General features: G+C 43.3%; 1 long non-coding RNA gene across 1 annotated transcript; it reads left to right on the plus strand.

Moving 5' to 3' along the window:
• The first annotated feature begins 37,884 nt into the window (after window positions 1-37,884).
• Window positions 37,885-55,887, plus strand: LOC144683787 (uncharacterized). The gene is made up of 2 exons (XR_013577336.1): window positions 37,885-38,078; window positions 55,186-55,887. It is a non-coding gene; the product is annotated as an uncharacterized LOC144683787 (long non-coding RNA).
• The last annotated feature ends 5,061 nt before the right edge of the window (window positions 55,888-60,948 follow it).

The following is a 60,948-nucleotide window of genomic DNA, read 5'->3' on the forward strand; positions in this document are numbered from 1 at the left end:
GAGCAATTGTTTGGCTGTGGGTGATTAGCACTTGTGACACTTCCGGTGCATGCACAGCGCTTGTGCTAGTGCCCTTCCCAGCATGAGGTGCCATGTAGGTCTCACTGGAAGTGGTCGGAAGCACTGCGGGTGCCATTTGCTGATCTCAGAGCTTCCATACTGCTGGCACCAGTGGTGCTACAGAGCCTAATTTCATAGTCTTTATCTTGATTCACTGTTCAGAGAACTGTTTCTAACAAAGGAACTCAACTTACATTACTGTGGTAATGCACACTCTTACTCTGAATGTTGATGTAGCTGATATTTATACAGATTCTAGATTGTCAATGACAAAGGTCATCAGTACATTTCTTAATACACAAACTTCAGAAAAGCACTGCGCAACCTGAAATAGGCACAGCCCATATGAGATATTGGTACTTCATTAATTCTAAGTAATTTTAATGGCAGAATCCTCAAATAATACAAGTACATGCTCTATCTGTCTTATTCTTTTAACCAATCCCACAACTGTAATGCCATGAAATAGCCCAGATAGCTTAAATATCCATCAACACCTAGATCTGTCGCCTGTATTGCAAGTTGTTATTGGAGATCATTCACTCATTTCATTGGAGGAGTGTTTAGGCCAAAGCTCTGTAGGGTTTGAAAATTCTTGCACAGTCAGAACTAAAGATAATCTGAGCTGCAAAGGAGTTTCTGTAGCTCTGGAACCATATGCTGTGCCATATGTTAGGAGAATCTCCTGCGGTGCCATGGCTTTGTGTCAATAAATTGCTTGATTTTTACTGCTTTATTTTCTGTTCCATTCAAACCTTCAAAAAGTAACCATGAGTATTCCGATTTTGCAATTTTGCGTATGCATGCCCGTAATGTGAAAGCAGACCATTTTAAATTTTGTGATATAAATCTTGCTCTCTTAATTAACTAGACAAAGCTTACCCAGAGAGTTTGGCCTGCACCATACTTGGCTGGTGCTTCCAACATCTGGTAGCAAACTTTTAAAGGGCTGCAGTTCATCAGAAAGTGTGCGTGTTGCAGTGAAGGAAGGCTAGTTGGTCTCAGGACCAAGGCAAAAGCAATAGTACTCCTCAACAACAACTTGCATTTATATTCTACCTTTAATGTTAGCAAAACCATCCCAAGGCATTTTAAAGGAGCATGTCAAACAAAATTGGTTACGAGCCACATAACAAGATATTAAGAATGGCTTGATCAAAGAGATAGGCTTTAAGGAGTGAATTAAAGGAGGAGAGGTAGAGATGTCAAGAGGTTTAGGGAGGAAATTCTACAGCTTAGGGTCTGTAGGTAGCTGAAGACAGCTTCCTCAATTTTGCTTGGAAGGATCTAGAAATAAGAAAGTTGTATGCTTTGTACATTTCTATTGGAGTAATCATCTAGATGTGTGCAGGTCATCAAGCAGCAGGTAGCGCAACCCTCCTAGATTCTCTTGTGAAGCAGAGTTGCCGAACACAAGGATTCTCTGAATTTTCCAGGAGCAGGTCCTGACGTAGCAACAGGTGTGGCTATTGGTCCATGCATTTGTAGGGCCCTCACAAATCCGTTTTCCTCATTTTAATAGTGTAGTGTGTGGAACTTCCAAAAAAGACATCTTCATTGCTAAGTATGGTGCATTGTCTAAAATCAAGAATGATGAAGAAAGGTACTGGGAAAAGAAGCAAAAATGAAAAACTGGGGGAATACCCAGTAAAATCAATTAATGCATACTGAAAACTGCAACAAAGGAAACATGAATATGGGATTTTGTTTTGAAAACTTATCTTCATTCTTTAAGAGATCAGCTTCAACAAGTAAGCCCCCAGGATTCCTGTGGCGTTTGCTCCTTTAGGAGTAGTGCTTACACTGTTGGTGGAGTCTCACAAAAATTTCCAAAATTTGGGCTCTGACAATTTAATATGGGATTTTTTAAATTTAACATAATGATAGTGTAGCCTCATTTTTCACTCCTAAATTGCAAGTCAGAAATTTGGACACTGCAAATGGTCATGGAAGGTCACACAGCCAATTTTGCTGATATCACAGGGCATCCCAAAATTTCTTGAGAAGTGAAGCTTGAGCAGATCCTTGATAGCTCAGGAAGGTACATTTTTCAAACACCTGCCACCTGCACCATGGGTGACCCTTAATGTAACCAGTATAAGTCATTGGAAAATTTATCTTTGTAAGTTCATCAGTGAGTAATTGAATCATGCAGAATATGATAAATCCAGAAATAAAAACAGTGTGAGAAATACTCGGCTGGCCAGGCAGCATCTGTGAAGTGTGATACAGAGATTTGAAATCATTTAAAACCCATCCACTTACAGAGTTAAAATTGGGCAAATGTTTCAGGCCAATTACTTTTTATCCATGAATGCTGTCTGACTTGCTGACTATAACCATCATTTTCTGTTCTTGTTTCAAATATCCAGTATCTGCAGTATCTTGGTCATGATAATTATTGTGTCCTGGTCTGTTCTGAGTTCTTGGACTGAATTTTCACTTTAGGGATGAGAAACTGGCATTGGCATTGTTTCAGGATCCCAAACCTGCCCCTGGGAGAAAGGGGGGAATAGTAACTGACCTGGGAGGCACCCCCTTTATTGGCATAGAGACAGGTTCTCTGTTCAATTTAGAGCTGTGGATGAGCTCTCAAGGCCTTCCAGTTTAGGAGGAGCAGCAAACTACAGCTAAGGGTAAGTAATTGAAAAGGCACTTTGAAGGAACCCTCTCACCAATGTTTTTAAAAATTCAAATGAAAAACAAAAAAGCAGCCAGGCCACTACTGTTGGGAGGGTGCCCAATAGGAAGAAAACAGTTTGGACCAGTACTCTTATTTCCCAGTTTTTACTGGTGTTCCATTTTAAGGGAGACAAGATCAGTTCAGACTAGTATCCTCATTTCCCAGTTTTTACCGTTTTTTTGTTCCAGAGAGGGTGGGAAAGTCACTCTACAGAGCAGTATTTTTCTGCACCCACACCTCGGCAGGCCGGGAGGGCCTCTAGCCTGCCTAGGGCACTGGCCCTGCACCTCTGGCCTGCACTGTGTGCCTGCCTCCAAGCAGTTAAACTTCCAGCACCCTACCCTGGTACATCGAGAACCTGGAGGCTGACTAGAAAATCCCAGTCAGTTTCCTTTTAGTGCCCTTAACAAGACTCTTAATCAATTTTATTGGCCAGCACCAGTATTTTCAAGCCCCATCCACCTTTGTTCCCAACCTCAGTGGGGTCCAAAAATTCTGCCAATGAGGGCAGCAATCTGAACATGTCATGTTTTTGACCGTTTTTCCACAGAGAATTTAGACACAAGGGTTTCCTCTAATGCTGTTTAAAGTACAACCACTCCATTCAAAAAGACAAAATAAAATGGTTAATTTGCTTCTAGATTTCCTTATAGATTAAGCAATAAGCAATTCATTAGTTTTCCTCTGTAATTGAAGAACAATCACACCTGTGTTGGAAAGCAATTTGATATTTCAGTGTCTTAAGAAAGAGATAAACAGGGACAAAGAAAAAGGTTTTTGAACCAGGAAGCTCCAAGGTAGTCAGGTTTGACAAATGGGTCTTCACAAAAGCAAAGGGGTGAGAAATGCTAATGACTAGTTATAAGACATCTTTGATAAGCCAAATAACACAACCTCTTGACAAAATAAGGGATATTGTTCATTTTGTATCATTATGTGAAGATAAATTGTACTGCTTGAACTAAGTAAATCTGATTACATCACACATATTCTGTATGTTTACTTGCTGTGAAGCAGTTTAATGATTCATCCCAAGTTTCAACTCCCAGTTATTTGCTTAGTCCACTCTTGGGAAGATTGAAGAAAAGCATATGTGAAAAGACACAAATGTCTGGTCAGGTCACAAGGAGATACTATTGTTACATCCCTGGGTTAATCTATCAGATAAATAGACATAGGACAATGGGGTAACTCCCATAAAGTTAAGACACTTAGACTGCTTACAAACGGCTGATGCCAATGAACCTAAGAAAGTATCTGTGGCAGACTTGAATTTGTAACAAGGGATTACAATTGGCCTCATCAGGTTGAGGACTGGAAAAATGATTGTATTTCACATTAGTTGATATTTGATTATTCTGCTGAAAGTTTCCATCTATTGGTGACAAGATCATTCTCAGCTGTGATGCTTCTAGTGCCTGAATAATCATATTGAAAGAAACTCTGTCAGGTTCATACATTAATTATGGGCACTTGATGATCAACATCAGTGGAATTTTTCTTGAGTGAGAAGTCAGTGGTTTCAGGGGAAAAGGGAACAGGAGAAAATCAAAAGGAAAAATATATGAGGAAAAAATGATTTAAAAAATTGTCCCCATGGCTCTTTTTTTTTCTCCCTCTTCAAAAACATGTTGCTCTCATTCACTGATAATCCAAAATTGTTGAGCACTCCTCATGTGAAAGAATATCTGAGTGCTTCACAGCTTAGGTGGTCACCGAGCCAGAACTTAAACATTGGTAAGAGAGGATGGAAGGGACCAAAGCCTTGGATTGAAGTCAAGGAGAGAAGTAACAAGAAAAAAATCCATCCTCAGATATCCTTTCTGTCTCCAATTTTCTATTTTATTTTATCCCTATCCATCCAACCCAGGTAGCCATGCCTCATGCTAGCACATGGCTCCTACGTTACAACGGCAACTACACTTCAAAAAGTACTTAGTTGGCTGCAAAATGCTTTGGGATGCCCTGAGCTCATGAAAGGTGTTTTATAAATGCAAGTCTTTTTTCCTTACTGGTGTTGGTGGTTGTGCTATGCCTCATGCAATTTATCACCCTTCATGTGACCATCTGGTCAGTTGACTGTTCAATCAGTATGAGGAGAAAGGAGAAGGGGTTTCACATTAACTTGGCAGATGCATGTATCAAACTGGTGTGGTACTGCAGCCACAGTGACCAGATTCTGTGATTCTTGTTCTGTTCTTTTTTAGTTAATCTCTGCAGGCACTAGTCAAGGCACTTCAATTGGCCTCAATGTTCCTTGGTTAGCTGTGAGGAGAAAAATTGTCCAATTATCCTGCCGGGCAGTGTGGTTGTGTGTGGGTGTTTGGTGAGAACAAAACCTCTCCTGCGATATATACAGCTGAATAGCAAAACAACACGCATATGATTAGGATTAATACATGAAGACCAGCAATTTGAATGAGCACCTATAAAACCGTAACCCAGAAATAGTCTGCACCTTCAAGGGAGTTACGGAGAATATCAATAAAACCCATTCTGTACAGTACACAAAATGCTATAGGAAGAAAATTAAAACTCTCAGCTAATCATAGACAGGCTGGAACATCCTGCTATTATGCTCATGAGCAGCTGTGTGATGGTGAGGAATCTGAAAAATGAGCAAGGGGAGTAAACAGAGCCTTATTCGTTCAGTAGTATATGATGCAACACAGACCTTTCAACTTGTACAGCATGCTAGTATGTAAGAGATGCTGGACAAGGTTACCCTAACTCCCTATGATGTTTCTGAGCAACCATTAGAATCATAGACATGCAAATCTCACCCGTTGCTTTCCTGCCTGTTACTTATCCTGTCTGACTGTGACAGTAATTACATTCCGACACATCACTGCACATTTCTGTGAGATCCAAACCTCACCAAAGCAAGTACGAGCCAATAAACAGGATGAATGTATTCCTTCCCTACGAACTAATGCTCAAAAATTTCCAACCTCTCCATCTGTAATGCATTCTATTAAATCCAAAGCAACTTTACACCAAAGATTAATAAGTGATGCAAATATATATGTAATAGATCTCTGGTGGCATTGCTCAAAGATAACTTTGTTTTATCTTTGATATTTGATATAAGAACATTGTGCCATTAATGCACCCTGCTAAACAGGCAATGTGGTTAATCTACATATCCCACATCAAATTTTAGTTCTTTGTCCCTGCTAGCTGAACATAATTTGAAGCAATAGTTTTGGTTACTTTATCTAAACAATTTAAAATGTTATATATCTTTATGAGATTTTCCCATTAACCTTGTTCTTCACAAATTATAAAGTTTGAATTTCTCTAATCTTTCCTCATAGCCCAACCCCTTTGTACCTGAGAGCAGTTTTGCTGTTCATTTCTTTACTCTCTCCAATTCCAATGATGTGATGACCAGAATTAAGCACTGTATTCCTTTAAGAAAAGACTCACGAAACATTTTCATTTAAAAAAAAATTTCAAATTTGCAATTTTCACCCCTATTCTTCCCTTCCCTCACTTGCAGGAAAAGATGACTGAGCACACTCGATGGGTGTAGTTGCATGGACAATAGCCATCTTTATGTTTCTTATTCGATTGATGAACATTTCTCATCTATGAGCTTAGATGGTGAGTGTTGAGAAGCTATTCAACTGCGAGAGCATCATAGCTGTATCTGACCTTGTTACCACTCAATGTACACTTTCCAGGAGGTGTCATTGAATAGTAATCATGGACAAAACCTCTCTTCCTAGCCTAAGATTTGTAAGGGTTAATCACTTCAAACCAACTAATATCAGTTAATTCAGCACAGACAATAGAACATTAATCTCTGTCCAGCCTGCATGACAGAATAGTGTAGCAGTGTGCTGTAATGGGAGCCTCTGAGGATAATCGGTTACTGGGAAGTCAAGGGAAAGGGTTAAATCAACATGATGAACAGTAACTGTCTATTCCTGTGTCTGGCAGGTGGATATTAACAGGAAGCAAACTCAACAAGCGGCTCCTGCTGAAAACCTTTCTTCTGTGAATGATGTGGCATGGGAATTTGCTGCAGAACAGATGGGAGACAACAGAGTGAGCTGTTAGGTAAAACACTTTCTAAATGGGAAGCCTCGTTGTAGACAGAGGATCCATGTTTAATACAATTAACAACTGTCAAGAGAGACTAGAGGTTAGAATTTTTATTTTGTTTTCACCTTTAGAGTAGTGTAAATGTGGAGTGGATTCCCGGGAACACTACTTGAAATGATTATTCAACTCCTTTTATAAGCTGCTTCAGATAGAGCTGGTGGTTATTGGTGGTTATAGACTGAGAGATGTGCAGAAATTTCCCTACAGAGACCACGAGTGAAGAAAAGTCATTTACAGAGCAGATCTTAGAGCATCTCTAGAACATATGGCTTTAATAGCAGACAGGCCTGATATGTTGTCCAGGAGCAGCACCAAAATAAGGTATGCTCCAGTTAAACCATTTCCTACAAACTCACTTACATAAACTGTTATTAGTGTTAATTTGGTAACCAATCTCATGTGTATACTGACTGCTGCTCCTCTATCTCTACATATTCCTCTTTTCCTCAGCTCTGTCCAGTCTCGTTTCATAGTCCCATACAATCACTTCCAATCTGGGATCCGTCATTCATCATTTACCTACTAACTTTTAGAAACTGCATCTGTAAGCATGAGGTCAGCTTCCATATAATCAGTCATTGTGGCACAGAAGAAGGCCATTTGTCCCATCAAGTCCATGCCAGCTCTCTGTAGAACAATCCTGTCAGTTTCCATTCCCCCACTGTATTCCTGTAGCCCTGGAAAACTATTTCTCTCAAATGCCTATTCAATTTTATTTTGAATCATTAACCATCTCCACTTCCACCACCTGGTTGGCAGTGAGTTCCAGGTCATTATGTAACATAGTTCTTCCTCACATCACCTTGTATCTCTTGCCCAAACCCTTAAATCTGTGTCCTTTAGTTCTTGTATCATCAGTGATAGCTTTTCTTTGTCCACCTTATCTAAACCTGTCATAATTTTGTACACCTCTCTAAGATCTCCCCTCAATTTCTTTGCTCCAAAGAGAACACCCCAGCTTCTCCAACCTGACCTTGTAGCTAAAATCCCTCATCTGTGGAACGATTCTGGTAAATCTACTCTACACCCTCTCAAGGACCCTCCTTCCCAAGTGTAGTGACCAGAACTGAACACAATACTTTAGTTGTGACCTAACCAGAGCTTTATAAAGGTTCAGCATAACTTTCCTGCTTCTGTACTCAATGCTTCTATTTATGAAACCCAAGATCCCATATACTTTGCTAACCACTCTCTCAATGTGTCTTGCCACATTCAAAGATCTATGCAGGTGAACCCCCAGGTCCCTCTGTCCCTACACTCCTTTAGAACTGTGTCATTAAGTATATATTGCCTCTTCCTATCCCTTCTGCCAAAATGCATCACCTCATACTTCTCTGTATTAAGCTGTATCTGCCTTGTGTAGATCGATGAACCCACCTCTACCTCTCCAAGTCTTTTGCTATTAATTCCTGGATAAGTCAAAGTTTGCTTCAGGAAAACTAAAGCCTTTTTTTTGGCTTCCACCATTATCTACATGCTTCTGGCACTCAATCCATGAGCCTCTTTAACCAAATTCACTGGTGTACAATCTCAGATCAACCCTGAGCTGAACTTTTCATCTATCAGCTACTCGATTGTCAAGCCATTTTTCACCTCCAGGGCATTTTGTACTCTGACCTCTCTCCCACTGCTGCTCAAACCCTATTTTCAAGGAATGAGTTAAAGTAGGGGCGCATTCAAAATGCACACCTTTAGAATCAGTTCGAAGCCAAGAAAAAACACTTTGGTCCAATGTTTAACATGGCTGTAGATTGGGTGCCAAAGTCCATATTGACTCCAAAGTGAAGTGGAATGAAAGTGCTTCTATGTGGATTCAGGATGAATTTGCATTGCAATTGTATGGTTACAGTATAAATGTTCTCTGGAACAACATGAGATAAATCTCGATTTCATCAAAGTGAGGGTGCAGAGAATTTCTCAAGAAAATATTTAAATTTCACTCTGATAATACTTCCAGGACTGCAAGGAAGCAGAGTTCCTTTCACCCAAAATGTTATCTCTGCACAGTTTAAGTATATAAATACAGTATTGCCCATATTGCAGATATTCCTGAAGACAGAGGTGTTCAATTAGCTTTATCTGCCCCCACCCCTCCCACAAAGACTCTGTTGTGTGTAGTTAAAGGTGCTCTCAAATGACATGAGAACTGAAGACTTGCTTTCTCACATCACCATTCAGTGAAGTTTCCATCTAATGTGTTGTATGAAGCCAGGCAACACAAAGCTCATCCAACCCTTCTTTGTGACAAAACCTTCAATACTTTGTAATCTTGTCTTCAAACACTTTCAGAAATTTCTCAGCATACTGAAAGAAAATACTAGTTCTTTCAAGAGATTAGAAGAGAAAAGAATAATGGGATCCCAGTGGGGATTGCAGTAACCTGACTCAACAAATAAAGCAGACTGTGTCTCATGATGGAGCTACACTTCAGGCACACGGACAGTGTTCAATTAGTCTGGAATTTTGCAAACGTTCTGTTCTAACTCTGCAATGGATTGAGTTTATAAGCACATCCAGCAGGCTAACTCCTTCATTCTTTCTTTAATTCTTTCTTTCTTAACTGTTGAACTTTAAGAATACAAATAGTCGTTTTGTAAGTACAGAACTTGAGTATTGCTGGAAAAAGGCATTTTGTCAAAGCTTTTCATCTTGCACTCATCAGGATAATTGCAAGAATATCAATGTCAGGGGAAACAACAACTTTATACTTTTTCAGCAATACTTGACTTTAGGAATATTCCCTGATTATTCAGCTAAATATAAGTGTATTATTTTCATAGAGGTACTGGTATCTCATTTATTGCTAATTGTAGATTAGTGCTTATTAGCCAGAACATTACATAGTGGAGCTAAAATAAGTATATTAGCTATATTGGTAGTGCACCTATAACTACACAGAACTGAGTTCTACGCATTGTATAAACTGCTCCTTTCAATTCAAAAGGTGTGTAGGTTGAACAGAGCAGGTGGACATTGCACAACATGCAAATCCTAAAAGATGGGATAGATGAAGAAGGGGGAAGGAGGCTTGTGTGGAGCATAAACACTGACATGGATCTGTTGGACCAAATGGCCTTCTGCATTGTAAATATTGGGCAGAATTTAGCCCTGGGCTGGTGGGTGGGCCCCACTGGCTCGGCGGCAGGCGGGTAGCTGAACCCTGCCGCCAATTAAGGCCCGCCCAGCGGCCTGCCCGACAGGAAGCGCTATGCAGGGCGGAGGGAATCTCCAACGCATGCGCGTGAAAGAGCACACTGCTCCCTGAGGCAAAGTCCTGTCTCAGGGAGTTTAGTGAAAGGTAAGTAAAGTCAAAAAATAGAGACATTTTAAAATTATTAACATATCCTCCTCATGTGACAATGTCACACGAGATGGGTCATGTTGATAACAAACTCATAAAATTTAGTAAATTTTTACAAAACGGTAATGAAACTTCATCCCGCCAGTGGATGAAGTTTCATTAATAATTTACAGGCCGCTGGGGCTCCTGGCCTGCCCGCCAGCCTTAAGGTTGGCCAGGCAGGGCATTTAACTATCTTAATGGGTCTGTCAATGGCCTTAATTGGCCATTGACAGGTCAGTGGGCGGACAGCTGATTTCGCTGTCCGCCCGCCTTCCTTAAGATTTAAATGGACTGGGATGATGTCGGGGATTCCTTCTGATGTCATCCCGCTTCATTTTCGCCTTGGTGAGCGGGCCCCGCCCCCAAATCGCCGAGGGGAAAATCCTGGCCATTATTTAATTACGTATTATATCAATCCCTTGAAAAATAGTATATAAATTTATATCAACTAATGCACTTTTAGTTATTTTACAGTTTAGTTTTATTTACCAGTGAGTAGATTTCCTGACACGGTTTAAATAATTTTGTTTAAAAAGGGATGGAAATGCCAGCATAGTTCATAAGTACTGCCATATTTGATATTTCCAGTTTGGACCTGTTTTGTTTTTCATCATAAACTGCTTTTTGACCTTCCGACCCCATATCCATCCCATCGCCAACACCACCTATTTCTACTACTATACCATTGCCAGTCTCTACCCCTGTCTCACCTCATCTGTTGCTGAAACCCTCATCCATGCCTTTGTTACCTCTAGACTTGACTATTCCAAAGCTTTCCTGGCCGGCCTCCCATCATCCACCCTCCATAAACTTGGCCTTATCCAAATTCTAGCTGCCACTGTCCTAACGCTCAGCAACTTTGTTTTCCCCATTGCACCTGTGCTCGCTGACCTACATTTGACCCCCTGCCTGCCACTGCTCACTTTTAAAATTCTCATCCTTGTTTTCAAACTCCTCCATGGTCTTGAACCTTATTGTCTCTATAGCCTCTTCCAGCCCTTCAACCCCCAGAGATTTCTGTGCTCTTCCAATCCTGGTCTCTTGCCATCCCTGATTTCAATTGCTTTACCACTAACCATAGCTGATTAGGCCCTAAGCTCTGGAATCCCCTCGCTAAACCTCTCCATCTCTCTGCTTCTCTCTTCTCTTTTAAAATACTTCTTAAAACCTACCTCTTTGACCAAGCTTTTGGTCATCTGTCATAATATCTCCTTGGTGTCAAATTTTATTTGATAATGCCCTTATGAAATGTTTTGGGGCGTTTTGTTACATCAAAGGCACTATATAAATGCAACGTGTGTTAATAATAGATAGCATTCTGGTGTTTAAAACACATGTACCCAGATTGGGCTGGAAAATAATACTCACTTTCTGTTCCGGTGAACATGGGTGCTACGAATTTCAGATCTGTCCTCGAGATTTTCTAAGGTTCATGTCATTGATCGTTTCTGTAAGTGGACCTTAGATCTGTCATAATTAAGAATTCATGTGCACTGCCCAATATCTGTGTGACCAGGGACAATAACAATGGGATCTTCATTTTACATGAACATGAAAGAGGCAGACAGGCACCATCGTTAGGCTGAATGGTCTACTCCTATTCCTGTGTTCCCAAAGGGTGGGTAAATTCTTTGTAGCAAACAAGAAAATCATTTTCTAAAAGAAGGAAAAAAATTTCAAGGTGCTATTTGAAGAACAGCATGGGAGATCTCCCAGTATCCTGGCAATATTTGCACCTCAATCCAATACAACCAAAATAAGATTAGGCAGCTTTATTTCTCACTGCTATTTTCTGAACTATCCAATGCAGAATGCTTGCATAGTAACCCACTGTACTCCAAAAGTAATTTGCTGTATGAACTACTTTGAGGAGTTTAGTGAACTGAGAAGGCAATACACAAAGGGAAGTATTTATTTTCTTTCATGATGATGAGTTCCTCATTTTAACTATCACTGTGGGGAGGTACTGATGGTCTAGCAGGTAGAAACCACATGCACATTTCTGGCCAGCAGTGTCCTTCCACTATTTTGTATTTTGTCAAAAAAATACGCCCTTTAACTATGCTCGAAATAGGCAAAGAAGAATTCTAGCGCCTGTTTGTTGCCCCGTTTCCAAGATGGGTGCTGGCTGCACTCAGGGAAACAAGACCTGTGGATCGCCTGCAAGGCCTAACCAGAAATGTAAATAACTTAACCTGAATGTGGTGCCAGGAAGAGCAGGAGTGCTTTCTGAGGATAACTTTCTTTTCCTTCGCAGCCTGGAGATGCTGACGTTAGCTTTACTACAGCCCACACTGAGGCCAGGAAGGTGTAGAAAATATGGAAAAGTTGAGGCGATCAGGGAGAGAGTTCTGGAAAGTAAGGAAAGGCAAGAGGAGGCTTTGGTGTGCTCTTACTATTATTAAAAAAAACTTTTCAAGGCATTTCAGAAAGGGATAATGAGAAAAAATGCTAAAGAGGTAAAAGAGACCAAAAGCCTGGCCAAAGAGGTGAGTTTTCAGTAGGTGGGGGTGAGGGCTTAAACAAGGAGAGACAGGCAGAAAGCCAGAGGTGCTTCAGGAGAGAACTTCCAAGCATGGGGACTAGGTGACTAAAAGCACACCAGCTAACCTGGAGTGAAGGAAGAGTGGATGCACAAGAGGTCAGAGTTAGAGATACGAGGAATAAAGAAAAGAAAAACTTTTAATTTACACAGAACCTTTCTTGTTTGCAGAAAATTCCAAAGTGATCTCTGGCCATTGAAATACTTTTGAGTATGAATGTTTTCATTACATTGTTGCAAAGTTAAAACAGTTAAAGCTACAATTATTACTATTTTCCCTTGTAACATTTTATATTTATACACATGGAGGTTCCCCTTTTCACAGATTGCCTGGAGCTGGGCAGGTTGTTTAGTGAGAACGAGTCAAACTTCACTTCATATGCTACTTTTTGCAGAGGAGACTGGGCCCTGATAGCATTTGATGTGGTCTGGTGTTCTGGTGATCTGGCTAAGAGGATGTGCATTTTTTTTTAAAGATACTATTTCTAATTTTCTTTAAGAAACTGAAACCTTCTAAAGACAATGGAGACTGCCCAGACAGCTACATTACACAAATTGAGTTCCACCAAGTGTGATGAGGAGAAAAGACATGCAATCCCCTGGGGAGTATGAAAGGCCCCATCTCCTGTTGGCTTTATACTCTCCTGAAACTTTGCAAATGTTTCTGAGATGAGAAATCAAAATGAAATTACCTGTTCTAAAACAATAGCTGCAGCTAACATCGACTAATAGAATTTCTCTGGGTTATACAGCCTGCACAGTATTTGAAGAGACAGCGTTACAAACAGAGAGAGATCAGAATGCTGTACTGAAATAGGCTGCAAAAACTGTCTACTCTCACGTGTGCTCTCTCTCTCTCAGAAATGTTGTGCCCAGACTTGCAAAGCAACCATCCTGAGAAGAGAAATCTACTGCAAAGCGAGGTCTTTTGGGAATAAAATGTGGAAACCTGCTCCATACAGCTACACCTGGGAAGAAAGCTGAACAAAACTGCCAATGTGGAATCACCGCATTGAGATCAGCCAAATAATAGCTAACTGTATACTCCTTTATTTTATCTTCTTCACAAACTGTAAAAATTCCTTAAGCTATCCTCTTATTCTGCCATTTGTACTAGAATGTGTGTGTGTGGGGTGGGGGGGGCGGGGGGGCAGGTGAATGTGTGTGATGTATGAATGATGGTTGCAGTTTAACTAATTTTTTTAATTCAGGAAATCATTTCAATAAGCTTATCTTATTCTTTGCTTAACCTAAGTAAACCTGTCTGACTAATTTTTTACATTCTGAAAGCATAAACAGTGCTATCAAGCGGCACTTGCTTAGTAATAACCTGCTCACTGACACTCAGTTTGGGTTCCGCCAGGGCCACTCAGCTCCTGACCTCATTACAGCCTTGGTTCAAACATGGACAAAAGAGCTGAACTCCAGAGATGAGGTGAGGGTGACTCCTCTTGACATCAGTGTAGCATTTGACCAAGTGTGGCATCAAGGAACCCTAGCAAAATTGGAGTCAATGGGAATCAGGGGAAAATTCTCTGCCGGTTTGAGTCATACCTAGCCCAAAGGAAGATGGTTGTGGTTGTTGGAGGTCAATCATCTCAGTTTGAGGACATCGCTGCAGGAGTTCCTCAGGGTAGTGTCCTAGGCTTAAACATCTTCAGCTGCTTCATCAATGACCTTCCTTCCATCATAAGGTCAGAAGTGGGGATGTTTGCTGATGATTGCACAATGTTCAGCACCATTCATGACTCTTCAGATACTGAAGCAGTCCATGTCCAAATGCAGCAAGACCTGGACAATATCCAGGCTTGGGCTGACAAGCGGCAAGTAACATTCGCGCCGCACAAGTGCCAGGCAATGACCATCTCCATCAAGAGAGAATTTAATCATCATCCCTTATCATTCAATGGCATTACCATCACTGAATCCCTCACTATCAATATCCTGGGAGTTACCATTGACCAGAAACTGAACTGGACTAGCCACATAAATACTGTGGCTACAAGAACAAGTCAGGAGCTAGGAATACTGTGGCCAGTAACTCACCTCCTGACTCACCAAAACCTGTCCACCATTGACAAGGCACAAGCCAGGAGTGTGATGGAATACTCTCCACTTGCCTGGATGATTGCAGCTCCAACAACACTCAAGAATCTTGACACCATCCAGGACAAAGCAACCCACTTGATTGGCATCCCATCCACAAACATTCACTCCCTGCACTGACGCACAGTGGCAGCAGTGAGTGCCATTTACAAGATACACCACAGGAACTCACCAAGCCTCCTTAGACAGCACCTTCCAATCCCATAACCACTACCATCTAGAAGGACAAGGGTAGCAGGCACATGGGAACACCGCCACCTGTAACTTCCCCTCAAGCCACTCACTGTCCTGACTTGGAAATATATCACCGTTCCTTCACTATCACTTGGTCAAAATCTTGGAACTCCCTTCCTAACAGCACTGTGGGTGTAGCTACACCACAGGGATTGCAGCGGTTCAAGAAGTCTGTTCATCACCACCTTCTCAAGGGCAATTACGAATGGGCAATAAATCGTGGCCTAGCCAGCAACGCCCACATCCCATGAATGAATTTTTAAAAAATTCCTGATCCTTGGTCATGTACTGTTGTTGCATTGTTAATCAAGATGTTGTTGATTATGCCCAACCCAGGATGTTTTGATGTGTTCTCGGACCATCATCAGCATTTCCATGTTGGCAAAAGTGGCTGTGATGTTTCAAAGGCAAGGTGGCATGTTTTGCAATCATAGATGACAAATAGAAAAATGGAAACATAGAAACATAGAAAATAGGAGCAGGAGTAGGTCATTCAGCCCTTCGAGCCTGCTCTGCCATGCAATATGATCATGGCTGATCCTCTATCTCAATGCCATACTCCTGCACTCTCCCCATACCCCTTGATGCCTTTAGAGTCCAGATATCTATCTATTTCCTGCTTAAATATATTCAGTGCCTTGGCCTCCACAGCCCTCTGTGGCAGAGAATTCCATAGGTTCACCACCCTCTGAGTGAAGAAGTTTCTCCTCATCTCAATCCTAAATGGTCTAGCCCATATCCTGAGACTGTGACCCCTTGTTCTAGATCCCCCAGCCAGAGGAAATATCATCCTTGCATCCAGTCTGTCCATCCCTGTCAGAGTTTTATATCTTTCAATGAGATCTCCTTTCGTTCTTCTAAACTCCAGTGAACACAAGCCTAGTCGGCCCAATCTCTCCTCATATGACAATCCTGCCATCCCAGGAATCAGTCTGGTAAACTTTCACTGCACTTCCTCTATGGCAAGAATGTCTTTCTTAGGTAAGGAGACCAAAATTGTACACAATACTCCAGGTGTGGTCTCACCAAGGCCTTGTATAACTGCAGTAAGACATCCTTGCTCCCATACTCAAGTCCTCTCGCAATAAAGGCCAACATAACATTTGCCTTCTTAACTGCTTGCTGCACCTGCATGCTTGCTTTTAGAAAAATGCCTTACTTCTTCACTATGGAGGTGAGGAATTGGAAGATATTTTTGAGACACTTAATGCCTGCGCAAAATGTAAATGACTATGACTCACCAAAAAAATGATCTTGTAACCAATGTCATGCCCAAGAAAAATACAATATATGAAACAATTGTCTAACGATGCACTAAACGAGAAGCATATGAGACAGTTGACCTATGCTGTACGTGATTAAGGCAACTAGAAGCTGAATGTGACCTTGATGATGTTAAACATTCCAATCAGAAAAGCAAAACACAAATAATCAAAGGTTGTCTCCCTAGTCCACTCCCACAACGGAGCACTCAAGAAAGATAGAAAGCTGTCAGATATGCTGGAGTCAGCAAGATCGTTATTGCTTTAGGAGTCCAGAGTTACTGAAGTTGAGGCTGCCAACAGCAACTACCACACTCCAAGTTCAACACCTGTGAACATTGTTCATTGCTCAGCATCTGTGCCAGGAAACCACCTGCAAAGCAACAAGAGCAGCCTCACAGACGGAGCTGCAACTTGGAGAACATTTTCACTGTGGCAGTGCTTATTCACACCTGACAGAGTGTCCTGCTGCTGGCAAACAGTGTAATGCCTGTGGAAAACTCAGCTGCTTTCCTTGTGTTTGTTGCTCATCAGCAAAATCAACTACTAAAACCAATATGGCCAAAAGGATGTTATGTGCATGTAGCACAACAAAAGGCTGAGGGAATGTAGCTAGTGTGGAGGTGGATGACCTTGAATTTAACTTTATACTCTCTTTCAGACACAGCAACCACCACCTGTGACCATTGGATGCTCGGATGTAGATGCTCTCATAGATACAGGAGCATTTCGAATGTTATGGGAGATAAAATGTTCAAAAAACTTCAGGACTGCCCCATTCTCTGCAAACCAGGGAATACAAAAATCTTCCCTGACAACAGTGACAAACCACTGAAAGTCCTTGGGACTTTTGAAACACCAGTCTCATTCAAAAACACCAGATGAGTTCAATGCATAGCATGTATTCTATGTCATATCTGGAAAATGTGACACATTTATCAGTTTCCACATAGCAACAGGTCTGCTCATGATGCAGTTACATACATAATTCCTACACATACCACCAACATTCTTGAATTTTATGCTGACCACTTCACCAGCATCAGCAAAGTGATAGGTGTTACAATGCAAGCTGCAGGTAGTCCCTCATGTACCCCCAGTCACTCACGATGGTGACAAATACCATTTCATGTCAGGACCCAGAAGGGAAAAACAGTTTGGACCAGTACTATTATTTCCCAGTTTTTACTGTTTTTTTCATTCTGGGGAAGCAGACAGAAGGAACTTCGCCAACTACTTGACCTTGACATTATTGAGAAAGTTACCTCTTGGGTCTTGCCCATATAAATTGTCAAAAAACCCAAGAGTGTGAATCAGATTAGAATCTGTGATGATACACGACCACCAAATCAAGCCATACAACGCTTGAAAGAAACGATCAATGATGTAGAGAAAGAGAATGGTGCTAATCACTTTGCTAAACTTTACCATCCAATTGAACTTGTAGAACAATTGAGGCATCTTACAGTGTTATCCACTCACATCAGACTTTTTCAATACAAGAGGTTCAACTTTTGAGTCAGTTCAGCAGCTGAGATACTCCAGCACATGACTCAGTCTGCACTGCAAGGATTTGAAGGCAAGCTGAACATCATTAATGACATTGTCATCCACAGTTGCCCTGAAAGTGAACTTGAGACATGTCTACATGCATGCCTACAATGTCTGAAGAGAATGTAACCTCACCTTGAACAAAGGCAAGTGCCTGTTCAATGAAAGCAGAATTAAATTCTTCGATCATGTGTTCAGCAGTGAAGGAGTATCACCTGATCCACGAAAATATGATGCCATTACAAATGCTGTGGATCTTACAAATGTGCAGAAAGTCTGGAATCTTTTAGGACTCATCATATACTGCAGTCGCTTCATTCCTGATCTTGCTATGTTTTCTGTCCCCCTCCATGATCTGACAAAAGAGACCAAGTGGGAGTGACCCAAATCACACAAATGGTCTGTACACTAGAACAAACAACAAATTGCACAAACACCTATTTTGACCCTGAGAAAACCACCCAGCTAGTCATGGATGCAAACCCTGTTGGCTTAGGTGCAATTCTCCTGCAGAAAGACAAGGCAGGGAACCCATCAAATATTGCGATGGCTAGCAGATCATTAACCCCTTAGAACAACATTATTCACAGAGAGAGAAGCGCTCTCAATCACATGAGTTGTCTTACACTTTCATCTCTACTTGTATGGGGTGAATTTGAAGTAATAGCCGATCATAGACCACCATTAAGCTTGACCAACATTCCACATAGCAAACCACCTACTCAAATAAAACGTTGGATGTTCAAACTACAAGAATATGAGTTCCGTGCTGAGTATCAGTCAGGCAAGCTCAACCCAGCAGACTATCATTCACAACATTCTTTCACAACAGTCAGTCCTACTGGTCATGAAGAAAAGGTTGCTGAACAACATCTCAATTAGGTTAGCCTGAACGCAATGCCAAAGTTGCTACAATCAGCTGCCATCAAAGCGACAACAAAACAAGAGGAGGCATTGGAACTATGCATGACAGCTATTGAATCACAAAATTGAAAGATGTGATCAAGAGAATTTCTACGAACAAAATCATTCACACACAAGGTCTTTACAATGTTCGAAATGAGCTTACTGTTACAACCACATCTGATTTGTACATGGCAACTGTATTGTCATTCCACACTCATTAAGGGAATGTAGATATAGCACATCAGGGAATTGTCAAAGCCAAAACAACTGCAAAAGAGTCATATGGACTCAAAACGCTAACTCTGTTTCTGTCTCCACAGATGCCACCAGACCTGCTGAGTTTTTCCAGCATTTTCTGTTTTTATTTAATTCCAGATTTTCGCTTTGTTTGGCCTCCCTCAAACTGTGAGAAGTGACAACGTACCCCCATTTAACACCGATGAGTTTAATAAATTCATGAACTCCCTAGTCTTCATTCATCAAAAAATCACACCCCATTGGCCTAGAGCTAATGGAGAAGTCAAAAGATTTATGGGCACCTGGAAAAAAGTTCTCTGTACACTACAGCTGAGAACAAATCGGGAAGCAAGAGTTGTATCATTTTCTTCGCAATTACAGAACGACTCCTCACTCGACTACTGGAAAGCTTCCAGCTCAACTTATCTTAGCATAGCCTCTGCCCCCATGCTTTCTTGAGCTATCCCACAGAGCTAATGATCAACATATATGCGAAGGCGATTGAAAACAGAGGGATCGATTGAGAATAAATGCAGAGCAAAAGATGATATTTAGAGTTACACTGTTAAAGCCAGGAGATAAAGTCCTTGTGAAATGTGAGGGTCATGTTGGAAAGCAAACAACCTCCTCTGACATCCAGCCATTTGCTATGACCAACACAAAAGGATCAATGATCACTGCTAAGCATGGGTTGCAAATCATCACACAAAACACGTCATCCTTCAAAGCACTGAAATTACTGTTCACAAGCTTTGAATCTGACCTAGCCATCATATCTTAGATGAAGAAAATGAGTTAAATGAGATCAGACCAGATGTAAGACGATAGATATCCTCCTCGTGAGAGAAAATATCCACCATACTTGAGTGATTATGTTACAAAATGAACTACAGTATTTTCAGTTGATGAACAAATCTTTCATCTCATTGTATATGACTGAGTGCATTGTTAAATTAACACAGAAATCAGAATATGTAACATGAAGTTATATGTTCACATTATGTTTCAATTTACTGTTTACACTTATGGAAACAAACCATTGACACACGCTATGCCTCTCATTTACTAAGAAGGGGATGTAGTGTATTGAAAATTACATTGTGAATTAGCTATTAATATCTTTGGAGCAGCTATTGCAATATTTACCTAACAACACAGAACTTAACTCAATGCCTCCACCATCTGGTCAAACTAACAACCAACAGGTCAGATTCGACTGAAAAAAGTTACTTCCAAGAAGCTGCCGTTTCAGATGAATTCTGCACCTTCATGTTTGGGCTCTGAAAGGCTGATCTCAACTTTTGACTACATGTTATACACCTTGTTTATTTTTCTTTTCCTTTGTTCTTGTTTTCCACCACTGCCAGAAGTTAAAAATACAGAATAGAGTTCAAATCTCTACACCTAATTATTTTGGAATCCAATATTCATTCAATTTGCATCAGTGTAACAGGCACCATTCATCACATCCACAGTGTGTTATACGATACACATGAGAGAATGAAACATATCCTAGGACGTAAAGGAATTGTAATTGTTGAAGTTCTTTGAACGGAACAATGATATAATCAAGCAAGTGCCAGTATCTTGATCTAGGAAGCCTCCATGTGGTTTTGTATTTGTGCATCTGGTGGAAGAGGCTGTTTGTTATAATGAGACCATGCTGAGCACACTTTGTCACCATTTGCATTGATTTTTCCCACTCTGTTTTTCCCAACGGTTTCTGTCCAGACATCGGATTCATCACCAACACTGACATGAAAGTCCCCCAGAAGATTAACTTTCTTCTTTTGGTATGGTAGTGATGACTTCATCAAGGTCAGAGTAGAAATTTTCTTTAACATCTTTATTAAGTGAGATTTTAAATGTCAAGGGTTAATCTCTTTCATAAAATCTGCTTGCTTGCAATTTAGCATTTAACTTAAATATACTGTTTTAAGTTTAGGTTTGGGCAGGGCTTATCAAGCAAAGCAAGCTCTCTGCTGGAGAACAGGTGAGATCAGCACATTAAGTAACTGGCCTAATCTGGTTATGTAACCGCCACGAGTAGAGTCACCTGAATCTCAGTATATAAGAGAGGTTAAGTGAACTGGTTCTAAGTGTAATTACTTCGAGTTTAGTGAGGAAGGGGGTTTGGTGAGGAAGGGGGTTTGGTGAGGAAGGGGGTTTGGTGAGGAAGGGGGTTTGGTGAGGAAGGGGGTTTGGTGAGGAAGGGAGCAAGTGCTCTTTTCTTTCTTTCTCTATCTTTCCCAGGCTCTAGGAGACCAGGAGTTGAAAAACTGCACAAGAGGGCTGAAATTTAAAAAAAATCCAACAATGACATCAGAGGAGGAACATAAAGTCATTGGCTGGTAAGGAACTGCTGCTAGGGAGGGTCTTTAAGTAGCTGAAAATTAGAAAAATGCATTCTTTTTAAAAGAAGTACTTACTTAGATTTATAAAGAGGTAAAGTTAAGACAATGCCAAGTAAAATAAAGCAGTATAAGTAATCCAAAGTAAAATAAAGTTAACATAAGGGAAGTAATTTGAACCCATGGCAGGACATATGTATGGAATGCATAACCTGTAACATGTGGGAAGTCATGGATGCTACCAGTGTCCTAGACGACCAAATGTGTAGGAAGTGTCACCAGCTGCAGAACTTAAGCACTGGGTTTTTGAGCTCGAGCAGCGGCTGGAGTCACTGTGGCACATCCGCGAGGCTGAGAGTTACATGGATAGCACTTTCAGAGAGGTGGTCATACAGCAGCTTATGAACCTGGAGACAGAAAGGGAATGGATGACCATCAGACAGTCCAAGATAACTAGGCAGGTAGTGCAGGGGTCCCCTGGGGTCCCGCTTGTCAACCGGTTTTCCGTTTTGGATACTGGTGAGGGCATTGGTTCCTTGGAGGCGTGCAGTCAGAGCCAAGTTTGTGACATCACAGGTGATTCTGCTTTACAGGAGGTGAAGGAGAAGAAATGAAGAGCAGCAGTGATAGGGGATTATTATTTAGGGGTCGGGTTAAAGAATCAATTACAGCTGTGAGGAGGGATGATATATTAAATGAAGCAAAAATGAGGCCATATGGGTTGAGCTCAGAAATAAAAAAGGGGCAGTCACACTGCTAGGAGTGAACTATAGACCCCCAAATAGTGGAAGGGGGTTAGAAGAATAAATATGTAGGTACATTTCTGAGTGCAAAAACTATAGGGCAGTAATAGTTGGGAGACTTCAGCTATCCCAATATCAATTGAGATACGAACAGTGTGAAGGGCACAGAGGGCACAAAATTCTTGAACAGCATTAAAGAGAACCTTTTTTAGCCAGCATGTCACAAGCCCAATGAGTGGGGGCACAATTCTAGATTTAGTCTTAGGAAATGAAGCAGTGCAAGTGGATGAAGTAGCAGTGGGGGACCATTTTTCAGATAGTGACCATAATACAGTTTGATTTAGCATCATTATGGAAAAGGACAAAGAAAGAACAGGAGCAAAAGTTCTAAATTGGGGGAAGACAAATTTTACAAAGTGAGAGGTGAATGGGCAAAAGTGGACTGGATACAGCTACTAAAAGGGAAAATAGTGTCAAATCAGTGGAGGCATTCAAAAGCGAGGTTCTACGGGCACAGTGTAGACACGTCCCCACAAAGAGAAAGGGTGGTACTGCCAAATCTAGAGCCCCCTGGTTATCCAGAAGCATACAGGGTAATAAAGCAGAAAAAGAAAGCTTATGACAGTCACAAAAAACTTAATACTGTAGAAACCCTAGAGGAGTACAGAAAGTACAGGGGTGAAGTAAAAAAGGAAATTAGGAAAGCAAAGAGAGGATACGAAAAAATATTGGCAGGTAAAATCAATGAAAACCCAAAAGATATTTTACCAGTACATTAGGAGCAAGAGGATAGCTGTGGGAAGGGTATAGGGCCTACCAGAGATGTTCATGGTAACTTGTGCATTGATGCTGAAGATGCGGGCAGGGTTTTCAGTGAGTACTTGGTGTCTGTCTTCACTAAGGAGAGGGATGATGCAGACATTCTAGTTAAAGAGGAGGAATGTGAAATATTAGATACATTAAGCATAATGAGAAGGAAAGCACTGGAGGGACTGACATACTTGAAGGTGGATAAATCACTAGGGCTGGATGGACTGTATCCAAGGCTGTTAAAGGAAGCCAGGGAAGAAATAGTGTATGCTCTAAGGATCATTTTCCAATCCTCACTAGATACAGGCGGGGTACTAGAGGATTGGAAGTCTGAGAATGTTGTACCATTACTTAAAAAGGGTGCGAGGGATGGGCCAGAAAATTACAGGTTGGTCAGTCGGACTTTGGTGGGCAAATTATTGGAATCAATTCTGAGAGACAGGATAAACTGTCACTTAGAAGGGCACAGAATGATCAGGGATAGTCAGCATGGTTTTGTTAGGGGAAGATTGTGTCTTACTAACTTAATAGAACTTTTTGAGGAAGTAACAAGGAGGATTGAAGAGGGTAATGCAATGGATGTTGTCTACATGGGTTTTAGTAAGGCATTTGATAAGGTCCTGCATGACAGACTAGTCAGAAAAGTGAGAGCCCATGGGATACAAGGGAAGGTGATGAGTTGGATCCAAAATTGGCTCAGCGACTTGAAACAAAGGGTAATGGCTAATGGATGTTTTTGTGAATGGAAAGTGGTTTCCAGTGGTGTTCCACGGGGCTCAGTGTTGGGTCCCTTGCTGTTTGTTGTATACATTTATAATTTGGACTTAAATGTGGGAGGCATGATTGGGAAATTTGCGGATGACACCAAAATATAGTTGATAGTGAAGAGGATAGCTGTTGTCTCCAGAATGATATCAATGGTTTGGTTGAGTGAGTGGAAAAATGGTAAATGGAAATCAATCCAGAAAAGTGTGAGGTAATGCATTTGGGGAGGGCAAACAAAACAAGGGAATATTCAATAAATGGGAGGATACTGAGAGGGGTTGAGGAAGTGAGAGACCTTGGTGTGCATGTCCACTGGCCGCTGAAGGTGGCAGGACAGGTGGATGAGGTGGTAAAGAAAACATATGAATGCTTATCTTTATTGGATGTGGTATTGAATACAAAAGCAGGGATGTAATAACAGTATAAAACACTGGTTAGGCCACAGCTCAAATTTTGTGTACAGTTCTGGTCACCACATTACAGGAAGAGCATAATTGCTCTGGAGAGAGTACAGAGGAGATTTACAAAAATGTTGCCAGGGCTGGGAGATTGCAGCTATGAGGAAAGAGTGGAAAGACTAGGGTTGTTTTCCTTAGAGCAGGGGAGGCTGAGGGGTGACCTAATTGAGATGTACAAAATTATGAGGGGCCTGGATAGGATAGACAGGAAAGACCTGCTTGCTCTGGCTGAGGAATCAATTGCCAGGGGATATAGATTTAAGGTGACCGGTAGAAGAATTAGAGGGGACATGAGGAAAAACTTTTTCACCCAGAGGGTGGTGGGTATCTGGATTTCACTGCCTGAATTGGCAGTTGAGGCTGAAATGCTCAACTCATTTTAAAGGTATCTGGATATACACCTGAGGTGCTGTAACCTGTAAGGCTATGGACAGGTGCTGGAAAGTGGGATTAAAAAGAGGCGCTGGTTTCTTTCTTTCCTCCTTTTTGGGCAGCACAGACATGATGGACTGAATAGCCTTTCTCTGTGCTGTAACTTTTCGATGGTTCTATTGGAGTCAAGGGTAGGGGCATAAGTGCTGATGACAGTGGCATATTGGTTACAGCTGAGTTGTAATGAAGTGTCGTGAACCTTTCATTTATACACTCAAATAAAAACAAAATACTGTGGATGCTGGAGAACTGAAATAAAAACAGAAAGTGCTGGAAACACACAGCAGTCCTGACAGCATCTGTGGAGAGACAAACATTTTGAGTCCAATATGGCTCTTCTTTGGACTTCTCATTCACTTTCATTTATACAATTGGGGAGTTCTGACAATGCATCCAAGATCCTATTCCGGATGACAAAACCAACTCTGTGGACACAAAGGTCACTCTCAGCCTTTCCTTTCCAGTAGGAGGAGTGTCCCCCTGCTTGTTCCCTAAGCACTCCCTACCCAGGAAGTCTGGTCTCACTGTGAGTAGCGATGCTAATTTGGAGTTTTAATAGCTCATGTGATATGGTTGCAGTTCTTCTTTCTGGGCAGTCACTCTTGAGATTATTAAATTTAGGGGTTTTTTTTGACCACAAAGATGGTGATCCCGCAAGGTGTAGTTTCCCAGGCAGGAGGAAGCGGGACAGCTTATTTTTAGGGCACCTTTTCTAGTCCCTTCCCCATTTGGGGCGAGCAGAGGGTATCCTGAAGAGGACTGCTCAGTCACAGATGCTGCTGCCCAAAGACACCTCTGTCCCAACACAGGTGTCCAATGACCTTCATGAATCTTTTGTGTGTGTGCAGATTCTTGGCTAGGGACTCCCAGGTTCACAGCCCGTCGCCAATTCTCCATCTAAGGACTTAACAAATGGACCCTGGAAGAGGACTTAAATGAAACCACTTGTAAATTTGAGAATGGTACAAAAGTGTGTTCAGCAATTAGTAATTCAGGCCAAATTAATAGGGTGCAAGCTGAGTTAGATAAGTTTGGTGCATAATGGGGAAATCAGGGTTGATGTCTCTAACTCTGAGAATTACACAAAATCCAAGGGATAGTGTTACAAATGTATTGCTAGAGCTTAAAGGGCTAATACAGCACAATTCATCTGCACAGAACATTAGGGGCTGGTGATACAATGAGAATTTACATTCAATGAATGTCCTAGGTATAACAGATAGCAGTTTTGTGTGTGCAGGGCAGGGGCAATGTCAGCCTGTAAGCCTACCACTGTGTCTGCAAAGGAACCAAAGTGAAAGGAACCTGATTTTGAATTTGTAAGGTGAAAATGCTTTGCCTGGTGTCTGCTTAAAGTCTATGGGTTGCTGTTGCCTTAATGGAGATTAATTTGGGAATTTGTTAACAGTTATGATAGTAGTAATTTGTAGCCATGTGTCTATATTTAACTTGTGTAAATTAATAAATGTCTCATGTATTTTGATATAAAGCCTCTTGAGAACTGGTGGGCTGATTCCTGAATTTAGAGCTGCATCTTAAACATACCACTTAAAAATATAGGTTATGACAGTTGCTTAAAGTTTCCCTCTGGGATTTTTAAATAACTCAGCTTTACCAACTGCTGTGTCATAACACAGGTGAAGACAGAATCAAACTCAGATGCTCTCTTCAATCAAACAACCTGTCAACACTCTGTCTAGGCTAATACATGAAGAATGGCCACTTGATTGAAATATTGAGAGTACCTTTTGAAACTGTGGGTGGAATTTTCTGCTCTCACTGTTGGTAAGCTTGGATTTGGGAAGGGGATGTGATTAGGCAGGATGTTGGTGTACCTGAACCCCACCGCCTTTCAGCCTATGTCAGAATTAAGTCCTGGGTGGGAAGGCCCATGGTCGACCTTCCTGTCCCGCCACCTATTGAGGCCTTTCAGTGGCCAATTATTGACAAGTTATGGGCCTCATCCCGCGTTGCTGGTATTAACCCAACTGGAGGCGGGCATGGTGCCATGTGGAATGCACAGCAACTAAAACCATGTGGTCAGCTTGTCACCTCCGGGGGAGGAGGGAGGAGGGGGGAGAGGGGGGGAGGAGGAGGGGAGAGGAGGGGGGAGAGGAGGAGGGGGGAGAGGAGAGAGGAGGGGGGAGAGGGGAGAGGAGAGAGGGGAGAGGGGAGAGGAGGGGGGAGAGGGGAGAGGAGGGGGGAGAGGGGAGAGGAGGGGGGAGAGGGGAGAGGAGGGGGGAGGGAGAGGGAGGGGGGGAGAGGGAGGGGGGAGAGGGAGGGGGGGGAGAGGGAGGGGGGGAGGGGGGGAGAGGGAGGGGGGGAGAGGGGGAGAGGGAGGGGCGGGGAGGGGGGGAGGGGGGGGCAGGTGGGGGGGTCCCTTGATCAAAGGCACTCAGTGCCTGATGGAAGAGCTTAACATTGGAAGTGTGAGGGGTTGGGGGGTGGTGCTGGGAGCCACTCTCCCACCCAATGCCCTTGCTGCCGAACCCCTACAACCCTCTCCCTGCAACTGCCACCCCACGAAAGCTAACACCCGCCCCCTCCAACGTTACTTATCAGTGTTCTGGGTTATTCTGCGATCCTGGTTCTCAGTCAGTGTTTTTCCTGCAGCAGCCGCCACGCATCCCCTGTGGCGCTGCTGAGCACCAGAGCTGCCGACGTCTGATTGGTTGGTTGGCAGCTCTCAGTAGGCGTGGCTTCCACCCCAGGGGACTTGATCCCAGGGGATGGCTTGTTGGTAGCCTTGTCATTGCCTAATTGGCTTGTGCCTTGGCAGGGCTTCCTGAAAAGAAGCAGCGTGAGTCTCTTGTTGGTTCTTCAGCTGAGCTGGCAGGCGAGACCCCTGACGCCTCAACAAGATTCCGTCCTCTATCTGTTTTAGGAAATGACGGAAGCAAACTGGAGAAGGGAAACCCCTCTTTTGTCCTGTGGAAACATGTTTAGTTTTGTAAGCCTGAATCATAATTTACTGCAACTGTAGGTTACTCTCACTCTCAGCCAAGTGGCCAGCTCTGAATTTATTTTTCCTGAGGCTTAATCCATCTTCTTAGGTTGAAGTTAATAAATTACACAAGGATATCAGAGAATGGGCACAAAAGTAGAAGCAGAATGACTTGAAAAAAATCTCAACTTTTTGAAATGGCCTGTTTTAATTATGCAGCATTTAAAAATGAACAGCATGTGGACTAAAAGTTGTCTCAAGGCCGATTTGCAATAGGTTTGCGAGTGACTGATGACCTGTGATAATGTGATCCTTTGAAACTGGTCTGTTATGTTGCATAATAGTTTTATGAAGAGTAATGAACTCAGTTAAAGGATGGGACACAAAGTTTCCAAGAACTTGTCAATGATACAGACTGGCTGTAAAATTCAGTTCCTCGGTGCCTGTGGTTTCAGCCCTCTGGGTGCAGTTTAGCATCAAAGTGCCATCTATGCTGTGCTCGCTCACTTTGGTGCACTTACACTGGTGAGGGTGTTAGTGCTGGCGTTAGGAGTGGGCACCAGAACTATGCAAAGTAGACAGTGAAATGCTGATTTGATGCCAGGGTTGCCATTTTTGCCCTCAGTACTCAAGCCAATGCCCTCTCTTAAACATAAAGGAATCATCAACTCCTTTCAGGTTAGTTGCTCATTTATTTCTACTGCCTCTGCCTGAAGTTGTAGAAAATCTGTGAATTTTCTACTGCTGTTTAAAGTTAGTAAAGTTAACAGGGACTGATGCTGTAAGTGCTGAAGGCCTTGTTTCTGACTTCAAGGGTTCTGCTCAGACCACTTGCTCCCAGTCATGGATGCTGTACTGACCATCCCCCTTGACCTGCAACACGTCACGAAGATTGAGCAGAGGCAAAACAGACAAGGACAAGCTGCTGAAAGAGGGAGGAGGAGAATGGAGAGAAATGGGCTGTCAGCAGGAGGCCTTATCCACCCAGGGTCAAAGAGTCATAGGGGGGGCAAGAGGCGTGCCTCCGATCGGCGCCCCCGATTGGGGGCGCGCCGCAATTTTACGTGGGCGGGCCAATTAAGGCCCACCCAATGTGACATCCGCACGGAAGGGCTATGCGCTCCCTGTGCAGGGTGGGGGGGGGGAATCCCGAAACCTGAAACCCGAAACCCGAGAGTGTGCTCTTTCGCCCTTGCACATGAAAGAGCGCACTCATCTCCCTGAGGCTAAGTGCTGCCTCAGGAGTTCTGCTCTACAATAAAAAATATTAAAAATAGAAAATAAAAAACACCTTGACATGTCCCCTCATGTGACACTGTCACATGAGTTGGGACATGTCCATAACTTTTTTAAAAAAACTTTAATTAAATTTTTAAAAACCTACATGGAACCTCATTCTCCCTGTGGATGAGGTTTCATGCTTTTTCTAATGCCCGCCAAGGCTCCTGGCCTGCCTGCCAACCTTAAGGTTGGACGGGCAAGTCCATTAATTACTTTAATGACTCTGTCAATGGCCTCAATTGGCCATTGACAGGTCGGCGGGTGCACAGCTGATTTTGCTGAGCCCCCACCCTACCTGAAAATTTAAATCGGCTGCGGTGACGTCGGGAGTTCCGCCTGACATCACCGCGTGTCATTTTATGCGTCGGTGAGTGGGCCCGTCCCCCGCTTGCCGACGGGAAAATCCTGCCCATAGAGTTTTACGGCATGGAAAGAGGCCCTTCGGCCAATCATGTCCATGTCAGTCATCAAGCCCCTATCTACTCCAATCCCATTTTCCAGCACTTGGCCCGTAGCCTTATATTCTATGGCACTTCAAGTGTTCATCGAAACACTTCTTAAATGTTGTGAGGATTCCCGCTTCTACCACCCTTTCAGGCAGTGAGTTCCTGATACCCCCCATCCTCTGTGTGAAGAAAGTTTTACTCAAATTCCCTCTAAACCTCCTGCCCCTTACCTTAAATCTGTGTCCTCTGGTTGTTGACCCCTCCACTAAGGGGAAAAGTTTCTTCCTATCTGTGCCCCTCATAATTCTTCAGGAAACATTTCTCTTACCTCAGCCTAAGGCAGGAACAGCGCAATGTCTCCACTTTATGATGGAAGTGCTCATTGCAGTCTGTCGTCTTCTGCAGGCAGATTTGCAGCCTCAGCCCAGGGAAAGGATGGCATTGCCAGTGGCTGTGAAGGTGACTACGGCCATGACATCTCTAACATTTCCCAGTATGTCTGCCGTATAAGGGAGGTTAGTGATACTTTTTATGCCAGGAGAGTACACTGTGTTCTCTCTAACCAGAGACCAGAGAGAAGCAGGTGGAGTGTGCACATGGCTTCATCAAGATAGTGAGCTTCCTCATGGTGCTGGGTGCCATTGACTGTACACATGTGACTCTGTGGGTGATGCATCTAAATGCAGAGATGTACTTGCAATCACAAAAGGTTCCACTCCCTAAACCTGCAGTTGATGTGCAACCATGCTCAGCATATCATGCAGGTGAATCCCAGTATCCTTCAATGGCATCACCTTCCAAACCTGCTCCTCTGCTGCCTAGAAGGACAAGGGCAGCAGGCAGATGGGAACACCCCACCTGCAAGTTTCTCTCTAAGTCACATACCATCCAGACTTGCAACTGTATCACTGTTTGTTGACAGTTGCTAGGTCAATATCTTGGAACTTCCTCTCTAACAGCACTGTGGGAGTACCTACACCACATGGACAGGAGTGGTCTAATTGTGTGGCTCGCCACCATCTTCTCAACGGCAATTAGGAATGGGCAATAAATGATGGCCTTGCCAGCAATGCCCACATCCCATGAATAAATACAAAAAATCTTGGCAGTGGACATGGTGCCAGTATTCTGTATCAGTGTACTGTTCTATCAGTATATGAGCCACCACGTCAAACCAGAGGGTGGCTGCTGGGTGATAAGGGCAATCAGCTGACCACCTGGTCCATGACTCCTGTGTAAAACCCAATCATACATGGGCAACATGTATATAGTGAGAGCCATTCTGCCACAAGGGACATAGAGAGGGCCACTGAGATATGCAAGCAACACTTCCGCTGCCTGGACTGCTCTGGAGGAGCCCTGCAGTACTCATTGGAGAATGTGTCAATTTATGATGGCTTGCACAACCTCACCATCATGAGATCGTAGACTTTGCCAGAGAGCAGCTGAGGGGAAGAGGAGAAGGTGGAAGGGGAGGAAAAACGGGTGGAGACATATCCTCTTTCTGACTGGGCTATCCATGATTGCCTCATCTGACTGTGAAAACACTGAATGCAACCCTATTTTCCCATTTTACAACAGTCCCACAGCTCACCTTTGCTCTGTCACTGGTGATCACTTTGTCCTCTTGGCCACAATCCTGAAATAAAAGCCACCACAAAACAAATGATCCAAATCAACTTTATCAAAAAAAATGCAATATTCCAGACAGAAGTCAATTAATCACTCTTCTGCATTCCCTTTGTGCTTGCCTTGGGGGTGTCTTTGTCTGTCCTGGTGCTTTTACAGAATGCTACCCCAGTGCCAGCAGCATAGCTGATGAAAGGCTGCTGACTTTGAGTGGGGGAGATTGCAGATGGACTTGGAGGTGGCCCTCGAGCAGTTTTGGGGCTCGAATGCTCAGCATCAGACTGCACCACCTCAGCAATAGTGGCGGCCATCTGGACTGACTGGCTGACAGGTAACAGCAAGGAGACTTGCAAAGTGGCAACAGTGGGAGGATAAATGCTGAGAGAGGACAACAGGCTCATGATTCATGGAGCTGTTGGGGAAGGAAACAGTTAAAGGAGTTCAATTGCTGATTATTAGTTAACAACCTAAGTACCCCTTTGGTTGTTCAAAAGAGTAAAAGGGATAACAGGTGAGACAAGTTTGTTGGTAGAGTTTTAAGCACCTAAAAGCAAAACTCTATTTGAAGAAGCCAGGCTTGATTTCAGTCTTTATTGCTAAACAGCTATTGGACCTTAACAGTGGTAGCAGAGGGTGGTTGCTGCTTGTAAGTAAAAGATTGGAAACTAAGCTTTCTTCAGACAAAAGACTGTATAGGGAGATAACTTTGAGCAGAGTGGTTTGGTGTAACTTTGGAGAATGGCTGAATCAAAATGTAGAGTCTCAGGATGTTTTCTGAGAGTGAATTCTATGAGCAATGGAAGAATGAAGTAACTATGTGGGCACTGATTACATCCTTGCTGAAGAAAAAACAAGGAATGGCCTTGGCACTTTCGTTACCATACAAAAGCAAAATAAAGTCCAAAGCATTTTCGGAGTTGGAGCCTGAGCATTTGAACATGGATGACGGTTTGGAAACATTATTAGATTTTATGGGTAACACCTACCAGAAGGATGACTTATTAAGTGCTTACAAAGTGCGGTCAGATTTTGACAAATTTAGAAAGTTGGAAGAAAGTTCCGTAGAAGGTTATATAATGGAATTCAGCAGACTATATGCAAGATTACAAAAGTTCTGTCTAGAAATTCCCCAATCAGTGCTGGCATTTCTCTTTTCATTGAGAACTGTCGGCGTGACATTCGTTATCTCAATTTCTCTGCTCCTCTCACACATTCTAATCAGTCTCTCTCTGAACTTACTGCACTCTGTTCTCTCAGGTCCAACCCCAACATTGTCATCAAACCCACTGACAAGGGTGGTGCTGTTGTTGTCTGGCGCACTGACCTCTACCTCGCGGAGGCTGAGTGTCAACTCGCAGACACTTCCTCCTACCTCTCCCTGGACCATGACCCCACCACTGAACATCAAGCCATTGTTTCCAGGACTGTCAATGACCTGATCTCCTCTGGAGATCTTCCTCCCACAGCTTCCAACCTGATAGTCGCCCAACCTCGGACGGCCCGCTTCTACCTCCTACCCAAAATCCACAAACAGAACTGTCCCGGCAGACCGATCGTGTCAGCCTGTTCCTGCCCCACAGAACTCATTTCTCGTTATCTTGACTCCCTTCTCTCTCCCCTTGTCCAGTCCCTTCCCACCTACGTCCGTGATTCCTCTGACACCTTACGTCACATCAACAATTTCCAGTTCCCTGGCCCCAACCGCTTCCTCTTCACCATGGACGTCCAATCCCTTTACACCTCCATCCCCCCACCAGGATGGTCCGGGATGGCTCTCAGCTTCTTCCTCGAACAGAGGCCCGAACAATCCCCATCCACCACTACTCTCCTCCGTCTGGTTGAACTTGTTTTCACACTGAACAATTTCTCCTTTAACTCCTCTCACTTCCTCCAAATAAAAGGTGTGGCTATGGGTACCCGCATGGGCCCCAGCTATGCCTGTCTCTTTATGGGGTATGTGGAACATTCCTTGTTCCAGTCCTACTCCGGCCCCCTTCCACAACTCTTTCTCCGGTACATCGATGATTACTTTGGTGCTGCTTCATGCTCTCGTCGGGACCTGGAAAAATTTATTAATTTTGCTTCCAATCTCCACCCCTCCATCATTTTCACATGGTCCATCTCTGACACTTCCCTTCCATTCCTTGACCTCTCTGTCTCAATTTCTGGTGATAGACTGTCCACCAATATCCATTACAAGCCTACCGACTCCCACAGCTACCTCGACTACAGATCCTCACACCCCGCTTCCTGTAAGGACTCCATCCCATTCTCTCAGTTCCTTCGCCTCCATCGCATCTGTTCTGATGATGCTACCTTCAAAAACAGTTCCTCTGACATGTCCTCCTTCTTCCTTAACCGAGGTTTTCCACCCACGGTCGTTGACAGGGCCCTCAACCGTGTCCAGCCCATCTCCTGCGCATCCGCCCTCACGCCTTCTCCTCCCTCCCAGAAACATGATAGGGTCCCCCTTGTCCTCACTTATCACCCCACCAGCCTCCGCATTCAAAGGATCATCCTCCGCCATTTCCGCCAACTCCAGCATGATGCCACCGCCAAACACATCTTCCCTTCACCCCCCCTGGCGGAATTCCGTAGGGATCGTTCCCTCCGGGACACCCTGGTCCACTCCTCCATCACCCCCTACTCCTCAACCCCCAACTATGGCACCTCCCCATGCCCAGGCAGAAGATGCAACGCCTGCCCCTTCACTTCCTCTCTCCTCACCGTCCAAGGGCCCAAACACTCCTTTCAAGTGAAGCAGCATTTCACTTGCATTTTCCCTAACTTAGTCTACTGCATTCGTTGCTCCCAATGCGGTCTCCTCTACATTGGAGAGACCAAACGTAAACTGGGCGACCGCTTTGCAGAACACCTGCGGTCTGTCCACAAGAAAGACCCAAACATCCCTGTCACTTGCCATTTTAACACTCCACCCTGCTCTCTTGCCCACATGTTTGTCCTTGGCTTGCTGCATTGTTCCAGTGAAGCCCAACGCAAACTGGAGGAACAGCACCTCATCTTCCGACTAGGCACTTTACAGCCTTCCGGACTGAATATTGAATTCAACAACTTTAGAGCTTGAACTCACTCCCCCATCCCCACCCCCTTTCCGTTTCTTCCCCCTCCCTTTTGTTTTTTCCAATAATTTATATAGATTTTTCTTTTTCCACCTATTTCCATTATTTTTAAATGTACACCTGTAATGCCCTGTCAGTCTTTCCACCCCACCCCTACTAGAGCTGTACCTTGAGTGTCCTGCCATCCATTCTTAATTAGCACATTCTCTTAGATAATATCACCACCTTTAACACGTCTTTGTTCCTTTGTCTGTGACATGTTTTGATTATCTGCTCCTATCACTGCTTGCTTGTCCCTACTACCCCCCCCCCCCCCACCCCACCCCCCACCTTAAACCAGCTTATATTTCACCCCTCTCCTAACTTTACTCAGTTCTGCTGAAGGGTCATGAGGACTCAAAACGTCAACTCTTTTCTTCTCCGCCGATGCTGCCAGACCTGAGTTTTTCCAGGTAATTCTGTTTTTGTTTTGGATTTCCAGCATCCGCAGTAGTTTTTTGTTTTTATCTCTGGCATTTAACTTACTAGACTGTGCCAGAGTATCAAATATGGACAGCCTTCTAGTTCTGATTGGAGTTACATTTGCAGAAAGACACACACTGCTAGAACAGATGTCAGGAGCTCTTAAAAAAAAATTCTTCGGAAAACATTCCTTTCCAGCAGCATTCATGGCAAAAATGAACCATTCAGCAGTAAGTCAGAAAATGGAGGATACAATGTTAATGAGATAGCGAGATCGTTTAGAAACAGGATGCAGGGGTCAGTACAAAAGGAGATTTGTAACTAGAAACAATGAGGATAGAAACACCTTTGACAATTATGGCAGGAGAAAAGAATTAGGGAATTACAACGAAAAAGAATGAACCCCAGAAATGCCCAGAGTGTGGGTCAATTGGTGTTTTAGATGCGACTCAAAATACCATTATGCAATGAACTGTCCTGAACAATATAATAAGGGCCAGAATTTTATGTTTGGTGTGCAGGCACATGCCCGACACACCCAAGCGTAATATGACGCGCGATGACGTCGGGCTGAGAGATTTGGAGGAGTGAAACTTGGAGGAGTGCGAAGTGTGTAAGGATAAGGTGAAGCTATGAATGAATGTGAGGTCAGAGTTATGCTTCACATTACAGACATAGGATTACATAGAACATATGGTACAGAAACAAGGCATTTTGCCTAACCAGTCATGCCAGTGTTTATATTCCACGTGAGCCCCCTCCCATCTTTTCTCATCCAAATCTAGCATTATAACTTTCTTCTCCCTCATATGCTTGAATTATTTCCCTTTAAATGCATCTCTACTATTCACTTCAACACACTCCCTGTGGTAGTGAGCTCTACATTCTTACCAATCTTTAAGTGAAGATGTTTCTTCTGAATTCCGTATTGGATTTCTTGATGATTATCTTATGTTGATAGCGTCTGTTTACGATCTTCCCCACAACAGGAAATATTCTCTCTCTATCCACTTTATAAAAATCTTTCATGTTTTAAAAGGCCTCTGTTAGATCATCCTTCAGCCTTTTTTCAAGGGGGAAGAGACCCAGCCTGTCAATCCTTCAGTGATATGTATACCCACAATTTCTGGTATAATCCTTGTAAATCCTCTTCACCCTCTCCAGTGCCTCCATCATTTTTATAATATGGCCAGCAGAACTGCACATGGTCCTCTAAGTGTGGTCCAACCGAGGTTCAACACAGGTTGATAGCATGTGAGGCTAGTGGTTCATTTGTTAAAGATTTTCGGGCCTTATCCAATTTTCCCCTCACTGACCGTAAGGACATGTTAGACATGATTTAAATTACATATCTTCCTGACCAAACACAAATGTTTTATTAAGCTCAAACTTCAGCCATTATCTGTTGTATCTTCAGCTTTTATTTACTTTAGATGAGAGATTTAACAAGAGCTGGACTCGAAAATTCACCTGAGCACATTTATTGTAAACACAGACGTTATCTTGTTTTAACTGATATTTTACCTTCTCAGCCAAATGCCCCACATTCTTGGCTGGACTTTTGGACAGACTGTTGTGCAGACTCAGGATATATCATTTTGGGGGAGAGGATAGCCAAAAAAATGAATGGCCATGATCAGCCCTGTTCCATAGATCCACGTGTCCAGCCAACTGATCATGAAGTCATAGTTGCAGCCAAAGATACCAGAGTAAATGTAAGAGATTAGAACAGTGTGTAGGAGAAGCATCTTTATGGAGAGAGTTGGGAAGCACTGAAATTTTCTTCCAGAGTTAGTGGTTGAAGCAGAAACATTCTGGATTAAATTGAATAAATGGATGAAGGAAAGGGTTTGAAGGGATCTGGGAACAAACTTGTCAAATGAGATAGAACTATTTGCTCACATGGAGCAGGTAAACACTGACTGATTAGGTAGAATGGCTTGTTTCCATGCTGCAACTTATATGCATTATATACATTTCAAGGTAAGCAGCCCTAAAAATGTTCATTAGCTTTACTGATACTCACCTATGGGACAAAGAGGAACCCCAGTGATGGAAGGATGATGGAAAGATACTAATCTTATTAATAAAAAGGGATTAAAAAGTAGAAAATGTAGTAACTCAGAAGCTCAATCTGATAAATGCACCAAACCAGAAAGTTTCAGACTTAATCCCAATATCAGCTCGATAGTATCCAAAGAATACAAACATCTACTGTATCGAGGGAATATATTTGGCAGATAGTGAGGGAATATATTCAGCAGAGTTATCACTCTTAATTGCTATCCATGGCTCCTGATGCAAGAGCGCATGGATGGATATTGTTAAGAACAGAACTGGACGTCGATAAGATGCTGCCTTCATGTGTTATAGAAATTCAAACAAGGAGTTAGCCACTGCTTGCTGAACCAGGCTCAGGGTTCCTCTGGGCTGTGGGGAAACCTGCTACCTGTTGGTGGCCTTAGTTCCATTTTCCATGAGTAGCATCAACAAGGGCTATGATACATGTTCTTTTGTTGCAGCTTTTTTCCAGCTGCTCTCTGTTTCTACTTGAGCTACAAAAAGGACCATATTATTTTCATTGACAACATACTGAATAAGTTTAGTTTTGAGCTCATTCGATGCTTTCCTTTTCATAAAGGCATTGTTTAGCATGGTGCTGATTCATACAGCTGTGAGAAACACATATAGCACTGGAAGCACTAGAGTTTTCCCCTTAGCTAGGGAAAAGAAATCTGTTTCAGCCCCTCACTACTGTTGTGTGTGTTATAATGATATAAAAGCACCAATCACTCATAAGGGATTGGGTAAACATGTTGTGGGTTCATTTATTAATTCTAGGTACATGTGAACAGATATACATGGACAGAAAGCTTGAAGACATCAGAGCTGTGTGTACTCTGCTTAAAACTCAAAACGAAACTAAAACTGGATGTCATGACATACTTCCTTTCAGTGATGTAATGCGGCTATCCTTTAAAGGCATATTGAAACAATTATCATCCACTGACTAAAAAATGTGTGTATGTGAAAGTTGAGGGCAGATTAGAGGCTGGCTTTGCACTCCTCCACAATAAATAGATGAATAGACAGACAGCATTCACTCAAGGCTCCATTCCCTCAACAGGTGTCAGCAAACAACACATTTTGTGGGGCAGCAGAGTTGCTAGAACTTTGTTAGGAACTTTAAATTTTCCCTCAGATTCCTGCATTTAACCCAAAGGAAATGAGGGGAAAAATATTGCATACGCCCAGTTCCGAAAATACTTGATTTGTGAATATATCTACCATTCTCAGTTAATTAATAAAACTGATGAGACTTTTACCAGAGTCCACTGTTGCATTTTTTTGTTCCCTCTTGTTTGAGGAATGACTCGTATGGTTCATTGCCAAAAGATAATGTTTAAAGTTGCCAAATACTTGGCAAATAATCTGATGCAAGAGCCAGTCTGTGCAGGTACTGAAAGGATCAGTACAGACACTGTCCTTGAGAACTCTACTTATAGAGCCAGACTTGATCCGGCAACCTGCAGGCTTCATAATAGCTGAAACATTTGCCTGATAGGTTTGAAAGATGGAAGCTACAGGCTGGAGAACAGGACTAATGATTGTATGTGTTACTTTATTGGTCTTTTGTTCTCAGGTAGGTGAAATTGTTAGTTTGATCTAGACACTTGCAAAATAACAAGAGATGATGCTTGTTTATGTGTGGTAGATGTTTCTACAATATTAAATCTTTTTCATTTCTGCTTACCTAGGTTTTCTTTATTCTGGGAAGGAAGATCTAAAATTATTAAAACAAGTGCAGGGCAGGTCTGCTGAAGTTGAATCTAAATTAATACTTATCAGTAATGCATTGTCCTGTTGACAATGTTGAATATTTGTACTGGTCCAATACAAATCTTCTTCACATTTGAGAGCAACTCCAATGTCAAGAGGTGGGAGCATTTAATTTGGAATTATTAACTGCTCGCATATAACCAGGAGCATTCAGCAGTTAAAATAATGGAGTAGAATTTTCATGCAGATTCTCCTGATCAACCTGCATAATTTGGAAACCCTAGAGAAATTCTTGAGAAACGGTGTAAATGCTGGAGTTTGTCCAGATCTTCCGTTGTAGTAACACCTGATGAATGGGAGAACCCCATAGAAAATCTATCCCAATTACCCAAAATAGTGAGATTACTTTGACTAAGAAGAATTGAAATAAGGGGGAAAAAAAATTATTCAGACATGTCCCCTCATGTGACAGTGCCACATGAGCTGGGACATGTCAATGAATTTTTATAAAAATTTTATGGATGAGGTTTCATGGTAAATGCGAAGGCCGCCTGGGCTCTTTGCCTGCCCGCCAACCTTAAGGTTGGGTGGGCAGCTCTGGTAATTGTTTCAAGTGGTTGTTAAATGGCCTTAATAGGCCTTTGACAGTTCGGCAGGCACGTAACCGACCCTGGTGCGCGCCCGCTGAACTGAAGATCGGAATGACGCGCAGTGACGTCAGGACACATGCCCGACCTCACCGCAGGTCATTTTACATGTCAGCAAGCGGGGCCCGCCCCTGCACACTGACCAGAAGATTCAGGCCTATGATTCACTAATCACCTTTCAACTAATTTACTCAGTGTGCCATTTTTAGAGCACTGGTTCACACTGAGTAAATTAGTTGAAAGGTGATTAGTGAATCATAGGCCTGAATCTTCTGGTCAGTGTGCAGGGGCGGGCCCCGCTTGCTGACATGTAAAATGACGTGCGGTGAGGTCGGGCATGTGTCCTGACGTCACTGCGCGTCATTCCGATCTTCAGTTCAGCGGGCGCGCACCAGGGTCGGTTACGTGCCTGCTGAACTGTCAAAGGCCTATTAAGGCCATTTAACAACCACTTGAAACAATTACCAGAGCTGCCCACCCAACCTTAAGGTTGGCGGGCAGGCAAAGAGCCCAGGCGGCCTTCGCATTTACCATGAAACCTCATCCATAAAATTTTTATAAAAATTCATTGACATGTCCCAGCTCATGTGGCACTGTCACATGAGGGGACATGTCTGAATAATTTTTTTTTCCCCTTATTTCAATTCTTCTTAGTCAAAGTAATCTCCCTGAGGCACGGAGCTGCCTCAGGGAGATTTCTGCACTCTTTCGCACGCATGCGCGAATGAGCACCGGCCCCGACTCTCCCTCCTCCCACCGCCTGCACAGGGAGCGCTCAGCGCTTCCGGGTGTGTGTCACACTGGGCGGGCCTTAATTGGCCCGCGCACAGCAGGCAGTGATCAGCTCCATGCCTGCTCCCGCCCAGCCTGCCTGATGGAGAAAATTCTCCCCATAGTCTATTGCTTTTAAAGGAATGTTGAATATTCCTTGGGGGTTCTGTGCAGTATAGATGAGCACTATAGAGAGGCTTGCCAACTTCTCACTCATTTCCATTCTAAGATGATATCCTGTTATAAATTCAAATCTGCTGGAGATATCTCCTTGGGCTCAGTGGTGTCAGTTGCTCACTTAAGTGGTCTGAGCATCTACCTTTTATGGAAGTTGATACTCATGAGGACCCAATTTTAACTCACTCAAAACCCATTCACTTACAGAGGTAAAATCGGGCCCTGACTGTTCTACATTAACCAGTGTGATAAGGTGATAAGTGCGATAAGTTATCACAAGGTGTAACAATGAACATTCCTTATGATCCGGATCAGATTTTCATGGTTTACTCATGTATATTCCTTAAATCGAAGGTCAACTCGACTAACATAAGTGAGGTGCAGTTTGATTCAAAATATAAACTCTTTTAATCCACGGTAAATTAAACATACAGGACAATGAGAGCCATTTGGAACAATTGTACAAGATCAATACATGTACTGTTACAAAGATAAAGAACATAAGTGCCAACTCACTCATATTATTCAACTTAAAGGAACAATCTCTCTGCATCTTTATTTTTTAATACTGAGGTATTAGGTGTCAACCTGAATGTCCAGACATGTTGACAAATTGTTGGTTTGGTCTCTGAGAGAAACAACGTTCCATCTAGCATTTCTTTATCTTTCGTCTGCCTGCAGTACCATTACCCAGTACAGGGCTCAGAATAATCACTTTTAGGAAAGCTTTTACTCAAAACACGCTAAACATAACTCTTGTCCAGGTACTTTGTGTGAAAAATTGGCCAAAGAATTCTGAACTCTGGCTCAGGTTCCCTGTAGACATTTAGGGGGAAATTTACTCTGTGCACTACTTGTAGTAAGATTGGTAATGAGTTCTTTATAAAAGCATTTACGATTTTCATGCAAATAGTGTATACATGAACTTTTCCAGGTTAGTGCTTTAAGTTTCTTTGGAACACTAACTCTGTAAATGTTACAGATTCCTTAACCAGTCTGACTAGGTTTGATTTCTACACACCAGCCCCGGTATTTACAGGAAAGTGGGCAGCATCCAGTGGAGAGAAAAGATGGCTGTTTAACATGTTGAGGCTTAGGAAACAAAGAGCCTAACAGATTTAAAGGCAGGACCTCTTTAAAATTTCTTTTATCATTTCCCATCCAGCAGCTGGCCAAATTGGTAGGCTGGTCGGCTGCCAGCAGGCAAACCAGCGCCAGGAGGCCACAGCCAGGTAGCTATGGGAATGGTCCCCAGTAATCTGGAGGGGGAGAGACCAGGGATTGGTGTTGAGTGTGGTTGGGGAGGTCGGTGATCATGATAGGGGAAGAGAGAGGCTGACATTGGCCAAGAGGAGACCGAAGGTTTCCTAACAGGGCAGTGGTGGAATACTCCTGCTCCTCTTGGCCTACAAAAGTGCTGAAAGGTCACTTAACTTAAAGGGGAGTGTAGTAAGTATGGTTTTATTTAGTGTGTAATGTACCTCTTAAGAATAATACTTGTTAGGCAAGATCACATGATCTGTAATAACCAATGGGAGAGTAGCGTGGGCTACCTCAGCAGTCAGCGTAGAGCTAGAGTTGGGGCTGAAAGCACACGTGTAGTTGCTGCTGAGTATATTGTAAATAAACTTAATATTTCCACCCAATAAGTGTCTGCAGATCAACTCTATCATTAATAGCACAACTCTGCCACCCTACATCAGGGAGACAGTGGTCTAGTGGTAAAGATCACTAATCCACAGGCCAGGGGGACATGGATTCAAATCCCGCAATGGCAGCTGGTGGGATTTAAAATCAGTTAATAAATTTGGAATAAAGAACTAGTCTCAGTAATAGTGACCGTAACAACTATCATTGTTGTAAAAACCCTTCTGGTTAACTAATGTCCTGTAAGGTATGAAATCATCTGTTCTCACCCAGTCTGGCCTATGGCTGCGGGCCCACAGCAATGGTTGACTCTTAACTGCCCCCTGAAATGGCCTAGCATGGCACTCATTTCAAGAGCAATTAGGGATGGGCAACAAATGTTGGCCTACGGCAATACCCACATCCCATGAAAGGATTAAAAAAAAACTGCTTGAGCTAGCAGTGTCTGCTTCCCTTTTGATGCTGGGTTTTTATAGTCCTGGAAAATTGGCATGGCAACTGTTAAACATAATTCAGGCTCCCAATTGCACAATGGGAGCTGGATTTCAGAATGCTATTATTTGAATATGAATATGAAGCCCCTCCAAGTCAAACAATCTCGAGCCACAAAACTGCTGCTGTGGAAGTAGTGGCAGGGATGTGTGTAATAGGTTGGGGACACTTGTCCTGTTGTCAAATTTTTAACCTCTTCATGATCCTCTCCTGCCCATTGTGGAAGAATTAATATTGAGGTGCAAAGTCTTTGTGAAGAATTACTCAAAATGTCTGCAATTTATTCTTAATATTTAGCATTCTGTGTCTGTAAATAACTGAACTATTTATTTGGTGGTTCTCAGTGTTATCCACAATCTACTTTTCTGCCACCCCAGTTACTCTATGCAACATTAATGTGAATTTAACCTCAGCTAACCTTTGAAGATAAGAACATTTGAAATAGGAACAGGACCTTATTGCTGTTCAATAAGATCATGGCTGAACTTCTCCATGTCCACCTTCCAAACATATTCCTTGTTTAGGTGCCTGGATAAGTCTTGGAGCCAAGTTCACAACAGCCAAAGTATATGACACCCTGACAATGCAGACTCACAACTTGCTACGAAAACACACAGTAGACGAAGTGCAAGTTTGGAAATAGCAATTTCGTTAACAACAACCTTAACAATGCTTGTCATCCATTGTCAGCCCATAGTCCCTTACTTCAATGCTTTTTTTAATATTACTACACCAATGAGGTGCCACTCCAGTGGCTTCAGCATAGCTGCTAGAAAGCTGCTGTGCTTAAGTGAGGAACCTTGAGATGCTTGTAGTTGCCCTTTTGCTGGTCTCCCAGTCCTTTTTTAAATTTTTTGAACCTTTTAAAGTATTGTAATTCTGCTGAATTAATTCGCATGCAGGTACTGATTATGAATTTAATCTGTTTATTAGTATATTATTCTTCATTTTCTATTTAGCAATTAATTTGCATTTTTAAAAATTCTAGTTGGATTCAAAGCCCATCCAGAATGAAGTATTTCAGAGATCCCCTCTTCTTAGACGTGTTTCCCGGAACACTCCTTTCTGGAGGATGCTCATTGGCAGTAAACCCATTCAAGCCTACTGTCAGCACCACTACGAGTGCCGCACAAAATCCTGCAGGTACTGCCAGTGTAAGATAATTATGTTGGTGACAAATAACCGCCTGTACATAATTTTGTGCAATTGCAAATAACTCTCCTCGAGTTCAAACCCCTGTGGTATAACAGTGACTAACCTGCTTACACATCAGGCTCCAAATGCAGTATAGTAACTTCAAATAATGCTGTGACCATTCCACTCCACATGCACAGTAAGGGTTGAATTTTACCAGCCCTCTAGGAATGGGCTGGGAGGAGAGCAGGGCAGTAAAATGGTGAGGAAAAGCAGGGGGTGGCGTGCCTGTCATCTTCCTGCTGCCAGCAGCAGGGAAAGTGGAGGACGGCCCTCCCACCCAGACACCAATTAAGTGACTTAAATGGCCAATTAAGAGTCTCTCCCTGCCACCGCTGGCATTTTACCAATGGCAGGTGGGTTAGGATGGCCATTGATGGAGTTCAAGATTACCTGACACTCTGCTTTCCATGACCCATGACACGGAAGGAATTTCCTTGACACTAACCTGGATGCCAAGATGAATCCGGTGAACTGGTCTACTGAGCAGTGAATGTGGGACCCAACTATATGGCTCCATACTTGGATCTGACCTGGATACCAGTTAAAATACCAGGATGCTTTTTGGCTCCCTTATGGGGTTTGGGGCAACTTACCTCTTTGGCCAGCACCACTTTTCCACACCTCCTTTATTCCCATAGTGGCACTGGCTAAGTTTTCAGTAAAGTGACCTCCCTCTGACCTCTGATGCCACAGCAGGATCAGGAGAGGAGGTCACTAGACATAAAAAATTCAAGACATAAAGGCATCTGGCACCAGAGAGGGGACAGACCAGCTGAAAACCAGATTGTCTGGTATATAACCGGATGAATGGTCATTCTGTGGTAGGCCCTCCGCTACATGGGAAAAGCATCTGGTGAACCTTGGTGACCTCACTGTGGGCCGGGATGGGGAAATATAGGGGAGTGTGACCTTCCTTTTTGGGCACTTTTTGGCCCCTTGCTGAGGCCTGCCTGACTGGACCTGATGTACCAGGTTCTGCTGTCAGGTTGTGAGGGTCCTGTCCTTCCATGGCATCCTTTTCCTTCCAGATGCAGTTCCAGCAGTGGCCACCGCTCCTGGTAATGGTGCTGAGACTGCTAAGCTGTCTGCCCTCTGATTGGCCAGCAGTTCCTATTTGCTGGGCAGCCATCCTTTAAAGGGACAGCAGCCTAGACGGCAACCAATTAGTTGCCTAACCATTGTAAAATGCAGCCGGGAGTCCCTCGATTCGTCCATAACTCTGAATAATATGTCACACCTTTTGCCATAATTGCAAATTAGGGAAGTCTTGCTACAACTGTACAGCACATTGCTGAGACTGTATCTAGAGTACTGTGCACAGTTTTGGTCTACTCAAGGAGGAATATACTTGCATTGGAAACAGTTCAGAGAAGGTTCACTAGGCTTATTCCAGGGATGAAGAGTTTGCCTTATGAGGTGAGGTTGAGCAAGTTGCACCTATACTCATTAGAGTTTAAAAGAAATGAGAGGTGAGCTTATTGGAACAGATAAAATTCTGAGGGGGTTTGACAGGAACGAGAGGGTGTTTCCTTTGGTGGAGGAATTTAGAACCAGGGGCATAGTTTAAAAATAAGGGTCTCCCATTTAAGATAGATGTGAGGGGGAATTTCTTCTCTTAGAGACTGTTTGGGTTCCACCAGGGCCACTCAGTTCCTGACCTCATTACAGCCTTGGTTCAAACATGGACAAAAGAGCTGAACTCTCGAGGTGAGATGAGAGTGACTGCCCTTGACATCAAGGCCGCATTGGACCGAGTGTGGCATCAAAAGTCCTAGCAAAACTGAAGTCAATGTAAATCAGTGGGAAAACTCTCTGCTGTTTGGCGTCATATCAAAGGAAGAAAGGAAGATGGTTGTGGTTGTTGGAGGTCAATCACCTCAGTTCCAGGACATCACCGAAGGAGTTCCTCAGGGTAGTGTCCTAGGCCCAACCATCTTCAGCTGCTTCATCAGTGACCTTCCTTCCATCATAAGGTCAGAATTGGGGATGTTCGCTGATGTTCACCATTCACGACTCCTCAGGTATTGAAGCAATCCATGTCCAAATGCAGCAAGACCTGCATAATATCCAGGCTTGGGCTGACAAGTGGCAAGTAACATTCACACCACACAAGTGCCAGGCAATGACCATCTCCAATAAAAGAATCTAACCATAGCCCCTTGACATTCAATGGCACTACCATCGCTGAATCCCCACTATCAACATCCTGGGGTGTTACCATTGACCAGAAACTGAACTGGACTAGCCATATAAATACTGTGGCTACAAGAGCAGGTTAGAAGCTCGGAATCCTGTGGCGAGTAACTCACCTCCTGACTCCCCAAAGCCTGTCCACCATCTGCAAGGCACAAGTCAGGAATGTGATGGAAAACTCCCCACTTGCCTGGATGAGTGCAACTCCAACAATACCCAAGAAGTTCAACACCATCCAGGACAATGCAGCCTGCTTGATTCGCACCCCATCCATAAACATTCACTCCCTCCACCACCAACCTACAGTAGCAGCAGTGTGTACCATCTAAGGTAATACAGGAACTCTAAGATGCACCACAGGAACCCATCAAGCCTCCTTAGACAGCTTCTTCCAAACCCATGACCGTTACCATCTAGGAGGACAAGGGCAGCAGGCACATGGCACCACCACCTGGAAATTCCCCTCCAAGCCACTCACCATTCTGACTTGGCAATATATCACCATTCCTTCACTGTTGCTGGGTCAAAATTCTGGAATTCCATCCCTAACAGTACTGTGGGTGTACCTACACCACATGGACTGCAGCAGTTCAAGAAGGCAGCCTTCCCTTAGCCTGGGAATAGGAGCTGGAGGCAGCTACTGAGGAGGAAAGGAGGTCTAGAAGGGGGAGGAGGCCAGGAGTGCACAGTCAGCCTCCAGGGGAGCCACCTTTGGGAGGACAGGCGCAGGCTCAAGGGGCGCAAGGCCAAGAGGTAGACCAAGGCGGAAGGGGCCGCAGAAGACATTATTATCCTGCTGCCAGGGTATACAGGCGGCGAAGCAGCTACCTCAATATGTCTGAGGTGCAGTGCCGAAGGAGGCTCCGTCTCTCAAGGGAGACAGTCAACTATATCTGTCAGATGATTGGGCCTGAAATCTCCGCTAACTGTGTGTGGACACCCCATGCCAGTGGCTCTGAAGGTCACATCTGCCCTCAACTTCTATGCCTCTGGCTCCTTCCAGGGCTCAGTGGGTGATCTTTGGGATACACCACAATCAGCTGTCCATACTTGTGTCAAGCAGGTTACAGACACTCTGGTCAGCCATGCATTAACCTTCATCCACTTCTGTTGGGACCAGGCAAGCCAGACACAGTAAGCCAGAGGCTTCCCCAACATCCAAGGTGCTATAGACTGCACACATGTGGCCATCAAGGCGCCAGCAGGTGAGCCCAGTGCCTTCGTCAACAGGAAGGGCTTCCACTCCATGAACATGTAGATAGTGTGTGATCACAGGATGCAGATTCTGCAAGTTTGTGCAAGGTACCCATGACGCTTACATACTCAGACACTCCCAGGTACCGGGGCTTTTCAGTGCTCCAGCTCAGCTTGATGGATGGCTGTTGGGTGACAAGGGCTATCCCCTCAGAAGGTAGCTCATGATGCCTCTCTGCCACCCAAGAACAGAAGCTGAGCAGCGCTATAATAGGAGCCAGGGCACCACAAGGACTGTGGCGGAGAGAACTATCGTTCTTCTCGAGATGCACTTCCGATGCCTGGACCACTCAGGAGGCGCACTCCAATATCCCCCAGATCGTGTCTCAGTGATAGTGGTTGCATGCTGCACTCTGCACAATCTTGCGCTGGAAAGGGGGGATGCAGTGGATGGTGAAGACATCGATGCAGTGGCTGCGGCTGCACACGATGAGTCCAGCAGTGGTTCCAAGGATAAGCATGCACATGGAAATGCTGAGGGGGTAGACGCTGACCCAGGCATACTCCAGGGAGGCAGGGACACCCGGGAGGCTTTAATCCAACAAACCTTCAGCTAGCACACCACAGATGGACCTCCAGGACAAGCCTGAGCTGTAGGCTCCATACTCGTCACCTAAGTGCAAAATCTGCCAGGTTAGGAACAGTAACTAAGGGCCTTGTTAATAAAGCTGAATGTCCAACAAAGCAATCATTACATTTTTGAAAACCATCCACATGCAGAAGAAAAGAGGCAGCCTCAGCCAAGGTGACATATCTGAATTTAATATGTTAAGCAAACCAACTTATGCCAAAAAAAAAGGACAATGGTGTTACAAATTAGAACAAATCATAAGGACCTCATTTCGGGCCAACACAAAAGCACCAGTGAAAAACCTGTGGTGTGCCTAAGGTGCTTAGGTTTTCGTTTCCGGGTGCTGTCCCATTGCTTGGAGTGGCATCTGAGACAGCCTGCTGACTCTGCTGTCCTGTTGGCCTCGATGACCTTGGCAGTTGTCCTCTGGCGCGCGGAGCCTGTGCTGGCCCCACCTGGGAGGGAGCTGCCAGTTCCACAGCTGCCATCTCCCCAGTCGTCGCAGCCTCACTTGATGTTATGGTCACTGGGAGAGGGGTGGAGGAGGTGCCACCCTCATCCGGAGTGCTCTGAGAGGTGCCTGCAGAGAAGACAGGCAGCTATTGCGCCAACATGAGGTCGCTTTGGAACTCCCTGCTCACCGTGGATGGATGGGCACCAAGCTGGGAAACTTGGTGCTCACACCATCTCCCACACCAGCTGAAGTCAATGCTGGTGTGAGGGCTTGCTGGTTAGAGCGCATCCCCTGGAAGCCCTGATGGGTCTCCTGGGGAAGCCTCTACACGAGAGTCGCCACTCTCTCTATGGAGGACGCTTGGCACTCGGACGTGTGGCTCATTGCTTCGGCGATCAACCACATAGACTCCTCCAACATGGAGACCAAGCCAAGCATAGCCTCATGTATCTCCCCCAGATGCTCCTGCACACCTGGCCATATTTCCTGCCCCTGCTGCGTCGCGGACGACTTCAGAGGGACATCATCAGGCACCGACTGAGCATATACCTGGTCCTCTGCAGTCCTCTGACTGCTGGCGCCATGGGCACTCTCTGTCTCTGCCAGCTCCTCCAGCGACTGTGAAGTGCCCTCACCACTGTGCCCCGGGACACTAGCCGATGTTCTAATTGGGGAACAGAACAAGAAGCTGTGTTCACTAAAATCAAACATCTAGTTACGACAATGCCAGTGGTGAAGTACTATGATATCAAAGATGAAGTCACCTTGTAGTGTGATGCCAGTGAGACGGGTCTAGGAGCAACTCTGAAGCAGCATGGACAACCAGTCACATTTGCATCCAGGGCACTAATGCAAACTGAACGATGCTATGCTCAGATTGAGATTGTCTGGCTATTGTTTTTTCTTGTGAGCATTTTAATCAATACCTGTTTGGGAGAGACAAAGTAACAGTGGATTCCAACCACAAGCCCCTTCAAAGCATTTTCACAAATTGCTTCTATCTGTTCCAAAGTGTCTGCAAAGAATGATTTTTTGTTTACAACGATATAATCTGGTGTGGCATACAAGCAAGGGAAACATCACAGACATGTTGTCGAGAGCAGCGCTCCCATGAAGAATGTTGTGGCTGCTCCAACAGACTACGAAATCTTCCAGATTCAATGTGAAGCAGCAGCTAGACATGAGCCTGGAAGTCATCAACCCGGAAGAGACATTGTATCTGATAAACAAGCGACTTGCTCAAATTAAGTGAACTACCCAACAAGATACAACTCTACAAGTGCTACAAGAAGTAGTGATCTGTGATCACAAGAGCCTACTGGGCATAACGAGATGAAATAACAGCCTAGGATGGCATCTTGTAGAAAGGAAATAGTCATCATCTCTAAGGAGATGAGAAGAAAGATGCTGAAGCGCATCCATGCAAGCCATCAAGGAATTGAAATGACTGAGAATGGAAAGAGAAGTGCTCTATTGGTCAAACATAAGCAGTGAAATTAAAGACCACATTGGCAGTGTGGTGCATGTAATGAGTACCAAGCTAAACAAGCTAGAGAGCCGTTGATGATGCACGACATCCCAGGCAGACCATGGATGAAGCTGGGAGTAGTCTTTTTCTCTATAGCAGGAATGGATTATCTTGTAGCTGTAGACTACTATTCTGAATACTGGGAGTTAGACCAGCTGACTTCAACGACAATGGGAGAAATAGTAGAATGTCTGAAAGCATACTTCAGTCAGTACGGCATTCCAGACATTGTGATGAGTGACAATGGTCCTCAGTTCACAAGTGAAGAATTCAGCCAATTCACAGAAGATTGGGAAATTCAGCATGACACATTATCTCCACACTATCCCCAGTCAAATGAAAAAACTGAGGTGGCATTGAAAATTACTATAGGACTCGTCAAGCGATTGAGCACATCTAGCACTTTTGTACACAAGGCAATTCTCAAGTGGAGAAACACACCAGCTGAAGGCATGAAAGGTAGTTCTGTCCAGAAATGAAAGTCATGCCACACGCAAACTACTCTTCCAATAGCAGAAAAGCTTCTGAAACCAGAAGTAGTAACAGGCATGAGTGAAAAGCTCAAGGTGAAATGACAGCCAAATTTCAGTTTGACAAGACTGCCAAACCATTACCAGAAATGAGCACAGGAGAGCGAGTCAGGGTGCAAATCATCAATGTTCCCAACAGGAATCAGCCCCCATGTGGAAACTTGGCACGTTTGTAGAGAAATTGTAACCTCAGTTGTATGCAGTGGAAGTGAATGACCAGGTATACCGGCTTAACTGCAGGCATCCGGAACAACTAGCGAAACTAGTTCCTTCACAGTAATGGGCCAGTCAGGGAGAAAGGATCTCACCAGCTGCACTGAGTACAGAACTACCATCAATCCCAGAGGTCCAGAGTCCCCAACAACTGCAATGGAACAACAACAGTCACCAAGGCAACAAGGGCCATGGGAACGACACCTCTCCAGATAAGGAACTTCACCCAGATGACCAACTAATGTAAACGCACACGTGTTACATTAAGGTTTAAAGGTTATGTGTGCAATGCATGTTCAGAGACTGACCAGCAGAACAAAGAGTTGTTAATGCATGAGAACAATGGGCGTATAGTGAGTAACTTGGGTAACTCACTCACACATGATCGTGCATGCAAATGTGTCTTTTGTTCACTAGGAAAAAGGGGCTGTTTGTATCTTTTGTTTGATCTGAAAAGGGGGATGTTTGGGTTCTTGAAATGCAACAATTATTAAGTGTACTACCTGGCTTGCCATAGTCATGTTACTCTGCTGTGAGGCAAGCTGACTGTTGGCTGCCATTTCTCTTCAGTTCAATAAAGCCTCTCACAGAGAACACACTGAAGAAGTACAGCTGTCCTTATACATTAAAGAGGTGGGGTGGCAATATTGATTAAGGAGAACATTGCAGTGCTGCAAAGAGAGGATGTCCCAGAGGGGTCAAGGACAGAATCCATTTGGTTAGAGCTAAGGAACAAAAAAGGTGCAATTACATTGTTTGGTGTAGTCTATAGGCTACCAACTGGTGGGAAAGATTTAGAGGGACAAATCTGCAAGGAAATTACAGAGAAGTGCAAGAATTACAGAGTAGTTATAATGGGGGACTTCAATTATCTGAACATAGACTTGGATAGCAGTATTGTAAAGCACAGATGGGGGCAAGAATTCCTAGAGTGTTTTCAGGAGAATTTACTACAGTAGTACGTTTCCAGTTCAATGAGAAAGGAGGCATTTCTGGTATTAGTTCTGGGGAATGAGGTGAATCAAGTGTCAGTTGGGGACAGTGATCATTGTGTTATAAGCTTTAGGTTGGCTATGGAGAAGGACAAGGAGCGATCCAGAGTAAGAATAAATAACTGGAGGGAAGCCAACTTCGATGGGATAAGAATGGATCTGGCCCAGATAAATTGGAATCAAAGGTTAGCAGGCAAAACAGTAACTGAACAATATGCTGTCTTTAAAGGAGAGAGAATTCAAGTATAGCCAAGGCATATTCCTATGAAGGGAAACAAATCCCTGTTTCCTGGATGATGAAAGAGATACAGATTAACATGAAGCAGAAAAAACATTGCCAGGCTAAAGACTCTTGCTGATTGGTTAAAAACACCTGGTCCAAGAGAAATATTCTTTGAACATCTATGTCTTTTAAGACTCTCAGTCAGAGAGTGAGTGTGTGCCAGGGTGCCTTAGAAGCAAACTGCAAGGAAAAGACTCTCTCTCTGCACCACCTTTGTATTAAACCTTCTTCAGCAACATCTCATCAGGATAACTCATCTGTTTTTTTTTGAAAGTCTGCAATGTTGTGATAAATAAGAGTCATCAAGGACAATTTCACCAAAAAAATCCATCTGAAGGAACTTCCAGACCCATTGCGACCATAATTCTGTTAGATCAACAGCGTCGAGATCTCTTTGAGTTTTAAAATTCCTTTTTAAAAAAAACTTCCCCATCCTCCAGCCTCTGCAGGGGACTGTGTTTATTTTGTCCTGTTTTGTGGCTGTGTGTGAGTGTGTATGGGGGAGGCGGGGTTCGAATATCTGCTTTTTAAGAAAGAGGAAAATCATTATACTTCTAAACTACAACTTGTATGTTAACCAGTTTATTAACCTATTTTAAAAAGTAGTTTGTTTTATTATTCTTTTTTTTGTTTACTGAAAGAAGCCTGGTTAGAGTTCTTTTTGTGCTGGGAATAATTATACCAAAGGTAAACAATTGGTCAGTTTTGTCGGTGAATTAAACATTTATACTGTTGTTACGACCTGTGGAGAAGTGGCGCTAGAATTAACTGCGCAGTCCTCCCATCATGGTCATAACATAAGATTGGGGTCCCTCACAAGATTCAAGTGCTGACAACGAGTGATTGGATGCAGATTAATAATAATTGTTAAAGGATAAAAAGACAGACACCAGGTTTCTGATTCATTGGTGACTGACATGGCTTTGGAAGTTGCTATGTCATTTTTAAAGATAGAAGATTTATCTATTACAAAAAGTAACTGAGGCTAAATTAAGGGGGGTGGCAGATAAGTTGAAGTTAGAATTAACCGAAGAGGCAAGGAAAGTAGACATAATTGAGACAGTAGCGCAGCATTTGAAATTGGAAGGGATACAAGAGAGATCACATTCTCCAGGGGTTGAGTCAATTGAGTTAGCTAGGATTAGGTTGCACATGAAGCAGCTTGAACATGAAAAAGAAATGGAGAAACTTAAACTTGAACTGGAAAGAGCAAAAAGATTTAAAGAGCTAGAACTGGAATTTCAGGCAAGAGAGAAGGAACGAGGGAGAGAATAGCAGCTTAAAAGGCTGAAATTTAAAACCAAGGCACCAAATGTTGGGGAACGTTTTGCGGACGGAAGAACTTATCCCAACCCAGAGTCCAGTGGGGAGATGTTTAAATTTGTACATGTCCTTCCAAGGTTTGAGGAAATTTGTAGAGGCATTTTTCTTTTCGTTTGAGAAGGTAGCTAAGCAAATGAAATGGCAAAAAGGAATCTGGATATTACTCCTGCAAAGTAGATTAGTGGGCAGAACTCATGAGGTTTATGCATCACTCTCGGGAGAGGTGTCTATGGATTATGATGCGATAAAGAAGGCTATTCTTAGTGCATACGAGTTGGTCCCTGAGGCACACAAGCAAAAATTTTGAAACATAAGGAAACAGCCTAGGCAGACCTACATTGAATTTGTGAGGGTAAAGCAAACTAGCTTTGATCATTGGATACTGGCACTAATGATAGAGGCCATGTATAAGACCCTTAGGGAAATAATTCTCCTGGATGAATTTAAAAGTTCACTCCCTCCAGCGGTAAGAACTCATGTAGAGAACCAGAAAGTTTCATCAACTAGACAGGCAGTGGAAATGGCTGATGATTACGAGCTTGTCCATCAATCCAAACACTTTTTCTATCACCCCCACAAACCTGAGAAGGATAGAAAGTGGGAGGGTGAAAAGGAAGGCAAGTAGCCAGGGAAGAGAAGGGACAACTGGGAATGTGCTGAAATTCCCTCCTCAGACCAGGAGGAAAGTTATGAGGGTGGGAGTGACGTCCAAAGGCCTAAGTGTTTCCATTGTAACAAGATGGGACACATTTGGGAAAATGGCTGGAAGTTGTGTGGGGAATCGATGGGACTTATTCTGGTACATAAGGGTGATTCAGAAAAAAGTGCCCCAACTGAAAATACAACTGGTCAAGTTGTAACGTTAACTGCAGCTGTGAGTCCGAGTGTGAACACCGCTGTGAATGCGGGTGATGTGGGCAAGATACCTGAAAGCTACAGGGAATTCTTGTCAAAAGGAAAGGTAATTCCTTATTGTTCAAGTGAAGCAGGCAAACCTTTTCTTATACTTGGGAATACAGGGGCTACTGAAACTCTCTTGCTGGGGAAAGGCCTGACTTTTAACCTGAAAAGGAAAAATTTTCAGGGCTATGGGAAAAGGTGGGGGAGTGGTACCAGGTGAATTGTTCTTACAGAAGACAAGCACAGACATGATGGGCTGTATGGCTTCCTTCTGTGCTGTAACCATTCTATGATCTTTTGAATAACCCCCTAGAGCAGGTCACAACCTAACCTCTTGGTTAGAACTTGGTACCTGAAGTGGGAATGTTACACAAGGAGAAAATGTTCATTTTATAATTTAATTTGATCACCCTCTCATTATGTGGAGTCCTCAGCCTCAATCTTTGTATTCCAAATCTCCGTTCACCTCCCTGAGTGCAAATGGCAGAATAGTGTCAATTACTGCCAGATTACAGAGAGTTTTGTGTTGTAGGTTTATGCTCACCATGTCTTGGATTGAAACTGAAAGATTATTACATCCTTTGGACAGAGCATACTTTTGGCCACTTAATTTGGGTTAGGTTCCAAACCAGGTCCCAGTTGTAAGAAAATCACAGGGCTGAAATTCTTCAGAGCTTTTCTTGCCATGTTCACTTTGCTGGATGTGCATTGGAAACCCTGTTTTTGCACAGAACCAGGTCTTCTGCTGTGTTTCCAGTAAAGTTTTGGTGACCGAGTAAAAGAAACTCTGTGGAAATTTACCCCTTATGTCTAACCTGTTGCATTATCTGGATTCCTGGCTTCCTAATAACCTCCATGGGTTACTTAGTAAAAGGGGATTTTGTTATTGAAATTTAATCATCTAAATGTACATTTCCAAATTACATTCAGTGCTCTTAATGTTAACACATAAAACAAACAGGAAATGTTACATTACAGTTTTTGATCTCCTTAATAAACTATCGAAATAGGACCATTAATCTCCCTTTTTCTATTCTCCACTCCCAATAAAACAAGTGGTGTGACAGTTGTGTTTGTGCCAATGATTCACCACATACTGAGTCCTGGTTGAGACTATGGGATAGAGGTACCACTGGAGATTGGGTGTTTCCATACCTCTAATTGCAGTTATTCATTTTCCAATTTTCTCTTACTCTTTCCTCTTAAGGTGCTGACACCGTGGGGAACAGCACCAGTTGTGTGGTACCTCACCTGTGTGGCCAGGGTTCATGTTGGAACTCCACGTTGGCAGGATATTTGGCTGGGAAAAGTAGCCGAAACTAATCCTGTCCTTAACTGTTGTCTAAACACATCTGTTTTTTAAATATACTGTACTGTTAATTTAATGAGACAAATTAAGTATATTTCTATTTGGTTAAGTGTGGTGCAGTTCTTTAGATGAGGGGTCTTAATTTTAAATTAATTTATTTCTCTCAGAGTGACAAAAATGCAATATAGTTCAGTGGCATTAACTGAATCCAAGGCGTCTAAAATACACGGAACCTTGGTCTCTTTCGTGTACATAATGTCTGACTTAAGAGTTTACAAGTAAATTGTGTGTTTTTTCAGTGGGGAATGGACATTGCTAGTAGAAATAAAGAGTAAGGATATCTGAGGAATTGAAGCAAAAAAGAATAACTTTGACAGTATCTTTGCTCAACAAGATATGATGTTGGAATACAATAAATCTTTACTAAAGATTTGATTGTAATAGATATGATTCACATTGTAATGCACACTGCATTATTCTGTTTTTCAGAGATGGACATTGCACACATTCAAAATTTGTGTCCTGAAAAAAGTCTTCCTTGTATTTCATCCATCAAGACAAACTGTATTAAGCAAACTGAACAAGCTGCTGATCCATAATGAAGCCTATTTCTACGGGTCTTATTTACTCTTCTTTTCCCTTTTATGCTTTTGTTCAGTATGTAAAAGCATTGTTCACTCCTCCGTATATATCTTTAATTTTTAAATTATTTCTCTATGGCTTTGTACCTCCCTTCTGTTTTGATCTCCCTGTGAGAGACAATTAGACTCGTGTATTGCTGTTGTTATTGTGATGTAACCATTATGATACTAGATTGACATTAAACATTGCTTGTTATTTTGTTATAAAATGAATGAAAATTGAAAAAAAAATGTGTAACTACACAAAGTTTTAATCCATCATTTACAGTACTTGATATCCAAGTTATCTGTGGGTATTGTGAATGGGGCTCTGGTCAATGCCGTTGGTTAGAGTCCTTTCCTTTTACTCTAAGTTGCTGTTCCAATCCAGCCCAAATTGATGGAATGGGAGTTCCCTGTCTCAGTTGGTTGTAAGGACCTAACCTGAAATGTGTTTGCCACTCCTGTTTCCTGGTGTGACCTGGCTTTTAGAACAAATCTCCACAATCAGGAGACCAATCAGCCTATCCTAGCTCTTCTATCCAGAATAAAATAAACTTACTTTTCCTCATCCCTTCATCTAAATATCTCTTGAATGTCTAAGGCATTTGCCACCACATCTGTACACAGAAAACTATTTAAAATGTTGAGCACTCCTGATGGTGCGAGGTGAAGGGAGATGGTGCTGCGAAAAGTAAAGAAACAAAAGAAGGGTAGAGAGGAGGTGTAACTGAGAATAACAGAATCATTACTAACAGCTGAGTCTCTGAAAGATGGAGGCAGTAGTTATAATCAGAATTATTGACCTCAATGTCGTATCTGGAAGGCTGTAAAATGCCTAAAGGTAAAATGAAGTGCTGCTCCATGAGCTTCCAATTGAGTTCAGTGACAGGTGGCCATAAGCTCTTGGTCAAACTTGCAAACTGAACAGAGGTGTTCTGCAAAGCAGTCACCCAATCTGCATTTGGTCTCCCTGATGTAGAGGAGGCCACGCCATCAGAGCGAGTCCAGTATACTAAATTGAAAGAAGTATAAATAAATCATTATTTCACCTGTTTGGGGCCTTAGATGGAGAGGAGAAAGGAAATAAAAGGTCAAGTATTGAATCTCCTGCTTTTGCACGAGAAGCTGCCATAGGGAGGAGATGGGGTGTTGGGGTGACTGGGACAGAGATGAAGTGGAAGGAACGCTTCCTTCAAATGCTGAAAGGAGAGAAAAATATGTATTTTGGTGATGGCATCACACTTGAGATAGTGGAAATGGTGGAGGAGGAAGGTAGATGGTGGTGGAGTGAAAGTGAGCACAAGGGGGATTGTATCACAGCTCTGGGAGGGAGGAAAAGGGGTGGGAGCAGAAGTGCAGGAAATGGGACAGACATGGCTGAGAATCCTTGGACCCCCTCTCATCCTGCCATGCACCGGCCTGGGCAAATGCAACAGATATAAAACATACCCTTTCATTTCCTCCCTCCCCATCATTCAGGGTGCCAAACACTCCTTCCAGGTGAAACAGTGATTTACTTGCACATGTTTCAATTTAGGATATTGAAACCTTATGCAGTCCACTTTACGTTGGGGATGCCAAATGCAACTTGGGTGACCGCTTTGCATGAACCCTCTGTTCAGTCCGTGAGTATGACATTTTAATTCTTTGCCCTACTCCCACTCTGATCTGTCCTCAACCTCCTAAAATGGTCCAATGAAGTTCAACATAAACTTGAGGAACAGCACCTCATCTTTGGCCTTCATTGCAAGAAGACTTGAGCACAGGAGCAAGGATGTCTTCCTGCAGCTCTACAGAGCATTGGTGAGACCACACCTGGAGTATTGTGTGCAGTTTCTGTCTCCTTACCTAAGAAAGGATATACTTGCCATAGACGGAGTGCAGTGAAGGTTCACCAGACTGATTCCTGGGATTGCAGATTGTCGTATGAGGAGAGATTGGGCCGACTAGGCCTGTATTCACTGGAGCTTAGAAGAATGAGAGGAGATCTCATTGAAACATATCAAATTCTGACAGGGATGGACAGAGTGAATGCAGGGATGATTTCCTCTGGCTGGGGCTGTAGAACATGGTGTCACAGTCTCAGGATATGGGGTAAACTATTTAGGACTGAGATGAGGAGAAACTTCTTCACTCAGTGGGTGGTGAACCTTTGGAATTCTCTAGCGTAGAAGGCTGTGGAGACCAAGTCACTGAATATGTTTAAGAAGGAAATAGATTTCTGGACTCTAAAGGCGTCAAGGGGTATGAGGAGAGCGCAGGAGTACTGCATTGAGATAGACGATCAGCCATGTTCATATTGAATGGCAGAGCAGGCTCGAGGGACTGAATGACCAACTCCAGCTCCTATTTTCTATGTTTTGGATTAGGCACTTTACAGCTTCAGGACTCAACACTGAATTCAACAATTTCAGTTCATTACCACTGTACGCATTTCTTCAGAAGGCAGCTGTTGGTAATGATACTGCTATTCTTATTTACACTTGCTCTTTTGCTTCCTTCCTTGTCCCATCCTTACTTGTATCATCCCTTTTGCCTTGCATAATCATTCCTTTTGTCAATTACACACTCCTGCCTTCTACCCTATCATGGACTTTCCCTTTTATTCTCCCCCCCCCCCCATCCTTACCCTGTCTCTGCGCTTATTGAAAACCTGTTATATCTCTACCTTTTTCCACTTCTGATCTAAGGTCAACAATCTGAGATATTAAATTTGTTTCTCTATCCACTGAAGTCAATGGGAATCAGGTGAAAATGCTCCAAAGGCTGGAGTCATAAGCAGCACAAAATAAATGGTGAAGGCCAATTATCTCAGTTAAGGACATCACTACAGCAGTTCCTTAGAGCAATGTCCTAGGCCCAACCATTTTCAGCTGCTTCACCCAAGACTTCTGCTCCATCATAAGGTTAGAGGTAAGGATGTTTGCCGATGATTCAACAGTGTTCAGTTCCATGTTACTTAGATACTGAAGCAGTCTGTACCCACATACAGCAAGACTTGGGCAACGTTCAGGTTTGGGCTGATTAGTAGCATGTAACATTCATGTCATGCAAGTGCCAGGCAATGACCATATCCAACAAGAGAGAATATAACCATCTCTCCTTGACATTTAAGGGGATTATGATTGCTGAATCCTCCATCTTCAACATCATGGGGGTCACCAATGACCTGAAATTTAACTGGACCAGCCATATAAATACAATGGCTACAAGAGCAGGTCAGTGGCTGGGAATTCTGTGGCAAAGCTTTCCCACCATCTACAAGGCAGAAGTCACGAGTGTGTTGGAATACCCTCCACTTGCCTGGATGACGCAGCTCCAACAATACTTAAGAAGCTTGACATCATTCAGGAAAAAGCAATTGGCTCCCCATCCGCCATCTTAAACATTTGCTCCCTGCACCACCGAGGCACAGAGGCAGCAGTGTGTACCATCTGCAAGGTGCACTGCCGCAATTTGCCAAAGGCTTCTTCAACAGCATCTTTCGATCCACTGAACTCTACCTAGAAGAACAAGGGCAGTAGGTGCAAAGGAACATTATCACCTGTAAGTTCTCCTCAAAGTCACACACCATCCTGACTTAGAAATATAACACCGTTCCTTCATCATCACTGGGTCTAAATCCTGGTACTTTTTACCAAACAGCACAGTGGCTGTACCTACATCATATGGACTGCAGAGGTTTTAGAAGGCAGCTCATCACCACCACCTTCTCAAGTGCAATTAGGAATGGGCAATAAATGCTGGCCTTGCCAGCAATGCCCATATCCCATGAACAAATATAAAAAATGAAGCTGTTGCATGGTCTGCTGAATATTTCCAGCATTTTCTGTATTTATTTCAGATTCCCAGCATCTGCAGTATTTTCCTTTCTTACATTAACTCTATCTAGAATTGACTTTGTAAATATTTTAACAATGATGGAATTTATATACTCTGCTGTCATTGCATCTATACAATGTCGTTTTGTTGAAATAAATTACATATTTAAAGTGTTGTTGTGCTTAACATATTGAACTATATAATGGCCATCAGAATATAAAAAGAGACTTGGATCCATTTTCAGGTCTTCCTTACAAAGAATGTAAGATTATAAGGATACAATTAAGGACAGCTATTGTTGGTTTTTATGTTAGTTCCTCAAGACAAAACAAATTATTTATCATTTTAAAAGATCGACCACTCTTAAGTATAAGATTCCATAAATAAATTTGCATGTTCTACGGAATGGTATGTATGCCTGTACCCAAACTACTTGGTCTACGTATAAAGGTATGTGTAACATGACGGTAAAATACATGATAGCTGGAAGCACAGAGAAACATTAGAAGTGACATTTGTCAGAAAGACTGACAGCAAACCCAGTAAATTATACAACACAAAAACAAAAATGCCTGGAAAAACTCAGCAGGTCTGACAGCATCTGCAGAGAGGAATACAGTTGACATTTTGAGTCCGTATGACTCTTAATCAGAACTAAGAAAATAGAGAAATGAGGTGAAATATAAGCTGGTAGAGGGAGGTGGGACAGGTAGAACTGGATAGGGGGCCAGTGATAGGTGGAGGCAAGAAGAGATTGCCAAAGATATCATAGACAAAAGGACAAAGGGGTGTTAATGGGAACATTAAGGGTAGCAAGCAGGACAAGCTAGTGGCAGATGGCTCTAGTGGGGGTGGGGTGGGGGGAAGGGATCAAAATGGGCTAAAAGATGGAGAAAAAAAAGATTGAAATAAATTTAAAAATAGGTGAGAAAAGAAAAATATTTTTTTTGAAAAATTATAAATTATTGGAAAAATGGGGATCGGAAAGTGGGTGGGGATGAGGGAGAGAGTTCATGATTTAAAATTGTTGAACTCAATATTAAGTCCGGAAGGCTGTAAAGTGCCTAGTTGGAAGATGAGGTGCTGTTCCTCCAGTTTGCGTTGAGCTTCACTGGAACATTGCAGCAGGCCAAGGACGGACATGTGGGCACGAGAGCAGGGTGGTGTGTTGAAATGGCAAGCAACAGGGATGTCGTGGTCATGGTTGCGGACAGAGCGAAGGTGTTCCGCAAAGTGGTCACCCAGTCTGCGTTTGGTCTCTCCAATGTAGAGGAGACCGCATTGAGAGCAACGAATGCAGTAGACTAAATTGGGGAAGTGCAAGTGAAGCACTGCTTCACTTGAAAGGAGTGTTTGGGCCCTTGGGCGGTGAGGAGGGGGGAAGTAAAGGGGCAGGTATTGCACCTTCTGCAGTTCCATGGGAAGGTGCCGTGGGAGGGGGTTGAGGTGTAGGGGGTGATGGAGGAGTGGACCAGGGTGTCCCAGAGGGAATGATCCCTGCGGAAAGCCGCCGGGGTGGGGGGGGGGGGGGGGGGAGGTGAAGGGAAGATGTGTTTGGTGGTGGCATCATGCTGGAGTTGGCGGAGATGGCAGAGGATGATCCTTTGAACGCGGAGGCTGGTGGGGTGATAAGTGAGGACAAGGGGGACCCTATCATGGTTCTGGAAGGGAAAGGAAGGTGAGAGGGCGGATGCGCGGGAGATGGGCTGGACACGGTTGAGGGCTGTGTCAACCACCGTGGGTGGAAAACCTTGGTTAAGGAAGAAGGAAGACATGTCAGAGGAGCTGATTTGGAAAGTGACATCAT

Source organism: Cetorhinus maximus, chromosome 8 (genome assembly GCF_964194155.1).
Source record: "Cetorhinus maximus chromosome 8, sCetMax3.hap1.1, whole genome shotgun sequence".
Classification (NCBI taxonomy): domain Eukaryota; kingdom Metazoa; phylum Chordata; class Chondrichthyes; order Lamniformes; family Cetorhinidae; genus Cetorhinus; species Cetorhinus maximus.